Raw genomic sequence first — 72,089 nt, forward strand, 5'->3', positions numbered from 1 at the left:
AGTAGTGAAGAAGAAAGAAGTCGTCATAGAAAGAAATATAAGAAGAAATATAGTAGCAATGAGTCACTGACATCTGAATCAGAAGAAGAAAGGACTCGGCATAGAAAAAAAAATATAAAGAAATATAGTAGTCATGAGTCTCTGACATCTGAATCAGATAGTAGACAAAAGTCGGTTAGTAGAAGACGTTATAGCAGTAGTGATTCATCAGAATCAAACTATCGTAGAGAAAAAAGTAAAAAGAACAAGACTTCAAAAGAGAAGAAAAGAGACATAGACAAGAAAAGAAAAGGTAAGAAGAAGAAAAGAGATAGGGATCGTTCACCAAATTGTAAAAAATATAGGAAATAAATTACGTCTATTTTTTAAGAATATGAATAATAATTTTTTAAATATAATTTTCATGATTTTTAATAAACATTGTAATTTTTTTTATCAACTTTAATGTCTGATATTATAATAATACCTTGTCGCGTGTTAATCTGGGTTAGATTATTATAATAATAAAAAATTCATAGTAAATTTTAATTTTTTGCCTGTCGAGGGGTACAGATTTTATTAACAATGATTGATAAATTCAATTGATCTAAACTGACAATGCCTCATCTCCTTGTTGGCGGATATGTTTCCTACTTTGAGTAACAACCGATAACAGGTAATAATATATCAAGTAACCGGGACCGATGGCTTAACGAAGGCTCCGAGGCATGATAGGGAGACCCACAAGGACAGACATCCAAAATGGAAAGAAATATTTGCACAAATCGACTACTAATGTTTGTAGTTATAGATAACAGCCGGCTGATATAGCTTCATCTAAATGAAGCTATCAGCCGGCTGCTATCTATAATTATCTAAGATAAATACATAGGTATATTACACCCAGGCTCAAATCGGGAATCAAACCCATAACCCCCCGAGCAGAAAGCAGGGTCATAGGGTGTTTTCTGTTGTTATCGCCAGGGTCAGTCGAGACTGTCTTGTCTGTAAACTACCTCTATTTATTTAGGAAGCCTACAAGGGTTGGATGTCAGAATGCCTTCCCGAAATACTTTGTAGAGAATATTTTGAGATGTTTAGTAATTGAATAGATTACTGACCAGAAAAATCAACAAACATATTTTGTCCCCTGTGTCTATTGAAATCCGAGGATTGCTAACACCTCTTAACTTTTAGTAATAACAAAATTAGATACGATTATTGATCTTGGGTATAACGGGAATATCCTGCTCAAAATCTAGAGCATAATCTGCAGAGCAATTTCTGTTTTTGGTGTGCAATAAAGCGTATTAATATCATTATTATTATTATTAGAACAAGACCGACTAATTGAGATGCAGGAGGAAAGGTTTATCATAAATACTGCGTCTTCCTCGTCTTCCACTTTCGATGAAGACTTTTTTATTGGTGTGCAGTATTTGAAACCATTTTCAAGTCTTGATAGCCTATAAATAATTAATAATAATAATAATATTTATTTAGATGAAGATTACATTATGAGGAAAATAAGTTATAAGTAATTTTTACACAAAGTTTTTTACACAAAGTTTGACAACACGATTAGCGAAGGACTGGTGCTCAAATAAGGTATAAAATACCTGTACTATAAGTCACCAGGTCCCCCCCCCCCAAAGTTAAGAATACAGGATCATGTGCTCAACTTGTCCAAATGGAGACAAGCCTCGCAGATGAAGGTATATGTAAACTTGTTTTACCAATTTATAGTAATTGCCAACAAAGACCCAAAAGGTCAACAAGAAAATTTAGGTAATTAGAGAGAAAAATAATAATAATAATAGTAATAATAAAATACAAACAATTATATACCTAGAGTCAGCTGCTAGTGAACAAGTAGGTTTTCTGTATCATCGTATGTGAAAGATTTGAGCCAGTTGGTAATAGTGAATTTACATTTCAGTCTTGGAAGGTGATAAATGGGTATACGGGAGTTAACCCTGTTATAAAGAAAGTTTCCCAAGTAATAGTACTGTCTCCGAGCTAGAGCCGTTGAAACCTTGATAGAGGGGCATACTTTGTTTTTACGTCTTTTGTCTTGATTAATTTTAGGGTCGAATGGGAGCTGAGAATGCTTTTTTAACAGAATATGAGTTATAAACAATTTCCTCACCGATAGGACATCCCAGGATTTATAAAGATCGTCGGTCGGATATCTAAAAGGAAGTGACGCTGCTGTTTTAAGGATTGCTCGCTGGGCTCTCTCTACACCAATAAGGGCTGACTTACACGAACCACCCCATACAGTGATGCAGTATGTTATAAGGGATTGGCAGAGCGCATAGTAGACAGATTTGATAGTATTCCGATCAGCTACATGTCTTAAGCATTTGAAAATGTAGGTGAGTTTCCTTAGTTTAGCTACGAGAGACAAAATATGGGGCTTGAAGGTGAACGCAGAGTCAATAATGACCCCCAAGTATCTGATATTGTCCACTCTTTCAAGAACCGGACATACACAACTGGTGTATGAAGGTGGGTTGCAAACATGTGCTCGAATGATGCCAAAAGATGGTAAACCCTTTTTAGTGGCGGAGAAAGCCAGGTACTTGGTCTTAGTTGCATTTAAAGTCAGAATGTTATTTTTTAACCATGCCGATACACTGTCAAATCCACGCTGTGCAGCAACATACACGTCCTCCCACGTACTGCCGTCAAACAGTAAAGCAGTATCATCTGCGAAGGAAATAATTTTTCCTTGTGGGATCTTCATTCGACAAAGTTCGTTTATGTACACTAGAAACAACGTGGGACCAAGAACGCTACCCTGAGGCACCCCATATGAGATGGGTACAATGTCGCTTGTTGTTTGACCGATCCTGACTCTTTGCCTTCGGTTTTGCAGGTAGTTTTTAAAAAGCAGAAGAGATAAGCCTCTCACACCAACCTCCTCCAACCTATCAATTAGTATAGAGATAGCAACCGTGTCAAAAGCCTTGGCAAGATCTAGAAAAATTACGAGAAGTTTCCGTTTATTCTCAATTCCAGACATTAATGTGTTTGTCATCTCGATCACTGCGTCCTCCGTTGATCTACCAGCACGGAATCCAAATTGTGAGTCAGATAATATATGGTTAGACTCAAGAAAAGAAACTAACCTTTTATTCATAAGTTTCTCTAAAATTTTGGAGAGAACTGGCAGAATCGAAATGGGCCTATAGTTGCTGACGCTGGACTCATCACCCCCCTTGTGGATTGGCTTGACAGTAGATATTTTAAATTGCTCAGGGAAGCAACCCGTGCTTAGTGCAACATTACAAAGATGGGTGATGGGTGCAACGAGCAAATTACAGTTGCGCCTAATAAGCCAGGCGGGGATATTATCAACTCCAGCGGCACAGCCATCTTTCAGAGACATGATAATAACCTTTATCTCTCCAGGATCAGTGGGCCAAAGCAGCAGAGAGTTGGGAGACCTGGGGAAATCATGCTTACTTTGAGCAGGTGTGACACACGGCTGAATGAGCTTCTCAGCCAATGACTGTCCGATTTCGCAAAAATATTTGTTGACAGAATTAGCATTAGCAACAGGATCGTCACCACAGAGTAGGCTCGTAGATTTGTCCAGCTTATTGCAAGTATAAGTAATGTTTCTTACTGCGTTCCAAAGTTTCTTTTTATCTGAACCAGCTTCACAAATCAGGGACCTTTCATATTGCCTTTTGAGTTTATGAAGTAGGTCGGTACAGTAGTTCCTATATCGCTTATATGTGCACTTTAAACTATCGTTATTAGGAGCCAGTTTAACTTTTTTATTTAGTCTATCGCGGTTTTTTAGGCAGCGTAACAGATCAGGTGTAACCCATGGTTTTGCTATTCTTTTTCTTTTTGACACAATGACCTCTCTTGTGTTGGAATTCAAAGCATTCTGCAATACATTAACTATAAATTTTGTAATATCATTAGCATCATTCATAGTGAATACGGAACTAAAGTCAACGTTATTTAAGTAGTCACTAGCACCACCTCTATCAACGATCCTTCTGCTATAAGGACCATAGTTATAGTTCTGGGATTCAATATTAACGCTCACGGCGACACTCTCATGATCAGTTATATCAGATTCGATAATAAAACAGTAGGATGATTCTTTAGTTTTCATCATGGCATGATCCAAGCAAGTTCGACCATGCGTAGGTATATTATGGGCTGCTAAAATGCCGTAGCTAGCAAGGAAGTCAAGATATTCATTGTGTCTGTAGTCAGATGAGAGTGGCGAAATATCAATATTAATATCACCCATGATAATAATGTTCCTGAATTGCGTATGATCTCTAAGAAGCAAATCAAAGGAGTCAATAAAATTAGAAATATTTTTGTAGCTTGGTGGGCGGTAGATAGCAATAATGCAAGTAGTTGAATTTATTTTTAGAATGAGACAGTTTGCATCACTGAGAGACGGCTCCTCATGTCGTACATTTATAAAAGTTTTGTAATATATGACTACCCCTTCGTTTTGTGTTAAATTATTGAGGGTGTGGATTGAGCTATAACCATCCAACACAGGAATAGGCTTGGGGTCATGCAACCAACATTCTGTTAGGATAATAATATCCCAATCAACCTGAGATCTTAGGAGAATGGTATAAAAGTGGTCAAAATTGCGAGAAATACTTATACTTTATAATTAATAAACTCATGAACAGAGTAATTGGAGCTTTCATCTAAATTTCGAACCCCACATTCGCTACAGTAAGATTTTCAAAAAAATATCCTTATTAATAAATTGTAAATAAGGAAAAAAAGTATCAAAACGTTTTACTCCAATTTCCCCAGTATTGATAGCGTCAATTTCTTTTTTCTCTTTTTGTCATCAGATCCTGGTATACCTTTACCCATCTAAGTTTTACAGGATTCTATTGCTGTAGACATTTTGGGCTTTCTCATTAAAAATCGCGACCTGTGGTTTTGACATTTCTCTTCTGATGTTAACTTTACACTATCTAAAGAATTCTGAAGAGACCGAAAAATATGGAATTCTGAGGGGACAAGATCGGCCCTATATGGTGGATGCATTAAGATTTCCCTTTCAAACTCTCAATTTTTGTTAAGTGGCTAAAGACTTACTTAAGTTATGTGGTCGGGCGTTGTCATGATGAAAGTCATCACCTTTTCTGTTGATCAATACGTTTATTCTCAATTTCTTGCTTAAGTCTCACATTTTGGCGAAAAGAAAAGCAAATGAAGAGTGACGTAAAACTGCTTTTTACTTTTTTAATTTCGTTTTTAAAATGTTTTTACATGGTATCAAATTAAAATATCAAAACCATTTCATGGTATCAAAACCAGTCAGTTTAAAAAAAGATACAACCAAAAAGATTTTATTGCAATTTTTTACTTGAAAATACGAAAAGAATATTTGACTGACCTATTATTTATACCTACACTTAAGTAAAATCCTTTATATCGTATTACTATTGAACATTTTCGTACTATGTACTTATAGATACGAGTATGTATATATTGAATCAGTCAGTCAGTCAGCTCAGCCTACTGCAATCCACAGCTGGACATAGGCCTCCCCAAGTTCGCGCCAGACATCCCGGTTTTCCGCAATCCCCATCCAGCCTTCACCGGCAATCTTACGTAGATCGTCGGTCCAACGGGCCGTGGGACGGTCCCACACTACGTTTGCCAAGACGCGGTCTTCACTCCAGCCGACCGATGGCGGGATAGCCAGCCAACTTCTGGCTTTTTATATGCACAGAGCGAGGACGGGCAGTAGCGTCTTCGTTGCGACAAAGTCAGCCCTGCGGTCACCAACCCGCCTGCCCAGCGTAGTAACTATGGGCAAAAACCCCCATGATCGCATTTATATATATTGGATAAACAACATTAATTTTTATAACTTTGATATGTTGGATAACAATGATTAGCTATTATTTCGAAAATAAGTACTTATTAATGATAAGATTGGGTAATGTCCGGTACAAAATACAAAAATAGAAATAAAACTTAAAATTTTAAATTTTCAAATTGCCTCAGTATTTAGTCATAAGCAGGTAGGTATATAATTACTGAAACTTGTATCATTTACGAGTCTACGACCGCTCTGGTTTAATGGTACGTGTCGTCGACGTCATGTGACGGTCGCAGGTTCGATTCCCGCTTGGATTGGATATTTGCGTTTATACAAATATTTATTTCCGGTATGGCTCTGGTTAGTCATTGTGGGCCTACACACCGTGCTTCGGAGAGAAGTCGGTCCCAGTTGTTATCGTGTACACCTGATAGCGATCATTACTCATAGTAGACAATATATTCACCAACCCGCAGTAGAGCAGCGTGGTGCATTAAGCTCTGATCCTTCTCCTACATGGAGAAAGAGGCCTATGCCCAGCAGTGGGATATTACAGGCTGAAGCGTGAAGCGTTCATCTACTTGTGTAAAATATCCAAATGTTATAATTTTTGTAAAACTTTGTTTTACAACTTGTTTCATAATTATTATTAGGAATATGACTTCATTCTTATTTATTCTGATCTTAGTATTTTTGAAAAACTTATACAATAATCCCTGTACAGTACGGTGCAAATTAAACACGGGTGAATTAACAACCCCGCTCAAAAGGTTACGTCGATAAACTAGCGAGTATTATAAATATACAAACAGTCACGATATTAGATTGGCAATTTACAGCATTTTCGTATTAACAATTAAATTCTTCTTTGTAAATGCACCTACCTACTACTTTTATTGTGATAATTACCTACATCAATTACTATTAAGCTTCTTGGTTAAGCGTTACAATTGATATTATACAAACAAAAATATGCAGTGACAATTTGATACGATATTTATAAGGAATGAGATTTTAAGGAGGCCCATAAGCCTACTACTAATAGTACCCAGTATCAACAATCTTCAAAAAAAATGAAACAATGTACAACTTATTTCATTAACTTAGAGAATAAGTGACTAGAAAAAAAATATATATTGAGAAATTAATTTAAAAGTCCAGACGTGGTCCAGAGAAAAAAAATGTAGCAGCTGCTAATTGTTATTTCTTGTAAATATGGTAAATAGATATAGATTGTAAAACCGACCTGAATTTTTCTTCACTGATTTCAATTCTAAACGAAATAATTCTTGCTTGTTCATATATAAATTGTAACCACCTGTGATGTCTGTACCTAAATCTCTCTGCCTGTCTCTGTGTAGTAACATCACACAAAGTTCTATGCACAGTATTAAATTTAAATTTAACTTACAATATGTATAAATTCCAGGCCAATACCAACGTCCATAGCCCAAACTATTATTTAGTATTATAATTCATCATCATCTTCCTGCCCTTATCCCACTTATGTAGGGTCGGCACAACATGTTTTCCTCTTCCATTCCTCTCTATTATTCGTCACTTCAGTGCTTACTCCTTTCTTTCTCATATCCTCACTCACACAATCCATCCATCGCTTTTTCGGTCTGCCGATCGCTCTTCGTCCTTCGACATTCATCCCTAACATTCTTTTACCGACATAGCGGTCATCCTTCCTCATTACATGCCCATACCACGCTAACCTATTGCTCCTCATTTTCTCTGTCACGGGTGCTACTTTCAAACTTCCCCTTATATACTCATTTCTAATCCGATCTTTCCTCGTTACTCCACACATCCATCTTAGCATTCTCATCTCGGCTGCGTGCACTCTTCTTTCATCCGTCACTTTTGTTGCCCAACATTCCGATCCATACATTACGACAGGTCTTATGATCGTTTTATAGATTTTCCCCTTAAGTTTAAGGGGTATTCGTGGATCACAAGCTGTTCCAGAGACCTGTCGCCATTTCATCCATCCCGCATTTATTCTATTTTTCACGTCACGGTCTATGTTGCCGTCATTTTGTATTAATGACCCAAGGTAGCGGAAGTCGGAGCAGACTGGTAGGGATACACCATCCAAGGCAATATGGGAAAAACCGGACGAACCGCTGAAATCGCAGAACAAGTGCTCGATTTTAGACCTACTTATCCTCAATCCCGCGCCCTCCAGTCTTTCCTGCCATTTTCCCAGTCTGCTCTGTACCTCAAGGACATTATCTCCGACAAGAACAACGTCGTCAGCAAACAGCATACACCAGGGTGCTTCCTCCTGTATGTCTGATGTTAGAACATCCATTACCAGGAGGAATAGATACGGGCTTAAAGCCGACCCCTGGTGCAAACCTACAGCCACACTGAACTTGTCAGTTACCCCGGCTTCGGACCGGACGTGGGTGCTAGCTCTATCATATATCGCCTGAACAAGTCGTACATACTTCTCTGGCACTCCTTTCCCTTTCATAGCCCACCACAGAACCTTACGGGGGACCCTATCGTATGCCTTTTCCAGATCTACGAACACCATATGTAGGTCTTTTTGTGCGAGTCGTATTTTTCGCAGAATATGGCGTCCGTAGTTCCCCGGCCCGGCATAAATCCAAATTGGTTCTGTGTGACCTCACATTCTTCTCTCATTCGTCGCGCTATCACTTTTTCCCATATCTTCATACTATGTGACATGAGCTTTATTCCCCGATAGCTCCTGCAGTCCTGTATGTCACCTTTATTTTTAAAAATGGGCACCAGTGAACTGTAGCACCATTCCTCGGGTATGATCTCTTCTTGCAGCAACTTATTGAAAAATAAAGTCAGCCACTTCCATCCATCCGCCTTCAAAAACTTCCACACTTCCGCTGGTATACCATCTGGCCCAACTGCTTTTCCATTCTTCATACTCTGCACTGCCATCTTCACTTCCTCTATACTTACCTCTTTCACCATTCCTTCATTACTTCGTACATTTTCTAACACTCCGCTCCATTCATTTTCTTCATTCATCAAGTTATTAAAGTATCTCTTCCAGCGTTCTTTTATTTCCTCATCGTCCGTCAAAATCTTCCCCGCTTCGTCTTTTATACATTTCATATGGTTTACATCTCTTGCATTCATCTCTCTCTCTCTTGATATTCTAAAAAGATTTTTTTGACCTTGTGGGCTCTCTAAAAAATGATACAACTTATCTTGAGCCTTGGCCCTTGCGATAGCGACTGCTTTCTTAGCCTTCTTTTTAATGTTTTGGTAATCTGATCTTTTTATTTTCTTTTCTCTGTCATTTCCATCTTCCACTCTTTTCCATTCTTTGAAAGCATTCTTCTTTTCTTTCAAAATCGTCTGTACTTCCTCATTCCACCACCATGTATCCTTCTCTATCTTCCTTTTCCCTTTCGTTTCCCCTAAGACATCCCTTGCCACACTTCGCACCCACGTTGCCATCTCACTCCAGCACTCGTTTACTCCCATCCCCACCATATCTCCCATCTCTATCATTTTACCAACCACTCTTTCCTGGAATTCTGCAGCCACCTCCCTATCATCCAATCTGTACCATTTCGTTCTAACTGGGGGCTTCGGGCTCTTATTTAAACTCTGAACTTTCAGAGTTAAGTCCAGGAGCAGTAGCCTATGCTGGGAGACGAGACTCTCACTCGGTATTACCTTGCAGTCCTTGGCCGATTTTAGCCTGTTTCTTCTTAAAAGAATGTAGTCAATTTGGGTAGAGTGTAGACCACTACGGTATGTGATAAGGTGTTGTTCCCGTTTTTGATAGAATGTGTTAGCTATTGCTAAGTCAAAGGCCAAGGCTGCTTCAAGTAGAGCTTCACCGTCTCGGTTCCTAATTCCGTAACCTCTGCCCCCATGCACCCTCTCATACCCGTCATTCATCCTTCCCACATGTCCATTAAAGTCCCCCCCAATGTATATTTCCTCACACTCTGGTACTTTCATTATTACCGCATCAAAATCCTCCCAAAATCTTTCTTTCATACTGTCATCGCATCCCGTTTGCGGCGCATACACACTAACGACATTTAAAACCGAGTCTTCAATCAACAGTTTTACTGCAATAACTCTATCATTCACTCTTTTCACATCCATCACCTTGTTCTTGAGCTCTCTATCTAACACTATACCTACGCCATTTCTTTTCCCATCACAGCCGCAATAATAAAACTTATAACCCGCCCCTATTTCTCTTGCTCTCTGTCCCTTCCACTTCGTCTCCTGCAAGCACGCTATATTTATCCGTCTCCTTTCCAAAACATCTGCTAGCTCTCGTCCTCTACCAGTCATCGTACCCACATTCCAACTGGCAATCCTCAAGCTCACCTCCTGGACTCGCCTCTTACGCTGCCCCCGTCCCTGGAGCAGCAACCCTTGTCCATTTCCCACAGACGCCGGGTGCTGCATCTGCGCGTCGCCTGTGGGGTACGCCCTAGCATTATCGCATACTCTAATTCCCAAGCTCATGTTGTAATGTGATTTGGCTTGTATATTTTACGACCGGCCGCCTGCCTGACATCAACCCTCCTTGGGAAATTTAAGGTAAGAAGAAGGATAGGTGAGAAGGATTTATGTGAGAGAAGGATCTGGGGTTACGGATACCAGTGCCACGGATCACGGGGAGGGGTGTGTGACACTAGCAGCTAGAGTGAGTCCGGGGTCGCGTACCCGTAGCGGTTCCAACCAGTTATCGGATAGATATCTAGTGGCCCCACCCTCTGGACCATATTTAGTATTATAATTATAATTATAATATATTTAGTATTATAATTGCGAAAGTTTTTTTTTTCTTTTACCATTTCACTAAAAGATATTTTTTTCACTGAACCGATTTTAATGCAATGTTTAGAGATAGTTTGTGAGGAGTATAATGAACCTCGAAAAAAAGGCTAATCCAAGAAATAATTTAAATATATTTAGTCTAAGGTATTTTTTATAACATTATTATCATAAGTACTGGCCATTACAAGGCTTAAAAATATAAATTTGAGAGATTTCCAGACTATACCTGCATATGACTTACATTAACATTTTGTTTTCTAATGTTTACGCGAATTTTACTCATTAAAATGAAACAACTTTTACTCCTTCTTCTTTTTACTTTTCTTCACTTCTTTATGTCTCGTCAGGTATTTAAAAAACTTAATAAACCGCGATAAAATCTGAAAAGTTGTTTTAATACATTAACATTCTTCAATTCTTACTTCTAACTTATTACTAACCATCTTAGAAGCGGTTTTTGATGTTATGGTTGACCTGTTTTCGATTTATCGACGTGACGTGACCTAGTTTAGAATATTTTACAATAACTAGCATTTAAACAGGCTTAAAACTTTATACTAGAATACAGTAGGTACCTACGTCCAAATAACACTTGAACTTATTTCTATATTAAAATTTTTCATCACTAAAAACCTATATTTTCCAGTACTAAAATAATATCACGCACGGTATGCTATTGTGAAATAGTGGTAATAAAATGTATTTTAAATGTATTTATTGTACACCACAAATATATTACAAACAAAGCATAAAGATAGTTACAGACAGTGAAGTACGAGGGGCGGACTTATGGCTAATTAGCCATTTCTTCCAGACAACCCATTATTAACCTAATTTAATAACCTAAATTATTAACCCATATTTACATAAAATCTGGAATGGCATACGTAAAAATACATTGTAAAACGCTGGGTAGATTGTCGCTAATGAAAAGCCGTAGAGGGTTGGTAGATACCTACTATTTTAATTGCTCTTGCCTCTTAGTATGGTTGGATGATTCTTTCACAAGGCCTTCGTCTCAGGGCAAAGGCCTCTTTCTCCATATAAGGAGGAGAAGGGCGCTTAATCCCCCACTCTGCTCTACTGCGGGTTGACGAATATATAATTACTCATAGTAGGGAACTACTATGAGTAACGATTGCTATCAGGTGTCTATAATAACAACCGAGACCGACAGTTTAACAACAAACAACCAAATGGAAAAGAAATATTTGTACAAATACAAATACCCATCCCGAGCGAGAATCGAACCCATTATCTCCGGTGTATGAGTGCGTACACGGTACACGCACCACTCCACTAAAGCGATGATATATTTACCTACATCTAATATTTTTAAGTTACATCTCGTATCAAGAAACATCTTTTGCTTTACGATTTTAATTTTCAATAATTTTCATTGATTATTTGTAATATAGCTCTTGCGATCGACGATGGTCGGTCACCAGACTGATTAAAAACTAAAAGATAGAAAAAAATTTGAAGCAGCATGAAATTAAAAACCCACCTCGTGACACTGGTCTACATTGTTCTCTAGCATATAACATCTCCAGAAATATTTTATTTTAATGTATGTCTTGTTTACTTTTAAGGAAGTAAAAACCAAATAAAACTAGATTTTTCAAAGAAAAATAGAACTGAATAAGAAATCTAACTTTAAATTTTCTTTTACAGAGCACTTACAATGAATTTTAGATGGTTTGTTGTAGAATTAAAAACGAGTAAAATAAAGTGTACGTTATAAAATTTAATACAGCTATGACAGCTGAATGTTACATTTGAATAAGACATCTATACTACTTACTCTATACAAATAAATAATATTGGAGTGTCTGTTTGTAATATTACAATAACCGCTTTTTACTAAATTCATATGTATATATAGAAGGTACATATACCAAAATGATATTTTTTATAATTTTTGTCTGTCTGTCTATCTGTTTGTTCCGTCTAATCTCTGAAATGGCTGGACCGATTTTGACGGGACTTTCACTAGTAGATAGCTGATGTAATAAGGAATAACTTTTATTTTAGATTTTTTTCTTTTATAATTCTGCGAATTGAACAACAACTATTTTGTTAAATTCCACGCGGATGAAGTCGTGGGCACCGCTAGTTGATAATAAATATCCTTTTAGTTACATAATAAAAAGGCATTAGCATTGTGTAGATAATAGTTGACGTTTAAAACTATTTATTAGACGACCACCGGTGATTAATGTACACAATAGGTCATTAAAAGCAGTGAGATCTTTTATATATTTAGACAACATGAAAAACGAAAGGATGAAACTTTGTTACAAGAAACGAATACTTTTTTTATAAAACTATATTTAACTTAATATTATTCAAAAGTATTTTAAATGCTAGAGTATGTACTTACTGCAGTAATGTACCCAAATGAAAGTGATAAACTAATTACCTTTGTTTCTTTACTTCGTTGTGACTATTTAAAAATATTTTAAATCACTTACAGATAATTCTAGTTTCCAAATAATATACATAAGGTTATTTTGTTTTTTGTTTTTTTTTTTTATATAACTAGTTCGGCAAACAAGCGTACGGCTCACCTGATGGTAAGAGATTACCGTAGCTTATAGACGCCTGCAACATCAGAAACATCGCAAGCGCGTTGCCGACCCAATCCCCAATCCCCCCAGGGGCTCTGGTCACCTTACTCATCAACAGGAACACAACAGGTTATGTAAATAAAAACAATATTATTCACAAAATTATTTTAATATAAGAAGAAGTCGCGAGTTGGATCACATAGGAAATGGTAGAGGCAGGATATCACATTGAACATTTATTAAAGACTTACTTAAATACATATAGATCGATTCACACATATGTGCCCTCGTGTTCTTGTTTTGTACATAGTAATATAATTAGTTTTAAATTATTTATTGTACTTTGATTTACTTTGTTAAAAATTTAATTTTCATGTTTGACTAGTTTAAGAAAATAAGTAATTGTGTTATTTAATAATAATCAGCTTAATATTTTCTATTTATGTTCAACTTTTTTTTTTTTTTTTTTTTATCTACACAATACACACAACAACTTTATTTAGATTCATCGCTAAACTTATCTTAAAGTATACAAACGATTGAAAACTTCGTAATCTCTTTGAAAATACAACGCAAAAGCTTAAGAATTTTTCGTCCAAATTTCTTTTTTACTTACATTGAAATTAATTTGAGAGATTGTTATCCTCATCTTGACACGGCATAAAATGTATGAATAGATCTATAATTTACACATACCGGGTTTTTATTATAGGTTATATTTTTTCTTACATTGAAAAATAAATTTTCCTCTACGTTGGTACACTTCAGTAATTTAAGACACATATAATTTTAAAAGCTCAATCTTAATTTAAAAGTAGTTTATATTAATTTCATCTAATGGTAAGTAAATAAATTGGTAGTAGAGATCAATTGACTAAAGCCAGCACGTACAACACATTCATATAATTGTGACGCTTGTGTGCATTTGTGAAAATTTGTCTCTGAATAAGAAATTTCAGTTGTCGGTTTATTATTTTTTATTCTGTTTACTTTTTAAGCGGACAATATGATATTTATGTAAATATTTCAAACGTGCTAGCATTAGATAATTAGCCAATATTCTATCAAAAACAAATCTTTATCTTTTTTATGATAAAATAATAAAAATATTGACAGTCCATGTTTATTTTGTATATAATTACAAAGTTAAAAATATTCGAAATTTAAAATATTTACAAAAAAACAACGTTAATAATATATCTATAGCAAAGTATAGTTTCGTTTTGTGCTTTCGTAATGGCAAAATATATTAATAATATTTTTTTTTCTTTTTTATCAAATTAAATTATAGGAGCTTACATTCTGTTTACTTTGATATATATTTTAATTCTACAAATTAAATCAATAACGATATCCCTAAATACGTATATGTTATTCGTAAAAATAACTGATTTCAAGTGGATGTGTTTGTTAATATAACTTCTTTAAGCTATTTATATATTGTTAAAAACACTAATAAAAAACGAAATTGTTGTATATTATAGGAAAGTTTATTATATTTTTACTGTAAGCATTGATATAGATCTGTATATCGTAAAAAGTATATTTATGTAGTAATTGAATAGAATTATAAGGTTGATATATTATTTTCTTCTGAAAAATTTGATAGAGCTCACAGCTTTGTAGTGCCAAGTTCTACCAGGCTTGTATAGTTATATGTTTTTGAAATTCTTTCTTGAAGTGATAGGTAACTACAGTTTTATAGACAACATTTACGTTTTCTTATATCTAAAATGTTTTACACCATATATTGCCGAAATATGTCAAATTGTTATTTCTATAAGCGTCTTTACGTCTTCACACCGATCACAATAACATCAATGACAGATAACACTGACGAGGGAGACGAAAGGAAGACAACGATATATAGATAGGAGTCGTCCATAAAATACGTCACGTAGAGTTTTATCGTTTTGGGCCTCTTTTTGTCTCTAAGTCACAATTTCAGTGACCCCCTAACAGCTAGGCCCTCCCCTCATAAATGATTTAGTGATTAACAATAGCATACAGATTAATAATTTCATTTTTTTATTTTGAAGATATAAAAAATCATCCCCTTATGATATTTCGTGAGACTTGGCAAAACACTTCTCCCTTATTAGCGAACGTATTTTATGAATATCCCTGCAGATATATAGATAGGTGTATAAAGCACGTTTCGATCTATTACATTATAAACATGACCATGACAATGGCAGTTTCATTAACATTAGAAAACTGAACAGTTTAAAACGTGTTGAAAAACTAGTCTTAAAAAGCTTTTTTTTTCTTTTAAAACTATATTTGGTATGTTTTTCTTTAATTGTTACAAAAAAAAGGAACACTAAAAATATAACGAACTAATATTTCTGTGCGTGAACAATTACTAAATGCCGTCATTGTGGGCTTTACTACGATAAAGGGTATTATTGCAAGATATTTAAATCCATTCCATTTATGAACATGCAATATGAAACGGTACTACCTACCTACTTAACTTCCCTATTACCCTTAACTCCTCAACTATCGAACTTTAAAATAAAATCATACAATTCCTTCCACTTCATAAACTTTTTAAATTTTTCAAATTTTTGTTTTGATCGTGAAATTATATGTTTGAATAATTTATATTCGGAATATCATATCATTTATTTTAATTTCTTTTGTTTGGATACAATTACCAAAAAATAATAATAATGGTTTAGCGTTTCAGAGATCTGATTCGATCCACATAATGTAATTATGGTCTCGTTACCATGTATAAGATAATTAATTGTATTAGAGACGTTTAGCGTTTTGTAAAAGGATTGTTGCGAGCAGTTGTGCGGGCTGCGGCAGCGGCCGTCTGCGTACAGTTGCATAGCACGTCGAACATACGAAGCACGAAACCACGGGCACGACCCAACCTCTTCTTTATATTACCTGCAACAGAAATAAAATATTATAGTTAAAACACCAAAATTGTAAAAATATTTTACGCGGTCTGGATGTCTGTTCCTTTGGATGTCAGTTGTTATCATACACCACCGTATAGCGATCGTTATTGATATGTCATAAGTTTTCATAATTTAGTTTTCATAAAAAGAGGTACAAAGTTTTTGCTTCACTTATTAATATATAGATAAACTAGCTGACCCCGCAAACATTGTTTTCCCCCAAATTATAACTTAGGGGTATGAAAAATAAATCTGGCCGATAGAATGATGGTCGATTCTCAGACCTACCCGATGTACACACAAAATTTCAAAAAAATCGGTCCAGCCATTACGGAGAAGTAACCAACATTGTGACACGAGAATTTTGTATATAAGATATATTTTAACGTAATCTTTTAACACATAACGTAAATGAATTATATACCTAATATTAGTAGTAACAAAATATTATTAACCTTTAGACACACAATCAGTTACAACTGTTTAAAAATACAGGAGAAAATGTGTGATTATTTTAGTTTATAGGTATTTATCGGTGTCCTTTTAATACATAATATTAAACAAATATTTCTCGCTTCTACATAAAACGAAAAATAAATAAACTTTGTGAATATATTTACGCAAACGAAGCAGAGCTATGCGATCTTGAAGATCACAAAACTCACCGAAGCGTGCAATCGTTAGGACTGTATATTATAGATAAACATACCTATTATTATACGTTTTTTTTTTCAGATAAGAACGTAGCGAAATATTCGTGTCTACCTGCGTTTTCATCAATACAACCGTCGGCATAGTGGGACCCTTACCACTCGTCTTATTATAGACGACTGACAGGGTTGGCATTCTCTTATATATTGTTTTAACCTATTTAAAACTACAGTATTTTGTTGATTCAGCCTATAACATCCCACAACTGGGCATAGCCCTCTTTCTCCATGTAGAAAAAGGACTGGAGATTAATCCACCACGCTGCTTCAATGCGGGTTGCCGGATATGTTCCCTACTATAAGTAATGATGGCTATAAGTTATTTGTGATAATAACCGGAACGACGGCTTAACGTGCTCTCTGAGGCACGGTGGGAAGGCCGACAAGGACAGATGTCCAAACTGGAAAGAAATATTTGTTCAAATACAAATACCCATTCCGAGCGAGAATCAATCCCGGAAACCGTCGGTGTTTTAGGCGAGAACACCAGAGCGTTAGTTTCGTAAAATAAGTTTAAAATACTACGATTACTAATAAATTTATAAGGATGTTACTAAAAGTAACATAAACCCTTATTGCAAAATTTTCATGGCATGGTATTATAAATTAAAAAACTTTTCACTTTACACATTTGCCTATATCGTAAGGTACAGTACATAATTGTGTTTGCACTCAAACGAAAAAAAAACCGACTTCAATTACATCGACAAGTAATACAACGCAGATCGACGAAAAAACAGTCAAGCAACTACGCGTTATCAAATATTACTCAAAAAGTAGTTATCAGATCTCGATAAAATTTATATGTGACTACATGATAAACATCAGCTTTCGATTAAATTAAAAATTATCAAAATCGGTACATCCAGTAAAAAGTTATTGCGGATTTTCGAGAGTTTCCCTCGATTTCTCTGGGATCCCATCACCAGATCCTGGTTTCCTTATCATGGTACTGAACTAGAGATATCTTCTTTCCAACAAAAAAAGAATTATCGAAATCGGTACATCCAGTAGAAAGTTATGCGGTATAATAAAACGTAGGTCGACGAAAAAAGCGTCAAGTAAAAACGCATTATTAGATATAACTCGAAAAGTAGTTGTTAGATCTCAAATAAATTTAAATGGGACCAATTGGCACACACCACCTTTCGATTAAGACAAAATTTGTCAAAATCGGTCCATCCGGTCAAAAGTTCTGATGTAACATACATAAAAAAAAAAAAAAAAAATACAGTCGAATTGAGAACCTCCTCCTTTTTTGGAAGTCGGTTAAAAATTTACTTAAAGTGTATTTTGTTGTATTATTGTGTTTAGTTGTAACATTACAAATGGCTTTCGAATATTTTTTGTTAATATTTTAAGTATTAAAATAGAATTTGAACATTGTCTGTAACCATTAATAAATAATGAATGTGTATAATTAGACTAAGATAGCACAGGTTGTTGTTTGGTCGATTTTTTGGAAGTCGGTTAAAAAGCGTTTGTACTCTATTAAAAATTTACAAAAGCATTTTGTATTCCTAACCAACATACGATCTTTAACTAAAGAACATCGTACTGCCAGTCTCACTCTACATGTAAAAACGTAAGGTTCATAAAATTAACTTAAATATAGTATTTAGATCTTCTAATATATAAAATTCTCGTGTCACAGTTTTCGTTGCCATACTCCTCCGAAACGGCTTGACCGATTTTGATGAAATTTTTTGTGCTTATCTGGTATCTATGAGAATCGGCCAACATCTATTTTTCATCCCCCTAAATGTTAGGGGTAGTCCACCCCTAATGTTTTTTTTTTTTGGACAAAATTTTTAATTTCTATTTTTTTATGATACAACATTAAAAAATACATACAACCCTAAATTTTCAACCCTCTACCATCAACCCCTATTTTTAATAGCGTTTAGCGGCAAGACAACGATTGCCGGGTCAGCTAGTTTATAAATAAATACAAATTTCGAACAAAATTTGACAATATTGATCTACCCCGTACCCTTTAATGAAACACGAGGCAAAATTCGTTTAGTGATTGAACGTTAAATATGCATAGGTCGTAAAATTTTAATTCAGTGACGACAAACTTCGGTTATTGGTAATTACTTTTCTAACTTATAGGAACTAACTAACTAACTATACAACAAAAACTAAGAAGCGAAACACCTGTCACATGCACATGTACCCATATTCGCAATATCGAATTTGCGTGTCTTTTTTTTCATATTCAAGTTATGTTACTTTTAATCCACCAACAATCACGAAATGAATTAAAAAAAGCAAATTTAAATGTCACTCCTTTTCGAACCAGCGGTTGTCTGTTATCGATTCACGTGTTCTCTCAACTGAACTGTCTAAGCTCATACCACTTTTTTCATAAAAAAAGGGACCTTCGCCAGATAAAAGAGAAAAACTCTGTACAGAACAATTTCTTTTCTTATTATGAAAAAAAAATAACATTTATACCTTTACGTAAAACTATGTACGTATGACGTTTTCATTTTGGAAACGATGTACACTGATATTTCATTTCACATTCTCGTGTTTTAATTATTTATACTACAAATTTCCGAGACTTACAGGTTTATTTTATATAAATTCGACATAAGTATATATAAACTACATTGGTAACGATCGAGAATTAAAGGGAAGTTAAAAATGGAAATACAAAGTGAACTTACGATTGCTATTACAGAACTGTAATGCGCTCTTTATTTACATTTATACAGTATTTATTTTAAATAAATGCACAAATATAGGTATAATAAAATATATTTCATCAGAGCATTCTGAATAGTACCGCGACAATAAATCAATACCTAATCGTCATTGTTTGAAGTAATTATTAAGGTACTTAACAATATGAGAATTTAAAATTTTATTAGCACTATTTAAGATTCCTAACAACGTGATAACCCTGATTGAGGGGTCCATAGATTATATAGGGGGCGTAATATCGATCCCTCAACGCCAGACAAACGCCCAGACTTGTGATTGTGTGGAATGAAGTACCCTTTCACAAAGCGAGGATTTTTACACTGAAAGTTTTTTAGTTTTCTGATGCATGAAATTGCCTATTTAAAATGCTTACTGTGACTTTTCTGATTTGTAACGTTTATGTTCCTATCTATCTTCATTTTACAGCCTTTGTTAGATAAACGTAATTGACATGTTGAGTAATTGTAGGTTCCTCTAGTCTAGCTAACTATGACTTTGCTTTTAGAAATAAAATATTCATACAAATCATATGAAGTACAAAAAATAATTTTATTTTTGACACATCATGTTTAATTTTACCAAAAGAGAGGATAAAACGTTGATTATTCTTACGTTAATTTAAAATGGTATATCATGTTATATTAAAAAAAAATAAACAAAATAACATTGTTTTCTACTTATATTATTTACATAAAACTCATGTCATTTCATAATTTCCATTTTATCGCTGGAGAGAAACTATTACTAAGTATTTTAATCTTGTAATGTCTGGCTATAGTGGAATTTTATTTACTCACTAGAGATGTACGTGGTGTGGTAATCATGCTTAAATTGTACCCATGCTATAGTTCCTCAGCTACATATTGCTTAGATCAAGAGGGTTATGTTTAATTCTAAGACAATTTTATTCTTACATACATTTTCTTTATCTGGGTAAATACAGCAGATCTTTTCATTTAAAAGCAATTTACTAGAAAATACTTAATAAAGTATCTCATCTAAATTCTAAAACTGCAGCGTGGCGGATACGGAGCAGCTTGCAAATTGAAAGATTTTTAGCACTTCATTGAGGTCTGAATTATAAAATAATGCATTAAAATTATCATACACTGTTTTTCCAATTTATCTGCAAGATCTCCTACGATGTTGCTTTTTCATATAGATACTCTATTATTAAAAGTTTTTTGATTTATTAATTACACCATAGAATGTTAATCCTTGAAATTAATATCGATGGCTCCTAAGTATACTGAGTCAACTAACAACTTTTGATAATTTCATTTTTTAAGATATTAATAACATTTACTTCATTTCCTATCTACCTATGTAACAAAAAAATAAAGTTATTAAAATTAGAGTTGACTCAGTATACTTAGGAGCCATCGATATAATCCCTTGTCGTAATTTATTTCGTATTTTTTGTCTTGTATTTAAGGTGCTTTTATTCTGTCCTTCAAACGTCTGTACAGTAAAGCATATTCAATTAATCAATCAATAAACTTAAAACAAAAAATAACACAGAAAATAACACAAAAAATAACAAAAAAATAATAGGAATAATTAAATAGCAGATTGTCTGAAGAATACAAGTAAATCAGGACAGTCATGAGAAAAAAAAATCCCAATTGTTATACCTTTAATTAAAATAAAAAAAGATTATTTCATTGATAATAAGATTGAGAGATTTTCATCTTTTTTTGCAGCAAGTTCCCTCATCTAACCATTTTCATTTGCAACATCTAAGGCTCAATTTTTCGATAAACGTTGTGTATAAAAACTAATATATGCTTTGCTGGAGTATGTCTACCAATGTACCAATAGATAGTTAATGGACTTACTTAAAAATCTAATTTGGCTAATTTGTATTTTAAGCATATTTTGATTACTAGCTAGTCCTGTTTATAACCGTTATGAGTTATCGATTGTCATATAAATAGGACATGCACACTTTTTATCGAATCCGAATCCGTTATTTTTCCTTATTTATGAGTCAATTCAAAAATTCTAAACGTCAAAAAGCCTCAATGTGCCTATTTTTGATATTCAGTGATCTTTACCGTTTTTTCCTTATGAATAGCCATCTTTTTATAATATCGTTATATTAACAATTTATTCCGTTTTGTTTTATATGAATGTTCTTTGTCTATACCAGAAATAAAACACCAAGAGATCAAAATAAAAAGTGGTTTTGGGATGGAAATATCCTGCTAAAAACCTGGAGCAGCCCGACTGGGAAATTAATCTGCCTTGGAGAAAATCGTAGCCAAAATAATATCGCTCTCATATGTAGTTCTGTGTTTCTGAGGCGAGTAAAGTAGAATAAGGAAATCCTGGAGAGAGTCAGGGGTCACTAGGTATAGAGGGCGCCACTGTGGGTTAGTCGATATTTTTCGATTATAAGAAAAGACCCACAAGAACACCCAGACCAGGACCAAATATTTGTACAAATATAAATATTGAAGCTGAGCGAGATTCTATCCCGTGACGTAAAGGCTTTAAAATGGCTGCTTGCTTCACTACACCAAAAGATTTGTCATGTTGTTTTTACAGTATAGTATTGCAGTAGCATGCTACTATTAAGAGTAGGTGCATATACTGTTTTAAAAGAAAGTAATGGAACAAATATCTAATAATTGTTATTTTTTTAAATAATGGCCTATTTAACGAACTGGATTGCTGAAGTTTCCTGAAGAAATATTTAGAATTCAAGAAATATTAGGTACCTACCTGGAATTAAATTCAACAATCGAAAAACGTGTCTGAGAACAATGAATTCTGCAAATCTCTTTTAATGGAATAAGTGGCATTAGTTAGTCCGTAATTAATTTAAAAAAAAAAAGTTTTAGTATAATATACATACTTACAATTAACTAGGCTAGATAAATAATTTATACAAATAAATAAAATTGGAGTGTCTGTTTGTAATATTAAAATAACCGCTTTTTCCTAAATGCATAATTATGTGTGTATGTGTACACAGTACATATACCAAAATAACATTTTTTATAATTTTTGTCTGTTTGTCTGTTTGTTTGTTCCGGCTAATCTCTGAAACGGCTGGACTGATTTTGACGGGACTTTTACTCTCAGATAGCTGATGTAATAAGGAGTAACTTAAGCTACTTTTAATTTAGATTTTTATTTCTATTTTATAGCTCTGCGAACTGAACAATAACTAATTTGTTGAATTCCACGCGGACGAAGTCGCGGGAACAACTAGTTATTGTACAAATTTAATATAATATTTTTCATTTAAAGGCTCAATTAAAGGTTTTTACAAGCTTTGGGGCCGTCCATTATTCACAAGAGGCTGGAAAGGGGCGGAGGGGGTTTAGCAAAAATCACAAAATATAACAAGAGGGGGGTGGCGGGGGGTTTAGTAAGATCACGTGTACTTATTTTTTGTCAAACGTGCGATTTCTAAACTACTACTACTACTGGTTAAAAATTAAAAATTATTTTTGTGTTGTAAAGTCCATTTATCGCGGTAGGCTATATAACATTTAAACGCGGTGAAAGCGCGGGGCACAGATAAAATTATAAAATACTTCATCAATCGTATATCTCACGACTCCCCGAATACAGTACATCTATAAAAACTAAAATCAAACTAGTAAAAAAAAGATTTGTAACAATAACACTCTTTCACTTGCATCTCGTGGTTTGTATTCAAATGATTCCGTAATTCCGTAACAATTAATATTCAATATCGAGAGGAAGCCAATTCCCAACAGATCGAACTGTTAAATGAGATGATAACTGTAAATACCAATAGTATTTTTAATAATTTTGTTTTTATTAACCGACTTCAAAAAAAGGAGGAGGTTGCTCAATTCGACCGTATATATATATTTTTTATGTATGTTCGGGGATAACTCCGTCGTTTATAAACCGATTTTGATAATTCTTTTTTTCGTTGGAAAGGAGATATCTTTAGTTTGGTACCATGATAAGGAAACCAGGATCTGATGATGGGATCCCAGAGAAATCGAGGGAAACTCTCGAAAATCCGCATAACTTTTTACTGGGTGTACCGATTTTAATGATTTTTAATTTAATCGAAAGCCGATGTTTATCATGCGGTCACATTTAAATTTCATCGAGATCTGATTACAACTTTTGAAGTAATCTTTGATAATGCGTATTTAATTGACTATATTTTCGTTTACCTACGTTGTATTACTTGTCGATATAATTGAAGTAGGTTTTTCTTCGTTTGCCTGCAAACACAATTATAATATTTGATAAATTTGTGATTTATTCCCCTAAAAAAGAAATGATATGGCTTTTTATATGAGAGAGCTGAAGACTCGTCATGTTTTCTGGCACGTGTAAAATTCTGTGATAAGTTTTAATGATATTGTGAACTTTAGTTGACAATCTTATTAAACATTTTGCTTGGTAATTTTATTCAAGGTCCTCACCTCAATAAGACACCTTTACATTATAAAACTTATATTACGTCTATAGTATATGTGATTTGAACTATATTTAATTTTGAAACTTCAGTAGTATTTTGTTACAAGATACAAGAAAGGCAGAAAGAGTGACAATAGTAATTTTACTGTCCTCGTGCCGATGCTACCGTCTTTAAATTACTAAGCCAGCTTGGATCTGTAAATTATTAACAAAAGTTTCTTGTTGTAATGAATTTTACTTACATTTATAACTTCTATATGTAATAATTTATCCATAACAATATTAATTTGTAAGAATGTAAAATTTGTACGAGCTTATGTGGATGTAAGCTGTGTTAATTTGTAAGAATGTAAAATTTGTACGAGCGTATGTGGCTGTAAGCTGTGTTAATTTGTAAGAATGTAAAATTTGTACGAGCGTATGTAGCTTTATTTGAAGTAGTGACGTATTTCGCTATGTCGTTGTTTTATTTTATTTTATTAGGATAGCTTACAGCTTATCACAACTATAACTTGTACGATTTTATTTTTTTGTTACCCACACATTACAAAATTCTAAACATTTAAACGCTTAGACCGAATATAAAATCATCATATCAAAAATTTCGATCTAGCGAGTACATCGTTCCATAGCTTAATTGGCTAGAGCACCAACACCCCCCGCTGGAACGGTCGATTTTTGATATGATATTAAAAAATGTTTAGAATTTCCTAATCTGTGGGTAACACAAAAATAAAATCGTACAAATTAAAAATAGCATGGTGACGACACCATCATCCTGTCAAAAATTTTCATTGAAATATGAAACTTTGAATAATTACGGGTTTCTGTAAAGAACACACTATAGATGACGCCACAGTTCGCTTATACCGAAAATAAAAATCATCATATCAAAAATTTCGATCTAACGGGTACATCGTTCCATAGCTTAATTGGCTAGAGCGCCGACACGGTCAGTCGAAGACGCAGGTTCGATCCCCGCTGGAACGGTCAATTTTTGATATGATATTAAAAAATATTTATATAACTAGAACTAGTTATAACTAGAACTAGAACTATAACTAGAATAGAATAGAATAGAATAGAATATACTTTATTGCACACCACTCGGAGAAAAAAAAATACATAAAACAGTTATTTACACATAGAGATAGTAATGTACAAAGGCGGTCTTATCGCTTAGTAGCGATCTCTTCCAGACAACCTTTAGATATAGAATAATATGCATTGAAAAGGTAGCAGCGCAATTATCTATAAAATTTGTAAATTCAACATTATGCATGCAAACATGATGCATTTTCGTTCCCTACTCAAAAAATATAGAAAAAAAACATACTTCATACATACACATATATACTTAAAATATCTACATACATACATACATGCATACATACATACATACATACATACATACATAACATTTTAACAAAGTTACTAAGTAGTAGAAGATAAAATAAGTAAAAGTGATGCAAATTGGTAAAAACTAAATTGATTAATTAATCATAGTGAGATAGTAGGCTTTAACTAACTTTTTAAAGGAGATCAGTGATTGTGCTTTTTTGATGTTGAGTGGTAACGCATTCCATAATATAATCTATTAATATAATCATTTTTGCGTTTTTCTTCATCTCTTTGCGCCTGTCTGATGGCGTGTATCGTGGGCTATGTAATTCTTATTTTAGATAAGCATAATCTCACAAACAATTATGTTTGGTACCTACATATTATATGTGCGGGGATTTCGGCTTCGAATAGTGTCTTTTTATTACGCTGTAAATACCTCAACTCGATTTGTTTAAGCTATGTATTACTATCTATCAATAATGGCTTCATTTGATCTTAATATATACTATCAAAATACACGAGGTCTACGCACAAAAACCCATCTTTTCAAGCGAAATCTATTGCTTAAATCTTATGATATTATCTCATTGACTGAAACTTGGTTGCATGATGGTATATATAACAGTGAATTATTTGATGACCGTTATATGGTTTGGCGTAGAGATAGAAATTATATTGCTACCCAAGAGAGATACGGAGGGGGTGTACTGCTGGCTGTACGTCGCGAAATCAGTGCGGTGGACCGCCCGGAGTGGTCCTCGTCGGCTGAAGACATGTGGGTAACCGTTACTCTTAAGAATGGTAACAAAACCTGTAAAATGCACGTATGCACAGTATACCTCTGTAGCGAAAATCATGGTAATTCTTATAACTCACAACTGTTTAATTTCACAGATAATCTTGAACAAATAATTCACATCCAAGTGATTTATTTTTAATTACGGGTGACTTTAACCTTAGCAACGTTAGCTGGTTCCTTGAGTGTAGCACATACCCGCAATACTCCGGAGTAACAGGTGAGTCACAAACTTACTTTTTTGACACATTATCGGAATGTAATCTTAATCAATATAATCTTCACCGTAACATAAATAACAGGATTCTAGATTTAGTATTATGTAACAAAGGCTTGCGAGTTTCTTCCTGTGACGACCCACTAGTGCCAGAAGACCCTCACCATAAGTCCCTTGACATAATAATTGAAAGTGTTCATTACGAGCAACTCCCAACCAAGCCGAGACTGAAGTACTTTTTTGAGGCAGGCGACTATGTAAACATTAGGCAACACTTAAATGATCTGAACTGGGATAAACTCTTGCAAAAAAATTCGGTTGAAGAAGCTGTATTTAATTTTTATAATTGCTTAAATGAAGTGATTAATAAATATGTTCCCCACAAAGTTATAAAAGCTACTAACTTTCCACCATGGTACAATGCCTCTCTGAAAAAGGTACTCAAGGAAAAGTTTAAATTTCTTCAAAAGTACCGTATTTATGGTAACACTGAAGACTATGACTCCTTCTCCTTACTCCGTCACAGGGCTAAATCGTTGGAATCAAATTGTTATGCTACTTATATTAAGAAATGCGAGGACTCGATAACCAAAAACCCAAAGTTATTTTGGTCTTTCATAAAATCAAATAAACAAAGTTCTAGTAATATTCCTACCTCCGTGTCTTACGAAGGAGATACTGCTGATACAGGGGATGATATTTGTACATTATTTTCAAACTACTTTCAGTCCACATTTCTGTCACCTACCACCTCCAGCATTCGGTCTAATACTCATGCTCCACCTCCCAACCATAGTAATGTAATCACAGACATAGAAATAACCCCCGAAACGATTAGTAAGCTACTAAAATCCTTGGATTTGACTAAAGGGGCCGGTCCCGATCATATGCCACCGTTATTTATTACGAGATGTTCGGACAGCCTAACTAAACCCCTAGTAATACTATTTACACGCTCATTAAAAGAAGGTATCATTCCCAAAATCTGGAAATCCGCCTTTATATCCCCAATCTTCAAAAGTGGAAATAAGAGTGATGTGAAAAACTATAGGCCGATTTCCAAATTATGTATATTCGCAAAAATACTCGAAAGGATAGTTCATACTCAAGTCTATAGCTTTTTGTCATCTTCGTTTATCCCCGAGCAACATGGTTTCGTTAAGAGACGCTCAACAGCTTCCAATCTGCTGCTCTTTACAGACTATATTACATTGAGTATGGATTCAGGTGCACAGGTTGACTGTGTATTCACTGATTACAGTAAATGTTTTGATCGTATTGATCATCAAATACTCTTGAAAAAACTTTTAGATGCTGGTATTCACGGAAACTTATACAGGTGGTTTAAAGCTTACATTGAAATGAGGTCTCAAGCTGTTGTTCTCAATGGCTATATGTCTTCATGGAACTGGGTACCATCTGGAGTCCCACAAGGCTCGCTGCTGGGTCCATTGCTGTTCAATATTTTCATAAATGATATAGCTTCTTGCTTCAAGCATTCAAAATTCCTACTTTATGCTGACGACATGAAGATCTTTCAAAGTGTACGTATTGAAAAGGATTGTCATCTTCTACAGCAGGACCTCTTAAGATTCGAAAATTATTGTTTCATAAATAAATTAGATATAAACGTCGCAAAATGCTTTTCGATCACATTTTCACGTAAAATTAATAACATCAAATTTAAATATCTACTAAGACAGCAGGAGCTTAAAGTAGTAAATGAAATACGAGACTTGGGCGTTACTCATGACTCTAAGCTGACGTATGAGTACCATATAAACAATATTGTAAAAAAAGCGAATAAGTCAATGGGGTTCATTCTACGCCAAAGCACTCAATTTAATAGTATTAAGCTTGTCAAGATCCTTTATTGCTCATATGTGCGTAGCATACTCGAATACTGTTCACAGATTTGGAACCCACAATATGTTGTATACATCAATAGGTTAGAAACAATCCAGCGTAAATTCATGAGATATCTTCAGTTCAAGTCTAACAAGTTTGACGAATGTTACGAACATAGATGCAAAAGACATCATATATTACCGTTGCATGAAAGGCGTAAAATAGCAGACATTACATCGTTGACCAGGATAGCGCAAAGTGAATTAGATTCTCCCGATCTTCTTAGCAAAATTTACCTAAAACTACCTAAAAGATCATTAAGACATCCCCTCAACTATTTACATGTCCCTAGTTGCTCGGCAAACTATAGGCAAAACTCCTTTCTTTTGAGGTCCGCAGATCAAATCAATAAGCTGAATGACTTCCCCGACTTTGACCTATTCAACACTTCTGTAAAAACAATTAGAACGAAACTGGCAAGGCACTGGTTCGATATGGTATCATAAACCTCTTTTCCTTATTTAAAGTTCATTTAGAGAAAAAATAAAAAAAAAAATTAAAGTGTATGTAGTTATTTTCATGCTGGATTTTTTTTGATTTTTTTTTTTTTTTTAATTTTTAATTGTCGTAAAATTTTAAATTTTAAAAGCATTCAAAATAATAGATTTGTACTTGCGAAAGCAACTAAATGGTGCTTAGATATTTCCTTTTTTTTTAAAGCAATTGTTAAAATGTATCACTGTATGCTTTCCTAATAAAACAAAATAAAATAAAATAAAATAAATAAAATAATTGGACTGCCTGTACAGAAAAAGACAATTTGTAAAATTTGGTGTTGTGCACAGGAACCCTTAGTGTGAGGTTCTCTGCTGCCCGTCTTCGGCCCGTGTATTTCAAAGCTAGCGATAAGATGGTTATCCCGCCATCGGTCGGCTTCTTAAGTTCCAAGGTGGTAAATTATATTTATAGGCAATATTAATTAAGTAAGCTCCCACTAACATTATGTGATCTTCAAACCTGATAATTTAATCTCATTCATCCTAGGACGTTGAATTGCAAAGTATATTATATAATCGATTGCAACTGATTAATTCTGTTCCAACTGTATTATACTGAAAGTTGATAACGCATTTCACTTGCTATCTTATTCTCTCAGCAGCTAATTGCAGTGAATATAGGTGTAGGTCAGGTAGTAGTAGGTTAAGTTGGGGTTTTTGACTTTGGGAGTAAGCTGGTGAATGCGTGACGAGAGCATTACGAAAAGTCTGACCGAGCGAGGCGAACGGAATTTGAGAGGAAGATATAAGTTAGAGGCGAAGAGTTTTATTGTGAGTTCCAAGAAATTCAAATTTATCTTTGAGGTAGATTGGTGCATTTTTGTGGAATAACACACAGTACAATAGCGAGAGAACATGCAGATTCCGGCGAAAACGGATAGGTAACCATTTGAGCCTTGAACGAAATTCAGAGACATGATCATATTTGCGCAAACCAAATATGAAACGTATGGCGATATTGTTTTCTAATGTTTACGCGAATTTTACTCATTTAATGAAACAACTTTTTTCGGATTTTATCGCGGTTTATTATTAACTTTTGTTTCCCGACGTTTCGGATACTTTACAGCAACCATGGTCACGGGAGGACTGAGGTGTCAGACGTCCCAACGTTACAAAGTTATTCGAAACTACCCGACATACATCAATATCTTATATAGTCCTATCTACGCAGAATGTGCTAATTGAGTCTTTAATCTGTGGTGAATTATGCTTGGTTTTTGATTTAATTATATTAATAATGGGGTCCCAAGCAGGTGGTAATTGCCAGCCATCTTCTCTATTGAAATTTGGATGTTTTTTAATTTCAATAGCCTCACGGATCATCCTTGGTTGGAATCGGTGTTCTTTTGCGAGGATCTGTGGTTTATCGAATCTAATATAATGGCTAGCTGTGTCTAGACTGTGTTCACAGATTGCGGACTTAGTATAGCGACGATGTTTTAAGTCAGCTATATGTTCCTTAACGCGAGTTTTGATCGATCGTTTTGTTTGTCCTATATAAGAGAGACCACAGTCACAATCAAGCTTGTATACTCCTGCATCTTGTAAGGGTATATGACACTTGACACATGGTAAAAATTGACTTATCGTTTTTGGCGGCTTGAAAAAAGTTTTTATAGAAGCTCGCTTTAAGATGAAGCCAATCTTGTCAGTGAGTTGAGTTTTATTTTATGAAAGATAAAAGGTAGCACAGCAGGTACTCGTTCGACGGTGGCTGGTTTCACACGTTCACTGCGATGAGGACGCGGTACCCGAAGCTTGTTGTCTCGCAGTACTTGCTTGACATGTTGAAGTTCGGTCTCCAGGTGTCGCTCATCGCAGATCTTTGTTTCAGAGAGCACGAGGGAGGGTCTCTCTTATATAGGACAAACAAAACGATCGATCAAAACTCGCGTTAAGGAACATATAGCTGACTTAAAACATCGTCGCTATACTAAGTCCGCAATCTGTGAACAAAGTCTAGATACAGCTAGCCATTATATTAGATTCGATAAACCACAGATCCTCGCAAAAGAACACCGATTCCAACCAAGGATGATCCGTGAGGCTATTGAAATTAAAAAACATCCAAATTTCAATAGAGAAGATGGCTGGCAATTACCACCTGCTTGGGACCCCATTATTAATATAATTAAATCAAAAACCAAGCATAATTCACCACAGATTAAAGACTCAATTAGCACATTCTGCGTAGATAGGACTATATAAGATATTGATGTATGTCGGGTAGTTTCGAATAACTTTGTAACGTTGGGACGTCTGACACCTAAGTCCTCCCGTGACCATGGTTGCTGTAAAGTATCCGAAACGTCGGGAATCAAAAGTTAATAATAAACCGCGATAAAATCCGAAAAAAGTTGTTACATTAAACGTATGGCGATGTTTTGAAGTCGCTCAAGTTTATTCATTTGTTCTTCGGTTAAATTGAGATAGCTTGCGTCGGCATAGTCGCCACTAATAACTATAACTAATACAGAATAGAAATAAAAAGGTAGGTAAAAGGTTGACTCTATCTAGATTTTTTTTTTCTATTTTTGACGCTTGCTGTTCGTATTAGTACAGTGAATTCTGGTACACCATTATACTTATGTCTTACACCAGCTAATATCGCTTTAAAGCGTCACTCACATTTCACAAAATTTTACTCTCCTTACTTTTTATACCACGCACCTCATCATTCCTTAATGATGTAAACACCGAAAAAGTAAATAAAGTATTTTATTCAGATTTAGGTTTAATTTTAAGAATCTTAGTAAATGTAGTTTAGGCAAATTCTTGTGTGTATAATGTTATATGTATCTGTGCTATCATTAACGTGTCTCGTAGAATGTGACACTTGCAGACTTGGACACCACGCTGGTTTGGATGGCGTAACCGACAGCGGTTTGTAAGGTGGACAGTAAATTGTTTTCTCATTAACGTTGACATGGAATTTCAACAGGGTTACAACAGTTTAGACATCGTGCGATAGCTGAAATACTGTAATGGAAAGAGTACGTGGAAATGGAATTCAAACGAAAGACTCGAAGATTCATTTTAAGTACTATAAGAATGATAAGGTTCATGTTCGAAAATCTCAAAGAAAACTTTTGAGGAGAACCAGCAATGTTACATTTTAGGCTATATTCATTGGTACATTTTTAATAGTACACTATGGTGATTCATCTTATCTAAGAAATTCTTCTTAGATAGCATTGTTGGAAAAAATTAACATATAATGTCTGCTGTTATCTGAGCAAAATGTTATCTGAGCAAAACTAATGTGTGTATTGGAAATAATCTATGCAAAAAAAATTTTTGTGCTATTTAACCTCACAGAAAGTAGAGTTAAAGAAAAAAAAGTGCATACTAAAATAATGATAGAGCTTCCAGAAACTTCCAGTAAACCTATCTACTCTTTTTAAGTTTAAATTAATAAACCACATTTATTTTGAAGTGTTATAAAAAACACAAAACATTTTTTTTAATATCTAATTGTTGACTACACATATGTGGTAAATAATTGAATGTACTTGAATTTATTAAAAGTCATAATATGAAGTGCTTTGTCATGAAAGAAAAAAATTTCTTTATGAGAAAATATATGTAAATATATGTCTGTAACTTATTGTATAAAATTGTTATAACAACAAAAATGTCAAATATTTATAAATATTTACAAATATATAAAAAAAGGAATAATTTTTCTTTCGTAACCGTATCTGTGAATTTTCAGACAGTTTTGTTTACTAAGATCTTACGACCTTTCTTATCTGTTTGCTACCGTCAAGCAAGATCCTCATGATAAGTCTTCATAGAGTCGTTTCAAACCGTGTCTTTGTCAAGAGAAACATAAATTTAAATTTCTTGTCTACACTTCTTCATTTTGTTTTTTCATTACGGTGAACTATTTATGTAAATTTCTTTTACAGTAAAGCCTTGCGGAGCCGGTATAAAATAGACGATAAAATAAGATACCAGTGACTATAAACTATAGTTTTAGTTTTTTTTTTTTTAATTTATCATAAAACCTAAACTAACGAAGCTGGTAAAAATACACTAACATAATTGTCATAAAAGTGTTTGTCTAATTACTTTAGGTCTTTATTAATCAAAAAAGTGATCCTTGTTTTTACGGCGAACTAAATCATATCGGCCATTCTCCGATTAGCAAATTTTTCGTGTCCGGGCTTGTTTAAGCCGTAATATCATCATATTCAATCATGCACTTTTTTATATATTTTAGATAGCATCCGTACCTAGCTGTAAAAAAAATATTGGCTTCTGTTTTAAGTAATTAAGACTAAATTAATTTAACTTATGTTCAAAAAACCTCTGTTCTCTAATTACCGTGGCGTGTCCGCACACCAACTTAATCTTAAAACTTGCTTGTAATTTTTATAGCGTATAGATTTACTTTGATCCATTCAACGTTTTAAACGATATTAAGCAGCGTCTATCGCATAACAAAATATCAACTCAATAGAACCAGTCTACAAATAATTATTATGAAGTAATCGTATGTCCAATGGAAACTTCTAATTACCGTAACATCTGCTGTTCTCGAGTGCACATCCCTAAATAAAAGTATTTGGCACATCACTACCGTACGCATCGCGTCTCCTCAGTGTGTACCGAGGTCCATCAGCAGTTGTATGACTCTCATGATAATGTACCGCCAATGAAGCACATGACTATATAATTACCGTAGCCTTGGTTAAAAACTTTTCTAATTACCGTTGTTCTTATTTTAATACTAGATTTTTAAGATAGACCCAAGTTGATCATGTAAATGGAGACAGTACTTTGGCCTCCGTACGTTGTAATAAGCTAGAATTTGTATACTGTGTCGGTTTTAAACATTGTAAAGAAAATTTATCGTTTTCTAATTACCGTATACTAATTGCCATATGTTTATAATTACCGTTGTATGAAAAAGTAATACTTGTTTACCGCGGTTTTCGTAGATTATTATTATTATTGTCCGTAAATATGTCTATATTATATGCTGACCATTCATCAAATTATTTAATTTATAAGATAGGAAAACCTAAAAAGACGAAAGAGGAAGTTAAAGAAAATAGAAGGCTTGCCGAGCGACAATGCCGAGAACGAATTAAAAATGCCTCTTTTTGTATTAGCAATCAAAAAAAAAAATAAAGGAGAAAGAAGGGTAGAATAAAAAAAATAAAAAAATACTGCCTATCTGCGAAATGTCACCAAAAGCCGGAAGAAAACTCAAAAAAGAAGTAGAGAAAATTTCAGAGCTTACTATAAAAGACAAAAGGAAAAGGGAAAATTGAAAACAATCGAGGAAGAAGTGACCTTAGATAAAGAGGTACTTGATAACAATATAACAGATCCTCTTGAAACTTTGTCACACCACATCTCAATGATTTATCATACTCGCTGCGCTAAAAAGTACACTAAAAGAGTACAAAATTGTCCCGAAAATCCCAAATCAAAAAAAGAAGATAATCAGCAAGACGAAATTTTTCTGCAGTCGACTTCTTTTGAAAAAGAATTAATTCCCTTGAAAAAGACACCAAATTTTAAACCTTCTTTAACCACATCAACGCCGCGTCCATCTAGTGCTCTGTCATCATCTTCTACTGAAAGTATGTTATTTTATTATTAATCAATAATGAGCATTTGACCGAAAATAAAGATACAAGTGTGAATATTACGGAACGAGCGTCTTCCTTGTGTTCAACACCAACTTCACCAACTTCAACTTCAAAGATAACTGTCGAGAAACCGATACGTAAAAAAAATCTCACTCTTATTGTTATTTAGAAGGCATGTATAGAAAACAAATAAAGAAATATCATATTTGAGACAAGACAATAGAGCTAAGAAGAGCAAAAGAAAAGTACAGGAAGCAAGCATTAAGACTGAAATATAAAACACGCTACATCCAAAACCAAAACAAAGTCATGATAAAGAAATAGAACCAAAGTATTTACATAATAATAATATAGGGACTACTGTAGAGAAAACCAAACAAGACGTCCAAATTTTTGTAGAGCAAGATGAGATCAGTCGCATTTGTCCTGGCTTTCTATACGTGATAGCTTTTTATTAGCTTTTTTTTTATTCATATTCTGTATGAGTTATAGTTATAATAAGCTGTAAGCTATCCAAATAAAATAAAATAAATAAAATAAAATAAAGAGAGAATATATTTCAAGAAAAACGTGGCGTGAACTCATGTGTCTTGTCTTGTCTTGCCCATAGTCACTACGCTGGGCAGGCGGGTTGGAGACCGCAGGTCTGGCTTTGTTGCACCTATGACGCTGCTGCCCGTCTTCGGCCTGTGTATTTCAAAACCAGTAGTTGGATGATTATCCCGCCATCGGTCGGCACTTTCAAGTTCCAGGGTGGTAGTGGAACTGTGTAATCCCTTAGTCGCCTCTTACGATACTCACGGGAAGAGAGGGAGTGGCTATATTCTTACTGCCGTAACCACACAGCATATTTTCTAATTACCGTTACATTAAATATAAAAATTTTCTAATTACCATACCCATAAATTTTTTAACTCTCATTATCTAGAAAACCACAATTAACTGTTACATGCCAAAATAATTATTGAATTCGTATTTTTGATTTGTTTCATATTTTAATGTGTTTAAGTCAAATCAGTGAAAAATAAAAAACGTCACGGTAATTAGGCAAAGAACGCCGAATTGGAGAATGACCGATATGTACCTACGTCAGTTCCAGATTTATTATATCAAATTGAAATGAAATCATAATATGCAGAAATCTTAATCTCAAGTCTTAATATCTCACCTCTGAGATCTTTAATAAGACTAAAGAGTTCTAGAAAGAAAAAATACATTCCATTGAAAGTCTAGTCAATGGACTACGAGTGTCCTAATACTCAGCGAATTTCCACATCGTAGCAGAATGTTGATCAATCAGTTAATTAGGCTTAAATTTATTCTATGGAACACACATCTCAATTTGGTTCATTTATTTATTTACTTTTATGGTTTACCAACTATTGCTGACTGTAAAAATAGAAAGGTAAATTCTAAGCGCACGTGAAAAAAAATTATAACAATGTTAAAAAAATCATTTTCAAAAATCATAGAAAGTAATGAATTAAATAAATTTCTATTATATACGATTTTCAGATAAGTTCTGTAGGTCGATTCGATTTTGATACTTAAAGCTACATTTACTAAATATTAAAAATTATTATTATAAACACCTATTAAAACCTCCAAATAAAGAAAAAAGTTCATTATTACTTACATATTTATAGTTTTATTATACTTCCATAATTGTTGAATAAATTGGAATTTCGCCGAGTCTAGATTAAGGAGTATAACTACGCCATAATAATTGGTGACTTAGTGAGCTGTAGTCTATAAATGTTTTTACGAGTACTTAGGCTACACCCACATTTAATAAAGAACGAAACGAACTCCAGAGGAAATAATAAAATCCTCACCAACAGGTATAACGTGGCGAGTGTCAACTACGTAATCTTCGAATAAGCTAAGTTGGTACCTATACTCGTACGTTGAATAAAAATATTTTAATGAGGCACTATTTTTATTCACGAAGCAAGAATACGGTCTCTTGATAAAAAAAATATTTGCCCTTATTAAGCCAATATGTATGTAATTATAATTAAAAAAGAAATATCTTTTATAATCTAGACGTGAAAAAAATAGGGGCTCGTCGCTGTCACTTAGCTTAGCTACGCACTTTCGCGTATTAAACCGCAGAACGCCGTGTTTAATTTGGTCAATTAAAGTAACCCTTTAAGCAGGCGTATATAGATAGATATATTTAATAAAAAAATACAAAAAAACGCAATTCACAGTTCCGCTCTTTCAACATGAATGGCCTTTAATAATAGATACTAAAGCGGCAGAGATGAAGATAAAAATATTTTAATTAGAGTTAAAAGCAAAAAGTGAAAGTAAATGAATGAACTACACAGTTCTATTCACCTGAAATAAATACAGGATAAAAAGTTGAAGGACAGAAATGAAACTGTATAAGCACATTTTGCAAACTTACCGCTAATAGAGCGATCTCTTCCCGAATCAACCCCGCTTGGTAAAAGACAATATAATAAAAAATGGTGCAGGAATGGAAAAAAGGAAAGCTTGTTTTTATATACTACAAAATGATAAAAAATATAATGTTTAAAAAAAACAAATATATATCATTCATCAACATACATAACATACATAAATCACAAACTGTAGATACATTATAGCATGTATTAGATCTTAGATAATTATTTTTGCTCGCTCGAAAAAAAACTGACTTCAATTACATAGACCGGTAATACAACGTAGGTGGACGAAAAATTAGGGTAGTATATTACTCTAAAAGCACTAATCAGATATCGATCAAATTTAAATGAGACCATATAATAAGCACCATCTTTCCATTAAAATAATAATAATCGAAATCAGTCCACCCAGTAAAAAATATGAGTTATACATAAAAAATACAGTCTAATTAAGAACCTCCTCCTTTTTTGAACTTGCTTAAAAAGAGCCTATCCTATTAGTGTCTTCTTTCCTGACTATTTCATTACGGAGTTGAGAAGTGGATTCTAAATATTCCAACTTCTTTCATAATATTTAGTACAGTTCTAAAAGGCGAATACCAAGTGTTTCATTCAGTTCATTCAAATGAAATACTCTGGTTATGTAAATCGTGGTACTTCAGTAAACAAAAGAAGTTATACTTACGTGTCCTTGAAATATAATTTACATAACAAATTTTAAACAGTACTTCGAATTTACAGATCCTACTTCATAAAAGCAGGAGGTAGGTATTAAATAGGGGAAGATGTCAGTCTTTGTTAATAATGATAAATTTTCGGGTGAAATTCTGGGCAACGATTTTAACAAATTACTCATTTTTTGTAGTCTGTATTTTGTAAGGTAGTAATTTATTTATGTAATAAATTTATTATTTATGAAATTACTCCGACTTTTTTTATCCTAATCTACGAACTCTTACTTTACGAAGGTTTTAAGGGCTAAAGTAAAGTATAAAGAATTATAAAATACTAGCTGACCCCACAAACGTTGTTTTGTCATATATTTTATTAACCTTCTCAATCCCCCCCGTCCTTATAACTTAGGGGAATGAAAAATAGATATTGAAAGATTACGATCAGACCTACGCGATATGCACCCAAAATTTCATGAAAATCGGTCAAGCCGTTTCGGAGGAGTTTAACTACAAACACCGCGACACGAGAATTTTATATATTAGATTATATATGAAGTATAAAATATGAAGCATAAAATATTACAATTGTTTATTATTAGATTTAGACCTTAAATGTACTAATGGGTTCTCATATTCACGGATTTCAATACTGTAGGTCCGATATTACTTAATAGATTCGAACAAATGAAAGTTTTTTTTATTAATTTTTTTTTACCAAATTACCTATTATATCTCATTAGAATATTTTTACATCTCAAGCGCTGTGGGATAAATGGCTGCTTTGAAGTTACAAAGGGAATTAAGACAAAGGCTGCTCCATGGCTGCTCCACCTTCGCGCCTCAAAATTTACAAAATTAGATTTTATCATTCCAAATTATTTTTATTTCATTTTGTATTCATTATTTTTTATAATAATTATTTGACTTAATTATAGTTGACCTTGAAACGAAAACTGAGACCATTTTGTACTAATGTATGTAGGTACTATTGCACTGTATTTTTTTATTCATGTTTCATTTGATATAAGTATATTATTTTCCTACTTTGAACAAATATTCTATGGGTCAGAGCGGAGCTAGATAAAGAAACTTATATAGACTTCAGCGAGTAAATGCCCTTCGCAATTATAGTTACAAATGACTTGATTACTCCAGTGAGTTGTAGCGTTATATTCCAGTCTATAAATTTCCCTATTTAGTAACGTGAAAATGAATTTATGGTCTGATAATGCCTTAAATCAAAAACTTTTTACTTTTAATTTAGTAAACGTAAATAAAATTAAATTTTATACATAACATCCTTTTTGCTCGCGACTTCGCCCGCATGGATTACACGATTTTGGCTGTTCCGTTTAGATCGTTAAAATACTTGTAGCCATCCATCATTGATAGCGTAGCATTCTTCCGGTGGAAGAATATTTAAAATCGATCCATCAGTGGGTTTAGGTATCCTTTACAAACAAATAAAAAATATAATCTTTCCTCGTTACGATATTAGTATAGAAATATGATTAATATTTGTTTACGTATTGAACGGTGTTTATATTAATAATTGAAACGGAAACTTCCGTTTCTAAACAACAACATGAAGTATTTGCTTATCGAAAACAGTAACTAGGAATATACATATTATGTATATTGTTAGTTTTATTAAAATAATCAGTTTATTATCTGTTATTATTAATTTAGTTCAATATTCTTAGCTCGACTAAATTGAAACTTAAACCCATGTTCGAACAGTAGGGTACTTATTTGAATCTTTAGTACAAATTAATATAAACATTCAGTACAAAATAGTTTTATTTAGTAAAATCACATTCAAACTAAACACGGTTTTGTTGACAACATACCTACTATATACTTGTAAATAAATAATATATTAGACTATAAAATATAGTCTATTACTTAAAATATAATTAGGTAGGTTTCATTTAACACTAGTGTGTGGTTACAGCAATAAAGAATATAGCCACCTTGGAGCTTAAAATACAGACCGATGGCGGGATAGCACCGGGATGACTGGGGACACTGATTTGGGCAAAACACATGAGTTCGCTCCATTTTTGGTACGAGGTTGGGAAGGCCTATGTCCAGCTGTGGACTGTGATAGGCTGAAGTGAATGAATATTTCGTTTAATGAAACTTTTACAAGTCTTATGTATAACGTTATTATCGCTTCTTTTTCATTCCAGGAAAAGGATCAGAGTCTAATCTACTACAATGCTCCAATGCCGGTTGGCGAATATATTCCCTACTATGAGTAACGATCGCTATCAGGTGTACATGATAACAACTGAGACCGACAGCTTAACGTATTCTCTGAGGTACGGCGGGGAGACCCATAAGGACCCATAACCAGACCAGAAATAAATATTTGTATAAACACAAATATCTACTCCGAGCGGGAATCGGACCCACGACTGTCGGTATTTAGGCGCCACCGACACGGCACACACACCATTACACCAGCGCAGTCGTCCGTAAGAACTTAATAACGTTGCCAGTTGTCTTTATATAAAGTATTTTAAAAGCTTAAATAGACCACCTCTCATCACTATATACTCGTACATACAAATATCACACAGATATATAATAGAAATATCAGCCAACGCGATTAATAGACTATTGCACAGTCGCGACATGCTCTTGACACTTGAAATTATGAATCTGATCGGCTATCTAATTTACCTGCATAAGTTATTCTAAATAAGTAAATTAAAATTATCAACAACAACTCCAATCAAAAAGCAAGCACAAGAGTTAAGCATCAATTTAGCCATTAAAAGGAAAGCATACACACGTATAATATAATTCAACATAAAGATCACTGTACCTAAAAAATCATACACATCTGTTAACTTTATCAAACGACGCGTTAGTCAATGAAAATTTCAATTGATGATGATAATTTGAATTATGAAATATTCATCAATGAATATATACTTACACTCAGCAAAAATACGATAACAATTTTATGTACATTATTTCATTTCCTACATTACATATAATAATGTTAAGACAATACTCACCCACACCTGGGTCTTGAGATTCCTGAAACAAAAGAAGAATATGCAAATGAAAATCAGCATCTACATGATCAGAAATTATATGGACGCAGAAGCCGGCAATTCATAATTACAGAAAAAAAGATGTTATGATGAGAAATCTTGAAAATTATAGCATATATAAATATTTTGCTTGTATATTTAAAATATATTTAATTTGTAAAAAAATATTTTATGACAATGACCAAACTATTAATAATACTAGAATAATATGTACTGTATAGAGCACTATATACATGCTAATTGGATCTTCTATTATCTATATGATATTAATTTATCATGAAGAACAAAAGATGAAAAACAGAACTTCTAATAATTCTCGAACCGAGCAAAAGGATAAATATGGTATTTAAATTAAGAACAGAAAAAAATATGACGAAAGTCCACGCAAAGATATCGTGAGTGCTTGCTATGAACCAGTGTCTAAAAATAATGAAAAACCATCAAAAGCTTTTATGTACTCGTCGTTTGTTAGTTGTAGCCATAATCTAAACGACTTAATATAGAAAGAACGAATTTCGTTGCATGTGAGGCCTGTGAGGGTAATTTTTAGAACCATTAAAAAAAAAAAAAAAAAACACAAGTATTTGGGAAATGCTTTTCGCATATCAAAAGTATATGTTCTAAGATATACAGACTGTACATAAATAAGGTATAAATTTTATGATTTCAAGTTCCATCAACGCGATCTAAAAGATCATAGATGTTTCGTATTTTAATAAATTAAATTTTTCCTCATAGGTACTGTTTAATAAAGCTGGCACATAAAAAAGGCATAAACTCGGCATACTAATGAAAATTTATTTTCGTAAGATTTACGTTTTGATAAAAATGGATTTTTGAAAGAAGTCGGCTTTGAGTAGAGTAAGGCTTATGTAATCGAAACAGAAGAGCTTTTTGTTTATTTGAATACTGGGGATTTTTAGATTAATTTGAAAAATCTTTTCTCTTAACTTGGTAAAGTTTCGCAGTGTTACAGCAACTGACTGTTGCGCTAATTATCGTGGTTGCGATACCCGCTTATACCCAATATTTATATTTGGTATGGAAACATTTGTCGCTGTCTGGAAGTTTATTTTACTATTTATATTTATGCATTTACGGAATTCTAACTCGAGTTTTAATCACTCTCAGAGCGATTAAGTGTAAAACATTTGTTTAAAAATTAACTACTTCAAATATTTATATAGAGTATAGACACTGGTTGCCGTGCTCTGGGTTATAATGTTTATATTGTCTTTTATTTTCGGATTCCCCGACACTAAGTATTTATTTATTTATTATTTATTTATTATTTATTTATTAGTTTTAGTAGAGGTTGAGGTTTTCAAATGAAGTCTAATATAAAATTAGATTTTTAATTGATTACGAACAAATCAAGTTTATAAATATTAAGAGGTTTAGTTCGTTTCGAATACGTAATGATCGAAAAATTTCAATGACAAGATCAAAAAAACATTATTTACTAAAATAAATGACAATTACTCTATAAATATTAATATGGTCCTTAATATATCAATTGACTTGAGTCTTACTGACTCTGAACTCTAAACCTAAAGAAAAGTTTATCGAGGTGCATGACACATCACAGTTCAGCTAATATATAATTTGAATTAATGTGTACATAGAAATTACAGTTAACATTATAAATGTGTAATATGACGACCATGAGGAACAAGAATATAGGTTGATTAGTCCTACCATACTTCTGATGTTTAATATTAAATTTAAATAGATATATCAAAAATAAATTAAAACAACATTACTTAAATAGTTTAAACTAAAATTTACTTAAATTGTATTTTATTGTATAGTAATACTGTGTTTATTTGTAACATTACAAATGGTTTTCGTATTTTTTATTGTTTATTTTTGTTAATATTTTAAGTATCAAAAAGAATTTGAGCATTGTCTGACTAAGATAGCACAGGTTGAAACCATTGTGGTTTTTTGTTGCTATTTTTTTATATCATTTCATTTTTTAATTTTATTTTATGAACGATAATTTAAAAAAAAATTAACATGTCTGTTACCCATTTCAAACGATACAAGTTTTTTATTAGGTAATGCTTCAATAAAAAGTATGTAGGTATGTAAGTTTACCAAAATAGTTTAAATTTTACATGTATTAAAGTCGTTGTGTATATTACGTAGCATATTGACATCTTGTACGACAAGTTTGCTTTTTAAATTCCATTTTATTGTACCTACATCATAAATAAATAATTTCATAATGATCAAATTATCACATTTTCACTGAAATCATGCGTAAACTACGCCTAAGAGATATTTCTCTGTTGATGTTATCAAATTATCGTGCAGTCAAAATACACGCTAAGTGAGAATTTAAATATTGTTACATCTTTTCATACTTCACGTTACATGAGAATAGCAAATTAGAATCTTTATAGCAATCTACATATATATATATAATTGAAAACAACCGATGTATGTGTATGAGTAACGCGTTTAAAAGTAATTTTATGAAATTAATAGAAGTAATAATTTCTAGAATTTGTGTGCTTTCCTGTCTATAGTTTTTTTCCCATTAGTACGCGAAATTTTCTGCACGAATTTTTCCCACATGATTTTGGAAGACCTCCAACTCAAATAATAGTGTAGATTTCGTCTTTATATACCGTCTAGAATTCGGGTTGCTACTCTATAAGGAAGCGTAGTGTAATCAATAGATGTAAATGTAGAGTTATAGTTAAAATAAAATGATTCTGGATTTATCGATGAGTCAGATCAATAATAATAATAATAAATAAATAAATATATCTACACAATACACACACGGTCGTCTGTTCCTAAAGTAAGCAACTTAATGCTTGTGTTATAGGTAACAGCCGACTGGTATAGCTACATTTTTTTTTTCGAGAAACATACTTGTAAATAATACATAATATATAAATTATATAAATAAATATATATATTACACCCAGACTCGGGGTGGGAATCGAACCCACAACCCCCGGAGCAGAAATCATGGTCACTACAAACAGTAAAAAGCTCAATAAAAATAAAATATTAATATAAGTCGAAAAATAAAATTAATTCTAAATAACATTATGAATAAAAAAAGAAAAAGAAGAAAATCATTTATTGAATTTATTTTAATACGGGTACTCTAAATTTAGAGTCAATAATAAAATCTTATTGTCATAGGTATAGCTAAATACATTATCACCCTCAATACCCACCAAGGGATTATAACTCTTCTCGTTTTGGTAGAATTCGGATTCAATTGAGATTCGGGGATATTAATTTGAACTCATCGTGAGGATTACGGCGGGTTCGATGGAGTAATTAATCAACCTTACTCTTGTCACCAAAACACATTTCTACCGCATAGCTATGGCATCCATTTGAACAGCTCCTAAAGATTTTCGCGTGTATACGATGATCACGGACTACGGTGCACTTATACGCTGTTTGCAAAAGAAATTTGTCAAGAAGTACGTTTTCACCTGTCGTTTTTGAAATCGAACCATTCTATTTCCTGGTGGTCGGTGGTAGATAATAAAAGCTTTTAAGATTATTTTGTAAGAAATATATTGTTCTTTAAATTAAATTTAAATAATGTATTTGAGTGATCGAGCATCGAAACATTTCCTAAAATGAGACATAAATAGATATTGATATAAATTACTATCTTTAGTTTGTATCAAAAAAAGTCTTTTTTATACATAATGTATATAGAGTATATCTATCACATATGTTTACACATGGCTTAATGTGTAAAAATTAAAAACAAAAAAAAAAGTTACTGCAAAAATCTCTACGCTATTCCATGTGCTTTTATTTAATTCGAGACAACATCCATTAGAACCACAGGTATCAAATACTTGTACTATAGTGCTTATAAATATAGCTACTCAAAATTAATTTAATATTCAAAATTCTTTGAAATAAGAGTATAATTTTAGGATAATCTCAATATAAAAAATTTAAATTTAGTTCATAGATACAAAAATAACCTTTTAGACCTTTGCTATTGAAAATTATATATATAAAAATATATATGCCTTCAAAATTAACTATTAACCCGATTATTGTGAGGTTTTTTCTAAAAAGGTAGGCAAAGAAAAGCATATTAATATAGGTAATTATATAATTTGAAATGATATAATTACGTTCAACTAATAAATTTATAAATTATTCTTTACAAAAACTTTATGACTTTTAACATAATAATAAAATCTAGTACATACAGATTATTCCTCGTAACAGTAAACATGGTGCAAAAAAAAATTAAGACTAGAACTGACAAAAATATACTATAAGTTTACATCTAATGTACTACTGGACTGTGTATTGTTTTACTAAATGTCATTAATTAGGCCAGAACAAACGTTGTTGTCATCAGTAATCAATTAGCGCAGGTCGCTCCAATGAAATCAATAAGCTTTTCCCATCTCGTACACTTTTATGAACTCTGCCCTTCTTTTTGATATTAATATAGAAACTTTATAAATTATATAAAACGTTTGTATGTAAAATAATAAATCTATCATTTTAGTAGTTTTGGTAATTCCTTTATCGTCGTTTGAGTCTCGTAAATAGACAAAAATTGCATTAGTCAGTAATTTCATCTTTTCAATTACTAGTATTACATTTTGTTTTCTAATGTTTACGCGAATTTTACTCATTTAATGAAACAACTTTTTTCGGATTTTATCGCGGTTTATTATTATCTTTTGATTCCCGACGTTTCGGATACTTTACAGCAACCATGGTCACGGGGGGACCCCCGTAACCATGGTTCAAAAGATAATAATAAACCGCGATAAAATCCGAAAAAAGTTGTTTCATTAAATTACATTTTGTTTTAGATCGATTTAAATTTCAATTTGGAATAAGTACTCATATAGATAAACTGCTGCGTAGGTAAAAGAGTATGAAGCAGAAACTGCTCGGCAATCATTTTTTATTTTTATCTTGTAAGCATATTTAAATATTTCTTACTTTCTTTGATTACTGATAAATATTTTTTATTTGTATAAATATTATTAGCTATGACGATGGTGTAAAATAAAAATGGCAACTGTTGTTAAAACAGTTATTACTAAAAAAATAGAAATCTTCCATTTAGTTTAGACTTAAGAAAGAAGACTGCTTTAATCTTCATCCAAGAACTTTCCTACTAATTTATTTTAACTTATTTTATTCCTTAGACTGTATGATTACATATTTTTTTTTCTAATGTTTACGCGAATTTCACTTATTATAAGAGTTCTCCCATGACCATGGCTGCTATTATTATAATTGTTGATATTATTTTACGGTTTTGTATTTGTCTGTCTGTATTAAGAAAATAAAATTGCAAGCAAAATATTATTATACTAGTTGCCTACAATTCATTTATTTCTTTTTCTGTTTGGCCTGGAGGTTGACTAGGAAACAATGCCGTTAGACATTAAGCCCTTTTTGTCCCATTCTTTTTTTTGGAAGTTTTCAATGAATAATAAAAAAAATCTTTTATTTTATGTAAAGAAAAAGGCTGTCATAGGTCAGCCCTACTACTTGTCAGCTATATATACTGTGACTAACACGGTACCTCTATTTAGGTTATCTATCCCTAGTTGTACCTTACAACATTACGAGCCAATGCTCTCGAGATGTGACAAACAAGTACCAAGACAAATCAGATTTTTGGCCTTGTCCTTTTCATTTCGAACAATGAATTTACTTTAATAATATATTCGAGATTCAGTTTCGTTTACGATAATTAATTTACCTTGAATTTTACTTGCTTTGTAAATCTCAAATACCTATTCGCAGGAACAGGCTGAAGCCCTAGCGCGCACAGGTTCGAGTCCTGCGTATGTCAATCATTTATAAGTATACACAATACAGATGTTTGTGTCTGGTCTGTGTCGTGGTCTTGTGTGCGCTGTGTGTGTTTGCATATCTCCGCTACACAAGTCGGAAGTATCGATCAAACACATATCTATCATATATATTTCAAAAACTGTTATCTGATAAATATAAGCCGATTGGCCACTAATCTCGTGAATATCACATACTCTCGTTTAGCTAACAATATTTGTTCTGTGTAACTTTCATACCAATTAGTGTAGGTAAATTTACTTAAAATAGTTTTATAATTACTCGAGATATTTTCTTACAGACGACTGTATAAAATAAATGTGCTCTCAAAGTACGAAACGTAAATTGAGATATAAATTTAAAAAAAAATCTTTAACACATTCGAGAATATGGTATTGATTATACATAGTTACCTGTAGGTGACCCGTTTAATGATAGATAGTTATAGTGAAATTGAAATTGAAAATTGAAAATGTGATAAGCATGCAGAAAACGAGTGTAGTTCAATTCGTATTGAATACTATTTGGGATGACAGCGTTGCTATCGAAGAAGCTATTTGGCACTCTATAGCATGTCTATTCCTACTTTTAACACTTACCGCCCTATCATTTCCACATATTGTTTTCCTTACCGGGATAAATATACATTGATACTTACGAATAATTTGCTTTTGTCTTTCTCTTTCTGTTTTAATTCTGCCTCTTTTTTGGCTTGCTGTATAAGTTCATCAACGAATTCAGACGCCTGCCGAAGTTTTTCCGGGTCGCTTTTAAACTCCAATATCCTTTCATTTAAAGCTGATGTTTCTAAATCCTCTCTCATTTTGGTTTTGGTACTAGTTTTTTTTTCTTTTCTTTTGTGATAATGTCTCACAGGTAGTTCTCCTCACGACTGCGATAACACACTAACGTCACAAGAGTCGTAAACAACGTTGTTATTCAAAACATTGGAGAATACGACAATATTTTCGTTTCGTGTGTATTTTAGAGGCTTGGCGGGAATTCAAAGGAGTCAGTCATAGCTGATTTTCCGTCCCACGAGCACTGAGCGATACGTATGTTTGCTACAGTGTTTCCCGAGGTACTGACTGACTGGGCCGTTTTCGATCATGCGCCGACGGTCGCGGTTGTATGGACGATAGATGCGACTACAGATTAATCCTAATCACTAACCGTGAACGATGTAGAGCCCTGACTCACTAAAGGTTAATACACTAAACTGTGAGCAGGTACACACGCAGTGTATATCTTAGCAAATTTGCTTATGATTTTCTATTTTGCTTTTCTTGCAACGTCAGATAAGTTTGAATGAGGTTAAATTAAGTAAATCCATTTATCACATACCTAATAGTTACCTAAATAATTTATTGTATTTCGTTTAAGGAAATAATTTTTAAATACTTTCATTTTATCTACTTTTTTTTTCTATTATTTACTCATATAATGGACGAGTTTATTAAGTATTCAAGTTTAAATATGTTTTTACCAATAAAAAAGCTCAATTATCCTCGACGAGCACGCTAAGCTATAACAAGTAATATTAACTAATTTAACTGATAGCGACCGAAACTATGAAGAATATGTGTAGTACTTAAATTAGAAAGTACCTGGGTGACCGAGCTTAACACGGTATTTTTACTAAATCGTATTTTTTGGAAATCATATTTAAATACAAATTACATTGTGATAAAATATAAATAATATTTTCCGATTTTACCGACATAAGAATAAAAAATATGAACAGGTTATTTAAATAAAAAATCATAAGTGCAATTAGAAAAAAAAAAAGAAAAAAATAATCGATCTGGAGACATGGGGATTTGAACCGTGGTCTTCTCGGTCGAACCCAACCGGCCGATTTCTAACGATATCTATTCGTATTCTAAAACAGGGATAAAACGACATTTTGTAACAATGAATCCACGCTATATATACATACTACTAAATTTTATGAAAATCGTTGGAGCCGTTTCCGAGATTCAGATTATATTGTATATATACTAGCTGACCCCGCAAACGTTGTTTTGCCATATATGTTATAAACCCCTTTAATCCCTCTCCCCAATAGCTTAGGAGTATGAAAAATAGATGTTGGCCGATTTTCAGACCTACCCGATATGCACACAAAATTTCATAAAAATTGGTCCAGCCGAAATTATTCTAATACAATAGTATTAGAATAATTCAAATTGATTCGCATTGCGATAATTCGTTTTTATTTACATAGATTATTTTTCGCTCATATAGGTACGTCAAAGCGTAACGTTTTGAAGCTCTTCGAGAACATTTTCTGTTATACCTACATAGGAAAAACAAAGGTAAAATTTTTTAGTTTTCATTATATTTTATATGTATATTTTAGGTATACCTACCTATATATAGAAAATGTTTTCTCCTAGTTAAAATAAATACGTTACGTATAAGAAAGTAAAGTACATTAAATATTCAATTTATTACACAATACGGATCGCAAGGTAAACGCTTAATACATTATTTATTAGCGCGTGTATACATATCAAAGATATTTCTTACACAACTGTTCTTGACATCTCGCAAACAAAGGGATATGAATTAAAATTAAACATTTATAATTTAAGACTGTCTCCTTAAAAAAACTACCGTTAAACGACGGTCACAGTGTTTGTTACCGAACTCCTCCGAAATAGCTTATTCGATTTTTATGAAATTCTTCGTGTATATTTGGTAGATCTGAGAATAGGCTGTAGGCTTCTTTTGTATATATACTTTATTGCACTTAAAAGAATATACAGAAAATTACCTGTATAGTTGATGGCAAAGGTTAATAACTATAGGCGGTAAAGGGAGTCTCTATCCGTACTATGGCGTAACGTTTGCCGGGTCTGATAGTAATAACATAAAAGTGTAGTATTATGGAGTTTTTTTCATACACCAAATGTTAAGGTTTTTGGCCAAAGAAAATAACAAATCGTAATTTTTATTATTTAAAGCAAATAGTATTAGTATTTTCATAACATGTCTCTGGTTTGGGGACAAACGCTGTGGGCATTTACCACCCACGGCCCCTTTCCCTCTCCTAACTTCTTAACTACACGTGTCTTGGACAGTTGAGGGACCTTAGAGGTCATCGCTGAAATATGACGATATAATACCTATATACCTTTGATACATTGTTTATTTAATTTGTACTAGCTTTTATCACAGCTTCACCTATGAATATCTATATTTTAAAGACCACAAACATTTAAATGTCTTGATAGAGTAGACCAGAAGATTTTAAAATGCTCATTCTAAAAATAAATTCTAAAAATTCGTAAACTTATTTTTTTTTTTAATTGAAATTTGGTGCGTGTCAAGTAGTCCGATTTAAATTTAATTAAGATCTTACAAGTACTTTTCGATTTATATGTAATAATGCGTATTTACTTGACTATTTTTTCATCCCCTGCTGAAAGTTCCAAATAAAAAACGATGAAACGATGAAACAGGGATTCCAAAATGTTAATACATTTTTTATCTGTTGTTATCAGGGCTATCTGGATCCAGATAAATCTATCTAGATTCCGGGCTCTAGATGTTCCAAACACAATAGTTTACAATAACTTCCCATACAATCATTGTTTTTTATTTGGAACTTTCAGCACGGTCGACCTAGTTGTATTATACTGCATAACTTTTCACTGGGTACACCGATTTTGATGATTCTTGTTTTATTCGAAAGTTAATATCTACTTGTCTTATTGTTTCGAATTTGATCAAATCTGACAACGACTTTTGAGTAATTTTTGATAATGCGTATTTACTTGACTATGTTTTCGTCTCCCTATGTTGTATTACTTGTCGATATCATTTAGGTCGGTTTTTTTTTTTTCGTTTGCGAACGAACACAATAATTCAATAAATAAATAGGTGTAGCGACATCTATCTCGCGACATACAAACTAGAGAAAAACTGACGTATCCTACATCGCGATATCAGAGCGATTGAGTATATATACAAGAACCCGACAACAACTGCGGGGCGATAGCCCACCAGACACAACAGCCGTCTGGTCAGAGGATCCTCCCTTTGCGATGGAGGATGAGGAACTTCACAACCTATTCCTCGTACCCCCAAATAGGTATAGTTAGTTTTTACTATTTAAATATATTTTTTCCAAAGTTAAAATATTTTATTATCAATTTTTGAAATTTTTCATGATTCTTTCTCTAATTTTCCTTGAAATCAAAATAATCGATGAAAGGCGACTCCGTGTGTTGTTACAAATCACAGGCATCGTGAAAGCGCAACAATAATGCCAGAATCCAAATCCTACTACTTCCATAGCTTTTTACGTAACAACAGATAAGAACTACTACTGCCTTGGTGAATAAGAAATCTGGTCTGGTCGGAAAAATGTAATTTAGTGAGATATAACATTCAATTAGTTTGGCTTTATGCTGTTTGTGAAACTTCAACTTTATTTTTAAGTATGTACAGATGTATAGATTACGTAGGTATTATTATTTAATAAAGTATTAAGTACATAAAAAAATAATGTAATATAATCATCAGACACATAAGAAGCTAAAAAGGTACATTTTCAATTAATTTCCAGAAATGCACACAACAAAAAAAAAGGCACGACAAACATCAACATGGCCGGTGCAAATACTTGGTATGAGTGACAATGAATCAACGTCCGACGATCGAATACTTGACGGAGATCCCATTCCGGGTTTCAAATGAAGTTTTCCTTCTCCAGGACCCTGATGATTTTGGTCGCCTTTTACGACCCCCACGGGAAGATAGGGGGTGGTGCTATTCTACTCGGCCGACACCACACGGCATTGAGTTAACCAAATAGTATGTAATTTTTTTTTTATGTCACCAGGTTGGTAAACAAGCGTACGGCTCACCTAATGGTAAGCGATTACCGTAGCTTATAGACGCCTGCAACACCAGAAGCATCGCAAGCGCGTTGCCGACCCAATCCCCAATCCCCCCCAGGAGCTCTGGTCACCTTACTCACCAACAGAATTACAATACTGCTTGAAAACAGTATTATTTTGCTGTGATCTTCAATTACTCTACTAGCAACACTTACAAGTTCTTTGTCATAATGCTTAGTTGAGTTTTTAAATACGAAGAGGTATCCCTGAACTTCGTTTATTAACCACTAATTTGAAAATAACATTTTTTCAATATTTGTCTGTCTGTCTGTCTGTTTATCTGTCTATTTGTTCCGGCTTATCTCTAAAACGGCTGGACCGATTATGACACGAATTTCACTGGCAAATAGCTGATGTAGTGAGGAGTAAATTAGGCTACTTTTATTCTAGGAATATTTATTTCATATTTCTACGAAATGAACAATAACTTTTTTTGTTAAATTCCATGCGGATGAAGTTGCTGGCACAGCTAGTTTAAAATAGAATCATTGTTTTTGATCAGGATTTGGGCAGTAGGGATCATTTTCTTGAGGAGCACTACTTGGATTAGGTGGGTCTGGGACACTTTCGTAATAACAGTGACCATCCCACCACCACGCAGGACCAGGTGTTGGAGCGAAGTTGAAGCAAATCTGAAACATATTCACGGTAATGAACGTACTTCAATCATTATAAATAAAAATAAACAGACCCCACATTAGAAGATCACAGCGTAAATTGTCTCATTTGTTCGCTAGAAACATTCATCGAAAACTCATTTCTTTGGTATATTACCTATACATAATTTTTATTACTTTATGTACTACTGTTTTATTTAAATTTTTTAGTCTTGAGAGCTTGAGAGAGAAATAATTTGAGTCTTTGTTTGTACTGGATAAACTAAAAATAATACTGGACCGATTTTTGAAAAAATCTTTCACCAGTGGAATGTTATGTAATCGCTGAATAATATTGGCTATATTTTAACGGGAACGTTCAAACTTATCACAAAAACCCTTGTAATTCACGCGGGGAGAAAATGAGTTTGTTTATAATCACTCACGGCATCAGGACGAATAACCTTAGTTTCAATTTTCTTAACCGGATCATTCAAAATTGGCGGGCCTTCAGCTATTGGCGCTATAACTGGTGGTTGAACAGAATGAAAGGCATTTCTTTTATAATAATAGTTTTCAGAATACTTCGTATCCGGTCCTCTCGGTATTTCTGCTGGTGGTGTAGTGCGGGGTGCTACTAAAGGCGGAAAGCGACCATGAAGAGTATGTTCTCTGCCTAGCAAAAATTTTCTTAGTTTCTGCAAAACATAAGACACATCTCTAAATTTTTTCTTAGACATCTTGAAATTATTATTAGTGACGTATGTTAAAAAACAATAACATTCAAGGTATTGTCATTTTTTTAAATGCATGATCTGGTCGATAAAGTCTGACACACAATAGCAGGACAGTCATTAAAAAATCAATAAATATATGTAACTTTGTTAATAAGTATTGATAATTTTGAAACATTTAAAAAATTTAATGTGACAATTTTCTATAGAGAATATAACAATTTCAAAGTTTAATCAGAGTTTTCAATGACATAAAAATTTAGTTACATTGAGTTCGAAAACCATTCAAATGTTGCTTAACCCTTATGATAGCTGTATCTTATTAACGTTAATATTAACGTAAACGTAATGTAACATTTAATAACGTAATTTTTATAAGGCAAAATTAAAAGAGCAAATCATTATGTCAATAAAAAAGTATAAACTTATTTTAAATAATTGCGTTTGCTCGCAAACGAAAAAAAAACCGACTTCAATTACATCGACGAGTAATACAACGTAGATCGACGAAAAAATAGTCAAGTAACTACACGTTATCAAAAATTACTCAAAAAGTAGTTATCAGATCTCAATAAAATTTATATGTGACCATATGACAAACATCAGCTTTTGATTAAATTAAAAATTATTAAAATCGGTATACCCGGTAAAAAGTTATTGCAGATTTTCAAGAGTTTCCCTCTATTTCTCTGGGATCTCATCATCAGATCCTGGTTTCCTTATCATGGTACTAAACTAGGGATATCTACTTTCCAACAAAAAAAGAATTATCAAAATCGGTATATGTATATCCAATAGAAAGTTATGCGGTATAATACAACGTAGGTCGACGAAAAAAGCGTCAAGTAAAAACGCATTATTAGATATAGCTCGAAAAGTTGTTGTTAGATCTCAAATAAATTTAAATGGGACCAATTGGCACATACCACCTTTCGATTAAAAGAAAATTTGTCAAAATCGGTCCACACGGTCAAAAGTTCTGATGTAACATATATAAAAAAAAAAAAAATACAGTCGAATTGAGAACCTCCTCCTTTTTTGGAAGTCGGTTAAAAATACTGTCACAAGCAATTATTATACATGACATTGTTTAGAATTCTGTGGTAAATAATAGTATTTCTCGATATATTTTAATTTTTCAGATTCAACTAACGATATAATACGACTACTAGTGGTCGCCCAGTGGTCAAAATTCAACCATAATTAATTTAAACTAGTGGTCGGCCAGTGGTCGAAATTCGACGGTTCGACCATAATTAATTTTATATTAAGGTTATGTTTGACATTCAGTAAAGACATTGTTCTCCACTCTACGTGACATTGTCGGAATCAACCATGCTCCACTGGCACAACTGATTACTGAAAGCCATTATACCAATCAATCAAATAATCTATAATCTATTCTCAATTTGACCACGGACTTTAACAATAAACAGAAGAGTATATAATTATGCTTGCGTGTGTCAAATACATGGTATAATGTTTTTTTTTTTTTTTTAATTATTATTATTTAATTTTTGAATGCATAATTGTAACAAAATATTAGCATTCTATTCATTCATTCGTGGGTGTCGTAAGAGGCGACTAAGGGATAATGCAGTTCCACTACCACCTTGGAACTTATAAAGTCGACCGATGGCAGGATAGCCATCCAACTGCTGGCTTTGAAATACACAGGCCGAAGACGGGTAGCAGCGTCTTCGGTGCGATAAAGCCAGCCCTGCGGTCACCAACCCGCCTGCCCAGCGTGGTGACTATGGGCAACACACATGAGTTTACGCCATTTTTGGCGCGTCAATTTAATTTCAGGGGCTACATTATAAGCACTAGGAGTTTTTTTGCGGGTCACAATAATTTTACTTTATTGAAATGTCATTGTGTAATGAAAAATCAAGTAGCTTATACAATATTGTATAAACTTCTTGTGAAAAATTAAAACCAAACCAAAACCATATAATCTATAGTTTGAGACAAAATTTAGTAGTCTTTTCTAAGACCAATTTCAGAAAACAATTATTTGAAAAATAAAATGTATTAAATATATTGACTTTTTTTCATTGTAAATTGAAAGGTAAAGCAATTAATTAACACACATTGTTTTATGTATATTACGGACGTAATTTTATTTAAGAAAAAAAATTACTAGACGTATGTCACCTGAATGTCAGTCAAACTCCCGCGCATTCCGATTTCTGTCAAAGTTTTTAGTAGTGTATAAATTTGCAATGTGATTATTTTTCTCTAAAATTTGTTATTAAAATTTGTACAGCAACGTTTTGTTTAGCTGTATATATATTATAATAAACTATTAAACATGAAAACTCAAAAATCTTCGGACAATGAAGACGTAACTCCGACAAAAAAAGTTCTAAAACAAGCTCGTTTACCGTTCATGATAATTAGCGATGTTTCACCTAAATCTGTTACTCCTCCATCCCGAAAGCGAAAGCTTTCTGTTCCTGAACCCGAACCAATTACTAAAGTTAGTAAAATCGTCAATGATACCGATTTGGCTAAAGATTTAGTAGTTATTAGTGATGATGATAGTAAAGAGGCTCCACAAGTGGAAAAAGTGGATATAAAACTGAATCCTTATGTAAAATTAGTAGATACTGCTTGGAAGAAAAAAGCACAAAAGGCGAAGACTTCAAAAAAGAAAAAGAACGAACATAAAAACTCTAAACTGGTTTCTAATAGTTCTACAGAAAATAATGAAAATGCGTGTGAGCTTTTTGAAAACAGCGATAACAAAGGTGATAGTGGTGAGGAAATGATAGTTGACGGTTCTGAAGAAAAAACTATCAAAATGGATGTAGACGATGAAAAAGAAATACAAAATAAAAATGAGGTAAAAAGTGAAAACATTATGGGCAAAAAACCTCAAGAAGACAGTATAGATACAGATAAAGACTCAAATTGTTCAGAAGATACAAAGCAACAGAACCACAAAAAATCTACTAAGTTAAAAGATAGTTCTAGTGTAGATAGCGACAGTTTAAATAGTTCATTTACATCTGCGAAGGAAGAAAAAATTTCACAAGATGATAAAAACATGACAAAGTTGGAAAATGATATTGAAGTTACTCCAAAAAGAAGTCAAAGAAACAAACATAAAAGTGATGAGAAAATATCAAATACTTCTTTAATAAGCACCTGCGATGAATCATTCAGTTCGAGTCCTTCGACTCCTCGACGTTCTAACAGAGTGTCGCTTACAAACAGTCAAGGAGATGTATCTTTAAATGATGCAAGTTTGAAAATAACACCAAAACAAGTTTGTATTCTTTTATGTATCATTATTTTTATTAAATGTCTCCTCAGGCAAAATCTGATCCATTATAATGATTTATTTGTTTTTGACATTTTTAAAACACATCAAATCTTTCTTGAGTGCTGTTTTTTAAATAAATATCTAAATATTAATAATTTGAGTCGTCTGTAAGAAATGGCTAAAATGCCATAAGGCATCATCATCACATCATTGTAGTCCATAGTCTGTAAATCTCTTAAAATATATTTAACGAGGAAAATGGTGGTGTACAATAAAGTATAAATAAATGATAAATAATACTTCTATTTAAATCATGTATGAATATGTTTAAAATATTAATGAAATAAATAAAAAACACTACACTCAATGCCCACTACTAGGAATTTCCCGTTTGTCGGGGGTCTGGAAACACACAATACTTTTATATGTATTAATATTTTTTATATATGTTTTGGTAAAGGTAAAATTATATTAAGTAAAGAAAATTTTAATTGTATAAGAAATACACAAGGAAAATTTTTATTATACACTCATCTATCAGAGAATTATAATATCTGAATAAATAGCACAAATAAAATACTTAAATGGTTTTTCAGCTTCAAAAGAAACTAGAATCAGCCAAGAAAAGAGAAGAAAGAGAGAAAGAAAGAATAGAACGTGAAAAAAAGAAACAACTAGAAAAAGATGAGAGAGCAAGACAGAAACAAGAGAAAGAAGAACAAAGAAAGAAAGAGCGAGAAGAAAAAGAAGAGGCAAAGAGAAGGGAAAGGGAAGAGAAAGAAGAGCAAAAAAGAAAAGAAAAAGAGGAAAAAGAAAAACAAAGAGAATTAGAAAAGAGTGAGTAATATCTTTGTTTTTACTTAGTTACCATTAGCATGGTCATATTACACAAATATTTAAGTTAATATTCTGTTTTGTCTAGTGTCATTAGATTTGTCAAAAGTAAGAATTAAGTAATTTTTACTGATATAAATCTATGTTTTTTTTTTTGTTTTATATAGTATTCTACTGTATTTTATTAACATTTTCTATTTTCAATATAATTTATGATATATTATTCTCTTTTTTCAACAGAATTGAGAGAAGAAAAGGAAGAACAAAAGCGTAAGGAGAAAGAAGAAAAAGAAGAACAGAAAAAGAAGGAAAAAGAAGCTAAAGAAGAGGAGAAACGGAAAAAACAAGAAGCCCTTGAACAAGAAAAACTAGAACAAGAGCAAAAGAAAAAAAAAGCAGCAGAGGCTTTTGTCAGTTTCTTTGTACCAAAACAGAAAGGAGAAAAGGAACAAATCACCCTTGGAACTCTTAGTAATAATGATATTTTATCAAGTTTCACAGTTAAGTCTGATATGCGTATTGCACCAACCACGAGAATTACTTTAAATGAAGAAAATAAAAAAGTTTTAGATAATTTTATACAAGAGCAAAATGTTCCAGAAAATTTATTATATGTAAAAAGTTTGAAAGGATCTCATAAACCTCTGAGTAATGGTAAAACATGGCCTTTGAGTGATAAAGATGATGATGATGTTATGATAGTGGGTAAGTAATGATAATAAATAAATATCTTCACAATACACACACGGTCGTCTATTCCTAAAGTAAGCAACTTGATGCTTGTGTTATAGGTAAAAGCCGACTGCTATAGCTAGATATTTTTTTTTTCAATAAACATACTTATAAATTACACATATATGTATATATAAATAAGTATTTATATTATACCCAGACTCGGGGTGAAAATCGAACCCACAACCCTCGGAGCAGAAAGCAGTCACTACAAACTGCGCCAATGAGCTATATAAATATATATTTTAGAGACTTAGATATAATGTTAAAATCAAAAAAGTTATTTCAAGTTTGTTTATATTGAGAAAAAAAAAATATTACTTTGAATTATTGCCATAGGTAGACTTGGTTGACTACTTTTGAAAATTAATATCTAAATTGTAAAGGAGGGGCAAAAAATTAAAACACTATTTTTGTTAGAGTTGGTATGGCAATAGTTTTTGTTCCTTTTTTTACTAGATCTTTTTCTCCTGAAATATTTTTGTACATTAAATATGTAGTCTTTCGACTAAACTGGAAGCTCCTTTTCTATATTCGCAGGGCGCGGGAGTAGGTTTACAATATTATGTAGGTAGTACTTACAAAGATTATAACAAAATTGTAACGTACACCGAACACGTGTATGCGTGCACGCTCTTCGGAGTTCCGATCGAGTCTATCGTGTGGCGGAGGGAGTAACTCAGAGCAGTGCCTAGGACTTGCGACCCAGGTGTAGGTTTAAGGAGATCTCCTTTGGGATACGTATCAACGCTCACCTTCACTGCTCGAGTTATACGCCTCGCCTAGCCAAATTAATCGTAATACATAACAATTAATTCGTTTGCACAAATTAATTATTGAACGAGTCTAGGTTAAGCAACTAGCAGGATACAACAAGTGTATCGTGCCAAGCCAGAGCCAAGACTGCCTTAGCGGCGGTTGCACTATTCGTTTTATACACGTCACAATAACTCGAGTAATATAACGATAGTAATATAACGAATGAGGGTAGTTGACTATCGAACGATGTGCAAGTGTTGTTTATAAATTCCTTGCTAATTGCGTACGACAGTGCTATTGCTGACAAATATTTATATGTATATCCACCACAATGCTAAACACAAATTAGTAACAAATTAAATTGTTCAGTAATAATTAAATATTATATACTTTTATATACTTTCTTCCTCACAGAGGATGAACTCCCACCAGTGGACGGTGGTGAAACAATAGCTTGCGACATAGTAAAGCGTGAGAAACTTCGACCTAAGCTGTTTGCATTTCACGAGAACAGGCGGCCGCCATATTGGGGCACGTGGAGAAAGAAAAGCAAATTTATTAATCCTAGAAGACCTTTTGCCACAGACCAGGTATTAGACATTGGACATTCTGTGCACTTTTCGTCAGATTTGTTAACATCTTTCAAGATTTATTTTCAACTATAAAGCTTATCTAGGAGTTTCAACTATAAAATGACTATATTTTTTTTAAATCCTAAATTAGATTAATATACAACTATAAGGAATGGAAAACTTTTAGCATATTATATAGTTTTATTCATAGCTTTATTAAACCATTATAATACAATTAATAGTAGAAAAAGACATTAAATATTTTATACAAAAATATTCCACTAGTACTTTTTTTTATAAACATAGTTTATATTACTTACATTTAAAAAAAAATCATATAGTGTGACATCAGTCACATTTTAAATATTTTAAATATTTTTAAATTTTATTATGAATTCAATGCTAAATACAATCTGATGGTGAAAAATCTCATCATTCTAGTATAATATTAATATATTTAATTACTAATATTGTGCTTTATTTTTCCAGAAGCATCTAGACTATGAAGTTGATAGCGATGAAGATTGGGAAGAAGATCAAGAAGGTGAGAGTATAGATGGCAGCGGTGCGGGTAGTGATGATGAACAAGACGCAGATGAATATGAAGTTGATAATGAGTTGTTCGTGCCACACGGGTACTTGAGTGATGAGGTGGGTTGGAATTGTTCAAAAAAACATTTATTTACTTTTTCAGGTGATAAATTATTTTGAAAATGTTTATAGTATTGCTACCAGGATATAAAATTTAGTATTTAAGTTTGTTTTATCAAATTATTTTATTATTAACTAAATGTTCCTTGCTATTGTGCTGCCACACTATCACTATTATTCATATTTTACAGTTGTTTCTTTCGTTAGTTATATTATAAAACTGTTAAGAGTTATTAAATTGGTTCTATAAGTATAAAAGTTATTGACTCAATAAAATTTCAATTTTCTTTTTTAAAAAAAATTTTATTATGATTATTTATGTCGGCATTAATATTAAAAATCTTACAAATAAATTTATAAAATATATGCTAATATGAATTGTTTTCATTATAGGAAGCCACTATGGATGAAGATGATGTATTGTCTCTCTCGCCTGAGACACAAAAAGCTAGGCTGAAGCATTTGGAAGATGAATTTGAATTTGAAATGAAGAAGCCAATGGAAAAACTGAAACCCAGACTTTATGGCTTATTATGGGAAACAGAAGAGGGTGGTAGACCAGAGAATTGTGCTGAGGCATTATGGAAATACTTCGAAAAATTCTCAATGATAATGAATGATCCAACACCATTTTTGCAACCTTTAAACGAAACAGAGGACTCAGATAAGAAAAAAGTAAAAAAGAAGAAGACAATTGATGGAGAACAAAAAAGTCCTAAAAACGAGAAAAAGAAAAAGCCCAAAGTGGATGATAAAGAGGGCAAAAAACTTAAAGTTGATATGAAAAAACAAAATCAAGACACTAAAAAAAATCAACCAGGAATTAATACATTTTTAACGAAAAAGAAAACCTAATGTATATCAAAAGAATTGTATACTGTCATACTGTGTTTGTTATTTCAGTAAAATAATTTTGAATATTCTATTTAAGTATATGACTTAATGTATTGTAATAGTAATTGTAAGTTTTTATATCAAACATGGCTTATATTATTAATAGTTTCAAACACACTAAAATTCAAAATATAAAGGTTAGTTTAATACAAAAACAAAATTTATAACAGTATTTTTGATTTTACAGTTCCTAGAACCTGAAAGGGAACTTTTAATATTATAATATTTTATATATTTATAAAATCTCTCAATAATAAAGAAATTGTAAAACTAATAGTTTAAGAATCTTCATACATAGTGTGTAAATAAACATGTAGATTGATTTGAGTTTACTTTAGTTGAATATAAAAAAAAAAAAAAATATTATTTTTTATTTAGTCTTTACTACAGATAAACGTGATAGTATTAATTACTTAGAGTGACCTAAATATTTCAAAAGAAGAAGAAAACTGGTGTGTGGTTACGGCAGTAAGAATATAGCCACCCCCTCTCTTCCCGTGGGTGTCGCAAGAGGCGACTAAGGGTTAACACAGTTCCACTATCACTTTGGAACTTAAAAAGCCGATCGATGGCGGAATAACCATCCAACTGCTGGCTTTTAAATACACAGGCCGAAGACAGGCAGAAGCCTTCGGTGCGACAAAGCCAGCCTCACGCTCACCAACCCGCCTGCCTAGCGTGGTGACTATGGGCAAAACACAGTTTTTTGGCTCGAACTGTAAAGTACGTCACACTGTAAAGTGGTCGCAGTGCATATCGGAAAACAGCCTAAAGTTCCTTGACGTGACGTCAATTTAGTATACTGTAAAGCCGTTCCTATATAGCCAGATATACTGGTTACCATCTAAAACGGAACGCAATTCCGTATACTGTCAGCCCTAGGATCAAGTATATCTACTTCATCCTAGTGTCAGTCGCATTTTTTGACGCAGCATTCAAATTTCAAATGAGTGTATAAACAGTTTTATAGTTTATATAAAAAAAAAAAAAACTGTTGTTGGAGTACTATCAAATATAAAATATTTTAATTAATAGTAATTGTAAATTGAATTTATAATATAATAAAAGTAAGTAGTTTTTCATTAAAAAGAATATGTTTTCATTGCTCAACTTATATTAACTTTGTGTATAAGTTAGTGTACTGATGTGTAGGTTAAAATTTAGGATTTTTTTAAAATTAATATATACAATGGCCATTAAAACGAAAATATATTTTTTTAAATAATAGAAAAATTAATAGTCTGGTAATAAAATCATAGATATAAATATTTACATGAAAATTCAGTTATATAATAATATTGTACTTCGAATTATCACGTGAAAATCATGAAACTTGTACCTATTTTCAAGTCGACTTGATTACTTTACTGCTTGCCTCATGGCTTGCCATAAACAAAAGTATAATGACCCGAATGACGGAACGACCGACTGAAATGACAAGACCCTGACGTCATTATAAAACGTCAAATTATTTCGCATAATTATCCGAATTCTGACCGAACTTCAGCGATCACCGTAATCTGATGAATTTACATTGCATTGGGTGTTTATTCGAATAAATGTCTATTATTTACTTTTTTGACTGTATAAAGTGAATCATTTAGAACCATCTTTTTTAGTGTCTAAGAAAAAAATTGAGCGCTTAAATGCCTTGATAAAGCTATAGTTCAATATGAGCAAAATGTCGAAAAATAAATTAAACTTGACCCTCCCACCGGGGTCTATCGACACGGCTCCTGCCATATCGCCGTCTAACATGACCCCTCAGCTCAAATCTGCAACAGCTTCCGAGTAAGTAAAATAATGTGTCTTCATTCAAATCTAGATATACAAATATAATTTTTAACATTACTAGTAACTTATAATTTTTTTAATAAACTTGAAATAACTTTCATCGAAAATAAAACATAGGTATAAGTTGTACTAAAAACATGTAAAAATACCCTTTTTTTTAAAGTGATTATGCAAGCCTATAAATAACTAAATTGAAACAAGTTTGTATATCAGAATTTGAGTGAATAAGTATTACAGAATTTGAAGAAGTTATTTCTTTATCAACTGTAAGTGCTGTGTACTTAACATGTATATTTATGAAGAGTACAATGAACTAATAATGTTAAGAAACATATAAAAATAATGATATCATATAACATTGAAATTACTATTAAAAATACCCTTCATTATATTATTAGTAAATTGATTACATCTCATTCAATTGTATTATTAAATATATAATGCAATTTATGAAGTAAAATCTAATATATAAATTTGTCGCGTGTTGCGTCGCTTGTGTCGCGGTGTTTGTAGTTAAACTCCTCCGAAACTGGGAAAAAACGGGTAGGTCTGAGGATCGAACAACATATATTTTTCATCCCCCTAAATGTTAAGGGTAGTCCACCCCTAATTATTTTTTTAATTTTTAGATAAATTATTTTTTTATTTTTTTTTATGATACAACATTAAAAAATACATCCAACCCTAAATTTTCAACCCTCTACGATCAACCCCTATTTTTAAATAGCGTTTAGCGACAAGACATTGGCCGAGTCAGCTAGTATTTATATATATTTTTTTTTTTTCATAAAGGCGGCAGGGTCTAGCAGGCAAGTCAAAAACCAGTATAGAAGCTCTAACTGAAAGATTGGAACAAATTGAAATGGATGATACACAACGACGCAGAATAGAAGTGTTCCTTTGTCAGAAAGAGAAGATTGGTGAATTGAGCGATGATGACTTTGAAAAGCTAGGGGAATTAGGTATGACTACATAAATTTTTAAATAAGCTGTTTTATATGAATTATTCTCATAATAGGAAATTTTTGGTAAATGAACTAACAGAAGAAGCTTCATAGATTTCAAATTTTTTTTGTAGTAATAAAATTTGTTTTTAAATACCATTGAATTATAATATTACAGGACAAGGGAATGGGGGGGTAGTAATGAAAGTGCGTCACAAGTCCACTGGTCTCATTATGGCAAGAAAACTAATACATTTGGAAGTAAAACCAGCCATAAAGAAACAGATAATTAGGGAACTGAAAGTGCTACATGAATGCAATTTTGCTCATATTGTGGGATTTTATGGAGCTTTCTATAGTGATGGAGAAATATCAATTTGTATGGAGTATATGGATGGTGGATCATTAGATTTGATATTAAAAAAGGCTGGACGGATTCCTGAGTCAATTTTAGGTAAATATTTTTACAACTTTTGATGTCATCATTTCAGCCTATTACAGTTCACTGTTGGACACAGGCCTCCACAAGTGCACGTTAAAAATAGCGCGAACTCATGTGTTTTGTGCATAGTCACCACGCTGGGCAGGCGGGTTGGTGACCGCAGGGTTGGCTTTGTCGCAGCGAAGACGCTGCTGCCCGTCTTTGGCCATCCCGCCATCGGTCAGCTTTATAAGTTCCAAGGTAGTAGTGGAACTGTGTTATCCCTTAGTCACCTCTTTCGACACCCACTTTCACAACTTTTGACACAGATTGTGTTATTATTACTGTAATTTTAAAATATAAAGTTCTTGTTTTATATCCATGTTATGACAAGTGATCAAGACTAGAATTATTATATAATTTAGTAGCATTTAGTTTTCACAGTGTAAAACAAGTTGCAAATATGTTGTAATTAGGTTTTTCAGTATAAAATTTATATATACACATATACACAAAATAAAAAATGTGGGTATATAATCATTTAAAGTTTTACAACAATGACCATAAATAAACTGTACAGTATAAAAAATAATATAGATGTTGTTTATTACAATTTTTAGACTGCTTTATGTATGAATATAAAAAAATATTTAACCGAATTTAAAAAAGGAGGAGGTTACTCATTCGACTGATATATATATATATATATAATATCTATGTTCGGGAATAACCTCGTCGTTTATGAACTGATTTTGATCATTCTTTTTTTGTTGGAAAGGAGATATCCCAAGTGTGGTACCATGATAAGGAAACCAGGATCTGATGATGGAATCCCATAGAAATCGAAGGAATCCCTCGAAAATCGTAGTGATGACTAGTGCATTTGTTAATTTTTTTCGTTTGCTTAGGTTGTATTATTTGTCAATGTAATTGAAATCGGTTTTTTTCGTTTGCTAGCAAACACAATTATTATATTATAATAACTATCTTGTCATTATCATATTTAGTAGTTGTTTGTAACCATAGTTGTTTGTCTATAGCTATATGTATTCGTTTAGCAACACAAATCTATCCCTTTACCATTTGTCCAATGCAAATACCGATTATGTGACCACTAATTAATATTAATACGATTTGCAGGAACAATAACCTCAGCAGTCCTTAAAGGGCTTAGTTATTTGCGTGACAAACACGCCATCATGCATCGCGATGTTAAACCGTCCAACATTCTAGTGAACAGTAATGGAGAAATCAAGATATGTGATTTTGGTGTCTCAGGACAACTTATCGACTCTATGGCTAATTCATTTGTCGGTACTAGGAGTTATATGTCGGTAAGTTTTATTATTTATTCTGGTCATTCTTATCATTTCAAAATAAAAAATTGACCAATTCAAATAAGCTTCAAAAGCACTTTTAAATCATTATTATTTTGTTTCAAAAGCTTGGAAACATTCTGTAATAGATAACATGGTTTAGTGTTTATCTACCAACCAAAATTTATGTCAATACAAAAAAAAGGTTACATTATTTGTCTGATGTTTATATCGCCTTAAACATTTTGTTTCATCATCATTTAGTCTAATAAGGCTGCAATGACTAAGACTGGGAGGTCGGAAACACCCAAAACATTAGAAAGTAGTTAAGTTTTATTGAAGAAAATCGCTTACACTAGGAAAAGTCGAGGTTTTTTTTTGTATTTGTATTTGTGTTGGGCTCGATTTTCCGCATTTAGACACAAAGGTGGTCCATTATGCGTGAAAAGTGGGCTGACTAGTTCAGCCAGCCCAGCTCCTTCCAGAAGCTCAGAAGCCTCCTGGGGCTTTCACAGACTTCTCGGAGCGTCCTTATATCCTTAAGGATGGTAGCCCGGTGTGCGGCCACTCCCTCGCATTCCAGGATTACGTGGGCGGCTGTTTCTTCAGCAGCCAGACAGCCCCTGCAAAGAGGGCCATGTGGCCGGTAATCGTGCCAACAACTATTCTGATGTCCAGGCGGTTGAGACTGAGCAGTCGGCACGCTAGGTGCGGTGATACTTCTGTGAGTATCAATTTGGACTGTCTACAGCCAGTTTGGTTTGCCCAAAGGGCATTGTGATTTGCACGTGTACGTTGCCTTACCCACGAGCGCAGTTGTCCAAAAGGTAGCGGCAATAGGATGGTTGGGCCGGCAACCTTTGTACTGGACCCCTGTCTTGCAAGCTCGTCGGCAGCATCGTTTCCGTGCGATCCACTATATCCTTTTATCCACTGGAGGATTACCTCATTGTGTGAGGCTAATACTTCCAGGGTTTGATGACATTCGTATATAAGACTAGAGTTAGTCGAACTGCTCTCTAGCGCTTTAAGTACGGCCATGCTGTCCGACAGAATACGGATATTGCAATCCCTAATGCCTTTTGACAGGACGGCGGTGGCTGCATGGGTTATCGCAACACACTCACATTGAAAGATGGAGCTGTGTTGGCCCAGCGTTAGTGATAAGTTGATATTGAGGTCTTGTGAGTACACTCCGGCACCGGTGCCAGACCCCATTTTGGAGCCATCCGTGTAGATGCGGACCTCGCGTATGCCGGATTGGTCTCTTTCAGCCTCAAACGGTTGTATATGGTACTTTCTTTCGAAAATATGTTGTTTGGGAATCCTATCACAAGGAGCAGCAAGTAGTGGCTCATAGCTCACAAGGTTGCTCCAAAGTCTATTGTGTGGACCCTCCTGGTTGCACCACAAGCCCAAGTGTTTCAGCCTGATAGCTGACATAGCCGCCTCCTGTTGTATGAACAAGTCAAGCGGTGCCAGGTCAAGCATAACCTCAAGAGCTGCTGTGGGGGCGGTACGCATACAGCCAGTGATTGCAGAGCATGCTATTCTCTGAAACCGCTGGAGTTTGTTTCTAACGGTTGTAAGTTCTGTTCTCTGCCACCAGATTACCGCACCGTAGGTGATTATAGGCCTGACAATAGTTTTATAAAGCCATAGGGTAATTTTAGGTGATATGCCCCAGCTTTTGCCGAGGAGCCTTTTGCATTGGCAGAGGATTATGCTGGCTTTGTTGATTTTTGAGTCTAAATGCCTGTTCCAAAGAAGCTTACTATCTAGGATTACTCCAAGATATTTGACCTCCTTGGTTAGGGCAAGACTGGTGCCAAATAATTTAGGGAGTTTAAGGTTTCCTCATCATCATTACAGCCTATACAGTCCACTGCTGGACATAGGCCTCCACAAGTTTACGCCAAAAATAACGTGAACTTATGTGTTTTGCCCATAGTCACCACGCTGGGCAGGCGGGTTGGTGACCGCAGTACTGGCTTTGTCGCACCGAAGACGCTGCTGCCCGTCTTCGGCCTGTGCATTTCAAAGCCAGCAGTTGGATGGTTATCCCGCCACCGGTCGGCTTTTTAAGTTTCAAGGTGGTAGTGAAACTGTGATATCCCTTAGTCGCCTCTTACGACACCCACGGGAAGAGAGGGGGTGGCTAAATTCTTTAGTACCGTAGCCACACAGTAAGGTTTCCTAAATTCCGTTTATTTGTGAACATCACAAGTTCCGTCTTTGCGGGGTTCACTGTTAGTTCGTGGTCCGTACACCACTGTTCAACGACTTTTAGTGCGGCCCTCATTTGGTCGCAGACTGTCCTCTCAGATGGTCCACTGATGAGTACAGTTAAGTCGTCTGCATAGCCCACTGTTAGAAATCTGCGGTCGTTGAGCAAGGTGATCAGTTCGTCGATCACTATGTTCCACAGAAGTGGGGAAAGGGGCGTCCTGCGGACACCCCCTCGCTACAACGCCTCTAGTTATTTCATTCACAGTGAATTGGATGGCCCTGAACTTCAGCATGCTGTCAATCCACCCGGCAATCGTGTTATTGACTCCATGCTTGGTCAGGGCACGGCTTATGCTGGTGAACTTAGTTTTATCAAAGGCCCCTTCAATATCAATAAAGGCGCCTAAGGTTGATATTTTGTGATGGAGATTGCCCTCTATATAGGATAACCTTATGTAGGGCAGAGTCCGTTGATTTGCCCATTGAGTAGGCATGTTGGTTGGGATTCAGGGGTTGCTCAACCAGAGTTGTGCTCCTCAGCTCCCGATCTATTAGCCTTTCCAAAACTTTCAATAGAAAGGAGGTAAGGCTAATAGGTCTGAATGATTTTGGTTGTGAGTAGTCTCCTTTGCCGGGTTTAGGTATGAAGACTACCTTAACTTCCCTCCATAACTTTGGGGTGTAGCAATAAGCTAAGCAACTCCTATATATGGAGACAAGGTGGTCGATAAGTTTTCTATCACTCCATCTTAGCAGACCTGGAAACACCTTATCCAGTCCTGCCGACTTGTATGGTAAGAAACTGTTGATGGCCCATTTTACTTTGTCATGTGTGACAATTTTCTTGGCGGTGATCCAGTCCACCATTACAGCTGTCTTCTTTGGCTCTTCCTCCCATGCCGCAATTCTTTCGATTTGGCATCCTGGGAAGTGTGTAGTTATTAACAGTTCTGAAGTTTCCAGATCCGTTTTGGTGTATGTTCCATCCGGTTTTTTCAGGTTACCCAGGTTGTGCACCGGTTCGCTGCACAATATATTCTTAACTCTGTTCGCCTGATTGTTCGTTTCTATGTTGGTACAAAAGCGCCTCCAGCACTCCTTCCTTATTCTGATGCGCCTTTTGTAGTGATATTGGGCCTGCTTGTAGGCATCCCAGTGGTGTTCTAGACGAGTATTCTTTGCTCTGTTGAACAACTTCCTCACCCTGCGTCGTAGCTTTTCGAGCTCCGGTCCCCACCAGTGCCCTTTGCAGAACTGTCGCGCTCTAGGTGATGAAAGTGGGCATGTTTGTTCGAAGCTGGTGATTAGGCAGTCAGTTATCTGGTTGATATGATTATCAATGTCCTCCGTGCCTTCATGGTTATCGGGTAGTTCGACGCCTTTGAGTTTCTCCGCTGTCAGAAGCTCATACCTGCCGCGGTCCATCCTCCGAGGGTTACGGCGGGGTGCAGGTGACGTCAGCGTGACTTCTAGGTTGTATTTGATCTACCGGTGATCAGAGCACGACACGTCGTCAGACACATGCCAATCTGAAATATATTCGGACACATGCTCTGTCGCCAGAGTTAGATCAATGATGGTTTGGGATCTCGAAGTTACAAAGGTTGGTTCCGATCCTTTATTAATTACATTAAGCTTAGTTGCGAGTAAAAAAGAAACAAAATCCTCACCTCGCTGGTTGTTGTCCTTGCTGCCCCATAGCGCATGGTGCGCATTGGAGTCAGCGGATATGATGAGCTCCAGACCCTGGCGCTCGCAGTACTCAGCAAGCGCGGCCAGCTCCAGAGTGGGGATGTCAGCGTCGCCCGGCAAGTAGGCGGATGCCATCACCACATCAGGCAGGCCCGAAGAGGGTTCCTTTTGGAGCCTAACGGTTGTAAGATCTCTGCTGCAGAACTCGGTTATTAAGGTGATGTTCACGTCCCTGTGTGCATAGATACAAGTGCGTGGGTGGTATACGTTATTATTTAGAAGTAACTTACCTCCAATGTTGTTTAGACCGCAGATTCTAAAAGTCGAGGTTTTATATTTGGTATCATTATTTTTTATTCCTAAATATGCTTCAAAATAGAACAAATCTGAGAAACCTCGCTTAATGACAGCAAAATATGTTGACTAAAAAATTAAGCATAAACTTATTTTTATCAACACTTATTTTTATATTATAAATTTATGTGTAAACTTTAGCTGAAGCCATTTAATTTATTTTAAGTGTCGAAATTTATCATTTTCAACAATTTTGTTGTGATTATTAATTTAAGTATTTGTGTCACGTTTTTTGATTTCTGCTTTTATTTTAAGTTGAAGTTTTTAACACACAACAGCATTTTTGTTGTAAGTAACGAATCATTTATTAGAATTTTTGCATTGATCAACACAATCTAAAGTAATCTTTCCTGAGCTGCATTTACTTACAGGTGGTTGATCAACATTGAGTAACTTTGTTTTTCATAATGTTTAATTTAATTTATGTTAAAATATTAAATTAAATATAATTAAATATATTATTAAATTAAATATAATTAAATAATAATTAATGTTAAATCTATAAATATCGAAGGTGCAATAGTTCATCATGTTTAGCTAAAGCTACAGCAGCCAGATTAAAAAAAATGTACATTTGTTTCAAGATGGGATTATTCTAATAGGATAATAAATAAAGTTTCACCTATGACTTATATAAAATATATTTCCTAATTTTCAATAAATGTCTACCCAAGTAAAATCATAATATACTGGTATAAAACTTAGGAAAATAAATTTAGAAATCGAAAAGAGAAAAAGTAAGACGTATGCATTTTTTTTACTCTACATAACTACTTTTTTTATTTATTAACTGAGGTAGGGCACAGCAGGAATTTCCTGCTCAAAATATGGAGCAGCCCGAATTTCCTGCTCAAAATATGGAGCAGCCCGACTGGGGTAGTACCTCGACCTTACAGAAAGACCACAGCTAAATAATACTATTTTCAAGCAGTATTGTGTTCCTGTTGGTGAGTAAGGTGACCAGAGCTCTTGGGGTGGGATTGGGGATTGAGTCGGCAACGCGCTTTCGATGCTTCTGGTATTGTAGGCGTCTATAAGCTACGGTAATCTCTTACCATCAGGTGAACCGTACGCTTGTTTGCTGACCTAGTGATATAAAAAAAAATATGCTAGTCTATCTAAAGCAGTAGATATTAATGCATAATCATTTATACCTACTTTATAACCTATTGAATTCTCGTACTTTTAATTTTGTAAATGAGATATGTACCACTAGAGTTGTTGGCAAACTGTTTCTTCATCTATTTAGAAATATTTTAACTTTGTTTTTTTTTATTGATACTTAGAATTTAATGTTTAAAATTTCAGCCTGAACGTCTCCAAGGTACCCACTACTCTGTTCAGTCAGATATTTGGTCCCTTGGTCTGTCCTTAGTTGAAATGGCAATCGGTATGTACCCAATACCACCCCCCGATGCAAAGACCCTGGCTGCCATGTTTGGTGGGCAGAACGAAGACCATTCTCCTGGTCAAGTGAGTTATAGTGTTTTATCTTGTTTATATTATACTTATATATTTTAAAGTTATATCAGGAGTACATATTATATATACATACATATATATTTCCTTCTCCTACATCGGGAAAGAGGCCTATCCCAGTAGTGGGATATTACAGGCTGAAGCGATATATATTTTCTATTTCTAAATTGCTAACTGTTATACACAGTATGACATGTTTATTCTTTAATTTCTTTATTTACTATAACAAATTGTATATTTTACTAGCCTTGCCCTGTGGATTCAACCACATTAATTTAAGGGAATAATGGACTAAAATATTTGTAATCACACGCAAGAAAAAGATTTTTTTCCAATTCGAACCAGTAGTTCCTGAGATTAGTGCGTTCAAACAATCAAATAAACTCTTCAGCTATATAATATTGGTATAAGATAAAAAAAAATTAAAAAGACCTAAAATACATTTCTTTTGTTGCGGACCTCATTTATTTTTAAAATAGGTTTTTTTTTTCATGAATAGATAGTAATAATTCTAAGTAATGGGTTAATTAATACTTTGGATTTGAATTTCTAAAAGTAATAGTTTCGCTTTTTATTTTATATAATAATAATAAATAATATTGATACGGGAAGCAAAAACTTTGTACCCCTTATTACGAAAATTGCGTGGACGAAGGAGTATGAAATTTCGCACACAGTTTATATATATAGAGAAAGAGTGCAGAATGCTAATATTTTATAAAATTATGCATAAAAAATACCGGAAATCAATAAAAAAAAATGTATTTGACATTCACACGCATATATATTCTTTTGCTTATTATTTTAAAATAATATAGAAGTATAGTCTTTGACAACAGAACCTTAATAATGTTCAAACTTATCGCTACGCTTCAGCCTGTAATACAGTCCTGGATTTATAAATAGACCGCATAGGCCGCGGCCTAGGGGCGGCAAAAATTGTATATCTTGTTTCTTTTTTACGCTCTCTTTCTTAATGACTAATTTATTCGTTTATTTAAATAATAATTTTCCATTTGTAGTAAAGGAGGCCCCTTTACTACAGATAGAAAATTATTATTTTAGAAAGGTGTACATGGGGCAGCTGAAATAAAGTGGTCTACACTCATAAAAAATATAAATACGGCACTGCTGTAATATCAGACAGTTGGGCTGGACTCTTTCCCTTTCAACGTTCAAACTTATAATTTAAATTAATTATGCTCGAATTTCGACCACTGGGCGACCACTAGTTTTAATAATTTAATTATAATAAATTATCTAGGCGCCGAATTCGCCGCGTCCAATGGCAATATTCGAGCTCCTTGACTACATAGTGAACGAGCCTCCCCCCGAGTTGCCCCCGGGGCTGTTTTCTGATGAGTTCAAAGACTTTGTAGATCGTTGCCTCAAGAAAAACCCGGATGAGAGAGCTGACCTTAAGACACTTATGGTAAGTCCATATCTTAAAGGATTTATGGGATATAAGTATTCTTATGTGCTATATGCACCAAATATGTTTTTGGAGCGAGATAACATATAAGTTTTTAAGTTCTACCTCCTTGACTACAAAGTTTATTAGCTTTCCTGGAGCTGACTCCGGGCCTGTTTTCTAACTTTGTCGA

At 33.5% G+C, this 72,089-nt stretch overlaps 5 protein-coding genes across 5 annotated transcripts in view; 3 read left to right on the forward strand and 2 right to left on the reverse strand.

Moving 5' to 3' along the window:
* The window catches only part of LOC123658854 (G-patch domain and KOW motifs-containing protein), a 6,606-nt gene extending 6,237 nt beyond the window's left edge, over positions 1–369 (forward strand). The window contains exon 6 of the mRNA XM_045594147.1: positions 1–369. This exon is cut by the window's left edge and continues 257 nt beyond it. Coding sequence (XP_045450103.1) covers positions 1–351 — 351 coding nt within the window. The 3' untranslated portion in view covers positions 352–369.
* Positions 370–15,870: 15,501 nt separating this feature from the next.
* On the reverse strand, positions 15,871–47,498 carry LOC123658836. The gene is made up of 3 exons (XM_045594133.1): positions 46,962–47,498; positions 40,436–40,457; positions 15,871–16,092 (listed from the first exon to the last, which is right to left on the reverse strand). Exons 1-3 carry the CDS (start codon positions 47,124–47,126, stop codon positions 15,959–15,961), a joined length of 321 nt encoding a protein of 106 aa, XP_045450089.1. The 5' UTR covers positions 47,127–47,498; the 3' UTR covers positions 15,871–15,958.
* A 4,121-nt stretch (positions 47,499–51,619) lies between these two features.
* LOC123659117 (NADH dehydrogenase [ubiquinone] 1 alpha subcomplex subunit 7-like) lies at positions 51,620–52,613 on the reverse strand. The gene is made up of 2 exons (XM_045594377.1): positions 52,256–52,613; positions 51,620–51,845 (listed from the first exon to the last, which is right to left on the reverse strand). Exons 1-2 carry the CDS (start codon positions 52,547–52,549, stop codon positions 51,699–51,701), a joined length of 441 nt encoding a protein of 146 aa, XP_045450333.1. The 5' UTR covers positions 52,550–52,613; the 3' UTR covers positions 51,620–51,698.
* A 2,084-nt stretch (positions 52,614–54,697) lies between these two features.
* Positions 54,698–60,341, forward strand: LOC123658975 (chromatin assembly factor 1 subunit A-like). The gene is made up of 7 exons (XM_045594264.1): positions 54,698–55,817; positions 56,411–56,566; positions 56,600–56,651; positions 56,889–57,353; positions 58,554–58,729; positions 59,201–59,362; positions 59,756–60,341. Exons 1-7 carry the CDS (start codon positions 54,858–54,860, stop codon positions 60,215–60,217), a joined length of 2,433 nt encoding a protein of 810 aa, XP_045450220.1. The 5' UTR covers positions 54,698–54,857; the 3' UTR covers positions 60,218–60,341.
* Positions 60,342–61,733: 1,392 nt separating this feature from the next.
* The window catches only part of LOC123658974 (dual specificity mitogen-activated protein kinase kinase dSOR1), a 14,745-nt gene continuing 4,389 nt past the window's right edge, over positions 61,734–72,089 (forward strand). Inside the window, exons 1-7 of the mRNA XM_045594263.1 lie at positions 61,734–61,799; positions 61,876–62,047; positions 62,843–63,012; positions 63,173–63,448; positions 64,556–64,749; positions 70,315–70,479; positions 71,750–71,917. Coding sequence (XP_045450219.1) covers positions 61,929–62,047; positions 62,843–63,012; positions 63,173–63,448; positions 64,556–64,749; positions 70,315–70,479; positions 71,750–71,917 — 1,092 coding nt within the window. The 5' untranslated portion in view covers positions 61,734–61,799; positions 61,876–61,928. The remainder of the gene's footprint in view (positions 61,800–61,875; positions 62,048–62,842; positions 63,013–63,172; positions 63,449–64,555; positions 64,750–70,314; positions 70,480–71,749; positions 71,918–72,089) is intronic.

The sequence above is a fragment of the Melitaea cinxia genome, chromosome 13 (genome assembly GCF_905220565.1).
Source record: "Melitaea cinxia chromosome 13, ilMelCinx1.1, whole genome shotgun sequence".
Classification (NCBI taxonomy): domain Eukaryota; kingdom Metazoa; phylum Arthropoda; class Insecta; order Lepidoptera; family Nymphalidae; genus Melitaea; species Melitaea cinxia.

What these genes read in the sequence shown, in the direction of transcription:
- LOC123658836 (XM_045594133.1), bottom strand. Translation starts at nt 47,126, where the DNA reads ATGAGAGAGGATTTAGAAACATCAGCTTTAAATGAAAGGATATTGGAG. An exon ending in AAGACAAAAGCAAATTATTC is followed by an intron (nt 40,458 to 46,961) that starts GTAAGTATCAAT and finishes CTTTTGTTTCAG; the next exon opens with GAATCTCAAGACCCAGGTGT. An exon ending in ATCTCAAGACCCAGGTGTGG is followed by an intron (nt 16,093 to 40,435) that starts GTGAGTATTGTC and finishes TTTCTGTTGCAG; the next exon opens with GTAATATAAAGAAGAGGTTG.
- LOC123659117 (XM_045594377.1), bottom strand. Translation starts at nt 52,549, where the DNA reads ATGTCTAAGAAAAAATTTAGAGATGTGTCTTATGTTTTGCAGAAACTA. An exon ending in AGGTTATTCGTCCTGATGCC is followed by an intron (nt 51,846 to 52,255) that starts GTGAGTGATTAT and finishes AATATGTTTCAG; the next exon opens with ATTTGCTTCAACTTCGCTCC.
- LOC123658975 (XM_045594264.1), top strand. Translation starts at nt 54,858, where the DNA reads ATGAAAACTCAAAAATCTTCGGACAATGAAGACGTAACTCCGACAAAA. An exon ending in TGAAAATAACACCAAAACAA is followed by an intron (nt 55,818 to 56,410) that starts GTTTGTATTCTT and finishes ATGGTTTTTCAG; the next exon opens with CTTCAAAAGAAACTAGAATC. An exon ending in ACGGGTACTTGAGTGATGAG is followed by an intron (nt 59,363 to 59,755) that starts GTGGGTTGGAAT and finishes TTTTCATTATAG; the next exon opens with GAAGCCACTATGGATGAAGA.